Below are 71,887 nucleotides of genomic sequence, written 5' to 3'. Positions count from 1 at the left end.
TCCCCGTACAAAAGACGCTGTCTCGGCATATCGCGTTAAATAGTCCGTTGCAAGGATGATCCATCGCTTCCGTGACAACGACGTGGGAAATGGGCCAAGTAAGTCCATTCCCACTTGTGCGAAAGGGGCTTCTGGTGGATCTATAGGTTGGAGGAGACCTGCTGGCTTCAGTGGTGGTCTTTTTCGCCTTTGGCAATCCCGGCAAGTTCTTACATAGTGCTGCACAGAATTTTGTAACTTTGGCCAGTAATACTTCGTACGAATACGTGCCAACGTTCTGCTCACTCCTAAGTGTCCTGCTGATGGGTCATCGTGGCATGCTTCCAAGATCTCGGATCGTAACTCTGTAGGAACGACAAGCAGGAATGTCTCTGTACTATGTTTGAAATTTCTCTTATACAAGACGTTATTTCGGAGGACGAACGACGACAAGCCACGGGAAAAAGCACGAGGAATATCGACGGGCTGTCCCTCTAAGTACTTGATAAGGAGCACTAATTCAGGGTCAGATTTCTGGTGCTGTGCCATTTGCGACGAAGTCACGGCTCCCAAAAAAGGAATGTCTAGTCCACTTTCCGTGGAGGCGGCTTCCGCATATTCAACCGGTGCACGTGACAAACAGTCGGCATCACTATGCTTGCGACCGGACTTGTAGACAACCGTTATGTCGTATTCCTGCAGTCGCAGGCTCCATCTCGCAAGACAGCCTGACGGATCTTTAAGATTTGCCAGCCAGCAGAGTGAATGGTGGTCGCTGATGGCTCGGAAAGGTCTGCCGTATAAGTATGGCCGAAACTTACTGGTGGCCCAAACCACTGCAAGGCATTCTTTTTCTGTCGTCGAGTAGTTGACCTCGGCCTTCGAAAGTGTACGACTAGCGTACACAATGACCCGCTCTACACCATTCTGCCACTGAATGAAGACGGCCCCGAGACCTAAGTTGCTTGCGTCTGTGTAAATATCAGTCTTGGCTTTCTCGTCAAAATGTGCGAGAACTGGGTGGCTCTAAAGGCGCTGTCGCAGTTCGTTGAAGGCATCCTCCTGTTCCTTCAGCCAAATGAAAGGCGTGTCATCCTTTGTTAGCCGCGTTAGTGGTTCGGCAATCTTCGAAAAATTTTTGACAAAGCGACGGTAATAAGCGCAAAGTCCCAAGAACCGTCTAACCGCTTTTTTGTCCGTTGGTTCTGGAAATTTTTCTACTGCCGCTGTCTTCTCAGGATCCGGACGAATGCCTTCAGCACTGACGACATGGCCAAGAAAGAGGAGCTCTTGGAAACCGAAGTGACATTTTTGTGGCTTGATCGTCAAATCTGCCGTACTAATGGCTTTCAGCACAGATCGCAGCCGTTTTACATGCTGCTCAAACGTAGCAGAGAAAACCACAACATCGTCAAGATAAACGAGACAGGACTGCCACTTTAGTCCGGAGAGCACACTGTCCATCATCCGCTGAAGCGTTGCGGGAGCTGAACAAAGGCCGAATGGAAGTACCTTGAATTCGTATAGCCCGTCCAGTGTCACGAATGCAGTCTTCTCGCGATCTCGTTCATCCACTTCGATCTGCCAGTATCCGCTTTTTAGGTCTAGGGAAGAAAAGAACTTCGCATCTCGTAGTCTATCCAGGGTATCATCAATTCTCGGAAGAGGATAAACATCTCGCTTAGTCATGGAGTTCAGCTTTCGGAAGTCAATACAGAAGCGTAGGGACTGGTCTTTTTTCGTTACAAGTACCACCGGCGACGCCCACGGACTGGCCGATGGCTGAATTACGTCGTCTCTGAGCATTTCCTCGACCTGATTTCCGATAGCTTCTCTTTCTTTTTGTGACAATATCATATTGTCACGTGGTCATGACGTCGACGAAGGCAGCAGTCAGCACGTCAGAGATGAAACTTTTTATTTGGCCGAACTTGTGGCCGGGAAACTGAAAATCAAGCTACAGCAATACACTGATAGCGGCGAACAGAACGTCGACCGTCGATCAACTGCCAAGCGGTGAAGCGCGCCGGCTTTTATACAGGCGCTATCGAACTTTCCAGCAATATCGCTGCTTGTTGCGCAATCTCTAGAATAAGCTCGAGTGTTCGCATCTTGCGCGCGATCTTAACAAAATGGTATACAATAATCGCGATGCTTCTCGAACGATCAGGTGCGGTTTGCGCTGAGCGTTGCTGACAGTCTTTGTGGGCAAAAACCGAATACAGCAAAAGTTATAAGAAGAAACGCACGTGGCAATGCCCCCCTCTGAAAAAGCATCGTCCCGATGCCTAAAACAGAACGGGCGGGGGAGGGGCAATGCATGCAACAATAAATAACTCAATAAAGCAAGAAAGTACAATGAACAAGCAAGATAGTACAATAAACAATAAGCACAAGCAAGAAAGTACAATACTAAAGCAAAAGTATAGTCCTCAGATTACCTAACGCGCGTAATATGGCTTGAGGCGCACGACATGGACGACTTCAGGTCGCGCACGGCGCCGCTGAGAGTTCGTAATGCCGTCAGGGACAACCTCGTAGTCGAGTGCGCCGAGGCATCGAAGTACCCTGTATGGTCCGAAGTATCGTCGAAGAAGCTTCTCAATAAGTTCCCGTCGGCGTATTGGCGTCCATACCCATACACGGTCACCGGGTTGGTATTCCATGTGGCGTCGTCGAAGGTTGTAGCGGCGGCTGTCAGTCATCTGCTGGTTCTTGATCCGTAGGCGGGCGAGCTATCGTGCTTCTTCGGCGCGCTGTAGTAGGTGGTCACGTCGATGTTTTCCTCGTCGGTAACGTTTGGTAACATGGCGTCGAGCGTCGTTGCCGGGCTGCGTCCGTAGACCAACTTGTATGGCATCATCTGCGTCGTTTCCTGTACGGCCGTGTTGTACGCGAAGGTCACGTACGGAAGGATAGCGTCCCACGTCTTGTGTTCGACGTCGACGTACATGGCCAGCATGTCGGCGATGGTCTTATTGAGACGCTCGGCCAGGCCGTTGGTCTGTGGGTGGTACGCGGTGGCCCGGCGGTGGCTTGTGTGGCTGTATTCCAAGATCGCTTGAGTTAGGACAGCCGTAAACGCCGTACCTCTGTCGGTGATGAGAACCTCTAGGGCGCCATGACGCAAGACACTGTGCTTCACGAAGAACTTGGCTACCTCGGCGGCACTGCCTTTGGGCAAGGCCTTTGTCTCGGCGTAGCGGGTGAGGTAGTCAGTTGCAACGACGATCCACTTGTTTCCGGTATTGGACGTCGGGAACGGCCCCAGTAAGTCCATCCCGATTTGCTGGAATGGCCGCCGAGGTGGCTCGATAGGTTGCAGAAGTCCGGCTGGCCTAGTGGGCGGTGTCTTGCGTCGCTGACAGTCCCGGCAGGTCTTTACGTAACGGGTGACGTCGGCGGAAAGGCGCGGCCAGTAGTACTTCTCCTGTATTCTTGCTAGCGTGCGAGAAACACCCAGGTGTCCAGACGTCGGGTCGTCGTGCAGAGCCTGGAGGACCTCTGGCCGCAATCTCGAGGGTACCACGAGAAGGCAATCGGCTCGAAGCGGTGAGAAGTTCTTCTTTAGGAGAACACCGTTGCGCAAGAAAAACGACTACAGTCCCCGCGTGAATACCTTCGGAACAACGGTGGTCCTGCCCTCGAGGTATTCCACAAGGCCCCTGAGTTCTGGGTCCGCTCGCTGTCGTTCGGCGAAGTCGTCGTCACTTATGGTTCCCGGTCGTCCTCCTTGTCGTCCTGCGGCGGTGGGTCGACGGGGGCACGAGACAGGCAGTCAGCGTCGAAATATTTTCTTCCGGACTTGTAAACGACGGTAATGTCGAATTCTTGAAGTCGTAGGCTCCACCGTGCGAGCCGACCTGAAGGGTCCTTCAAGTTAGCTAGCCACCACAATGCGTGGTGGTCGCTCACAACTTTGAAGGGCCTGCCGTAGAGGTACGGGCGAAACTTGGATGCAGCCCAGATGATCGCTAGGCACTCCTTTTCCGTTGTGGAATAGTTCGTTTCTGCCTTTGATAGCGACTGGCTAGCATAACTGATGACCCTTTCCTGCCCGTCAGTCTTCTGCACAAGGACGGCGCCGAGTCCTACGCTGCTTGCGTCGGTGTGGATTTCCGTATCGGCGTATTCATCAAAATGCGCTAGTATCGGAGGCATCTGAAGGCGTCGTTTCAGTTCTTCAAATGCTTCGATTTGCGCCGTTTCCCACTTGAATGGCACGTCGGTCTTCGTGAGGTGAGTTAGCGGCTCGGCGATTCGTGAAAATTCCCTGACGAAGCGCCTGTAGTAGGCGCACAAGCCGTGAAAACGGCGCATGGCTTTGGTGTCGGTGGGTGGCGGGAAGGCAGCGATGACAGCTGTTTTCCGCGGGTCTGGGCGAACACCATCCCTGCTGATAACGTGACCCAATAACAAGAGCTCCTCGTACGCAAAGCGGCACTTTTCAGGCTTCAAGGTGAGGCCGGTGGTCTTGATTGCTTCAACTAAGCTTCAAGGCGTCGGAGGTGTTCGTCGAAGCTTGAGGCAAACACAACGACGTCGTCCAAGTACACGAGGCACGTCTGCCACTTCAAGCCAGCCAGCACTGTGTCCATGACACGTTGGAATGTCGCAGGTGCCGAACAAAGACCGAAGGGCATGACCTTGAACTCGAAGAGGCCGTCTGGTGCTATAAAGACTGTCCTTTCTCGGTCTCTCTCGTCGACTTCGATTTGCCAGTAGCCGGTCTTGAGGTCCATCGACGAAAAGTACTTCGCGTTGTGGAGTCGATCCAGGGCGTCGTCTATCCGCGGAGGAGGGTACACGTCCTTCTTCGTGATTTTGTTCAGCCGACGATAATCGACGCATAAACGTAGGGTTCCATCCTTCTTCCTCACTAACACTACGGGAGACGCCCACGGACTCTTGGACGGCTGGATGATGTCGTCGCGTAGCATTTCGTCGACTTGTTTCTTAACGGCGTCCCTTTCTCGCGTCGAAACCCGGTAGGGACTCTGACGGAGTGGTCGAGCATTTTCTTCCGTTATGATACGGTGTTTAGCAAGGGGCGTTTGCCGGACCCGTGATGACGACGAGAAACAGTCCTTGTATTTCTTCAGAAGGCATCGGAGCTGTTGTTGGCGGGCGGGAAGGCTTGGGTTTACGTCGAAAGATGGCTCAGGCATTGCGGTTGTCGTTGTGGCTTCGTCAGAATCTGAAAAGGCAAACGCATCGCTGACGGCCAAGATTTCTTCGATGTACCCATTCGTCGTGCCCCTGCTTAGGTGTCTGTATTCTTGGCTGAAATTCGTTAGCACCACGCTTCCTTTCCCTTCATACAGCCGAGCAATGCCTCTTGCGACGCAAATGTCACGGTCTAGCAGCAAACGCTGATGTCACGGTCTAGCAGCAAACGCTCTAGAGCAAACGCTGGCGGCGCAGCGTCTTGACGTGGGCGAAGAGAGGGGGCATTGCGTCGGGCTTGTGGGTACTGGGCTTGCTGCGTCCCGTCCGCAGTCAAAGCAAGGAAGACGGAGGCTTCAACTCGCAACAAACAACAACAATTTATTTAACTCTACGCTGCATACGGCGGGGTCGGTCCAGGCACACGAGACGACGAGGCGACGACCATGATCGGCGGCAGCAGCAATCGGCCAGCGCGGGTGGCCCCATCCGTCCTTCCTGGCGTCCCAGGCACGTCTCTCCTGGGCAGCGCGCAGGCTGCCCCTTTTAAGCCGCGCAGCTGGGCCACGCGCACCGCCTTTGCGCAGCACGTGGCGCTATCTCGCGATAGCCAGTGGGCGTGGTTCCCACACATCCCCCCCCCCTCAAAATGACGTGGTGGGGACCGGAGGATGGTCCGGAAAGGCCGGCTGCAGGGACCCTAAAGCATAGTGAGGACAATGAAAACCAGTAAACATTTTCTTCTCGCCACCAACAAAATTATGTGCATTCAACGCCTAACAAGGCGAAGCCTATTAATGCTTCCTCCTCCCTCCAAAATTCGTGGAAAAACGGAACTGGAAAAAAGTACAAGTACAGGGAATGAGTCATTTTTGCAAACCCCTCTTGTCCGTCACCGGGGACGCAGGTTGTACCACTTGCTTCGTGGTGTGGGTGACTGGGTGGCCAAGCCCTGGTGAGGCCTATCTGAATCATCAGCTGCTGAGTCTTGCCGTGCATAAAATGGTTGTTTCAGATCTGAGACATGAATAGGTCCACACGCTTGATTAGTTAAGCAATCTTTCAGCATGTACGAGAGCCTGGATTTCTGGGTGATTCTATACGGTCCGTCCCACCTGTTAGCTAAGGAAGCGGCAAAACCTTTCGAGGCGTCGCTGAGCGGGTGTGTCCGCTTCAACACCAAGTCCCCAACCTCAAAGCTAACGTTTTGTCGACGCTTGTCATACTGTCCCGCCTGTTCCATTCTGGACACATCCGAGGTGCTGTCTGGCTTGTTGTACCGCGTCGGTCAGCCTCTGTCTCAGGTCCCCTGCAAACTTTGAATAAGGCCTTGAAGAAGCGGTTGCACACGCCAAAGCCCTGTCCTGCGGAAAGCTCAATTCTTTGCCCAGGTTAAGTTCAGCAGGAGTGAAACCTGTTGAGCGATTAACTGTCGTCCTAGTTTCGATAGCTATTTCTGCCAGTTTCAGATCCCAGTCTTTATGACGCTCAGTATGCGCGACAAGCATAGATTTCAGATTTCGGTTTACCCGTTCCGTGATGTTGGCTTGCGGGTGATACACAGACGTGCGCTTGTGACGAATTCCCAAGGCGTCACAGGAATCCGTGAACACCTTGCTGGTGAAGTACGTCGCGTTGTCAGTGATCAGCTGGGCAGGGAATCCGAACCTCGTGAAGGTTTCGAGAAGGCAGCCCCATACTTTCTGCGAGGTGAGCTTGCGCAAAGGAAACAATTCAACCCATTTCGTGAAATGGGAAAAGGGCCCATTACGTCACATGCAACAATCTGCCATGGCGATGTACTCTCAACTGACTGCATTGTTCCTAACGGTAAACCCTCACGTGGTTTCGTCTTTTGACACACTGAACAGGAACGCGCGTAGCGTAATACATCCTGTTTCAACCCTGGCCAGGTTACCGTACGACACAGCTTCTCGTAAGTCTTCTGCCCTGAAGAGTGACCAGCTAAAGCACTGTCATGGTAGTACTTTATGAACAATTTGCGAAGTTTGCGAGGAATGACAACTCGAAACGGTGACTCCACACTACCATCGTCAACCTGAGGAAAGTACCGGAACAAGAGGCCTCCTTCTCCGAGCAGGTAGCAGTCTGTCTCCTCGTCGCTTCCGGTGTCAGTTGGATCACGAGCCGCTAGCTTTTCTGACACCTTACGACAAAGGCCATCGCCCTGCTGTGCTGCAAGGAGCTCCTGTTTACTCACCAAAGTACCCCAACGTGACTGCATTGTCACAGCTGGTGTCGTAACCGCACATACTGTTTCCGGTTCGACCTGGGGTTCAATAGACAAAGGTGCACGTGAAAGTGCGTCAGCAACTGTGTTAGTGCTACCCTTCTTGTACTCAATGACATAGTCGTAGCGCTGCAAGGTAAGCGCCCATCGGGCCAATCGTCCCGAGGGATTAGGCAATCGTTTCAGCCAAGACAGCGCTTGGTGATCAGTCTGAATGCCAACTGAGCCCCGTCCAAAAACATGTCAAACTTCTTTAATGCGAAAATGATAGCCAGACACTCTTTTTCTGTTACCGAGTAGTTGCGTTCCGCACCGGTCAAAGTGTGGCTTGCGAAAGCAACAGGCCTCAAAGCACCTGCGCATTCCTGTAAAAGTACTGCGCCAAGTCCGTAATCGCTGGCGTCTGTCTGTAACACAAAAGGTTTGTTAAGATCTGGCAGCTGAAGGGAGGCGTTACTGGTGATTGCTTTCAGAAGCGTGTCGAAAGCTGCTTGTTGCTCACCGCTCCAGAGCCATTTCGCGCCTTTCTTCAGCAACTGAGTTAGTGGTCGGGAGATTTATTTCAAAAAGGTTTACAGCGCAAGACCGATTAGGAAGGGACGAGACAACAGAGGTAAAGAGCGCTGACTTCCAACTAGTCTTTATTTCGATAAGAAGTGCATATATACATGGCAAGGGAGAGGGCGCTAGACAAGAAAAGAAAGAAAGGATGTACAGGTGCTGCCATCGTTGCCTCATCATCTCCAATACAGCGCGCATATCACCACGGGAGATGTCTGCGCACTGCGAAATGAAGTCACGATAAAAAGCAATCATTCCGAGAAACCTTTGCAAACTCTTAGTATTCTGGGGTGGGGGGTAATCCGCAATTGCCTTCAGTTTATCGGGGTTTGGTTTTAGTACGCCGTTGTCGACAACAAACCCCAGAAGGTTGATTTTGTTAGTAGCGAGCTGCAGTTTTCCGGGATGAACAGTTAGACCGGCTGCTGACGTGCGCTGTAGCACCGTATGCAAGTGTTCAGAGATGCTCTTCACACGTGCGCGAAAACACCGTCACATCATCAAGATACCAAAGTGCATAATTAAACTTTGCATCACCCAAAACCATATCCATCATGCTCTGATAGGAACTCGGACTATTGGAAAGACCAAAGGGCATGCGCACAAACTCAAACAAGCCTCTATGACATGCGAATGCAGTTTTCGGGATATCGTTAGGGTGAACCTCGATTTGCAGATACCCACGAGAACAGTCGATAGTAGTGAAGAACTTTGCGTTTCCCAGCGCGTAAGTTATGATCGATATTGCTGGCAAAGGGTAGGAATCTCTAACCGTGACTGCGTTGAGCCTGCGGTAGTCCACACAAAGACGTGCCGTACCATCTTTCTTTGGGGCCAATACCACAGGGAAGGCCCACGGACTGTCCGAGGGTCGTACGGCTCCTGTGTCGATCATTTCGTCCAGGGCTTTATCGAGAACGGCTCGCTTGTGCTGGCTCAGCGGTCTCGGGTTGCAACGCCATGGCCGGGCGTCGCCGGTATTGATGCGATGCACTAGGACGCCGGTCTTCCCAGGACGTTCTGTAAACATTCCCGAGAACGGTGTCAGCACGGCCTCTAGCTGCTTCCGTTGGTGGTTCGTTCCCGTGAAGTCGCTGAGGGACTGCATGACTGCTGACGGCAAGGTGGTGTGCATGGCTGCCACGCCTTCCGCGTGTCTTGGTACAGGCACGAAGTATCTTCTCCGCAAAGGGTGTTGTCTCGGACTGTCCGTGAAGGCGGTAGCCTCTTGCAGGAAAGTCGAGTGTGAACCCCTCGTCTGCAAGAAAATCTCGACCGAGAAGCATTGACACTGATAGACCAGGCAAACAAACAAATCGCTGGCGCTTCGTTTTAGGGGCGAAGCTCCTTATAGCGGCACCCGTTCGTCCCTCGTAGCGTAGTATGTAACCAGTCTTACGCTTTGACCTGCAAGGTGGTGCCGGTGGGAGATTTTTCCTGTGCGTTGTTGAACAATAGAAAATTCGCAGCGTTAGCTAAAAGCCAACTTCTTCTGTCTCTCATTCCCATTAGCAGCCATTCTTTACCTCCAAGGTAGTGCCTGGTGAGATTTCACCTGTGCGTGATTAAACAATAAAAATTTTGTTCAAAACGCCGTTGATTGATGAAATAAACCAACAAAAGACGCCAGATGTTTTGTAAAAGCAAAACGAAAGAACGCCAGATGTTTCTAAAGCAAAACGAAAAGACGCCAGCTGCTTAACGAAAGACGCCAGATGTTTTCTAAGCAATGGTTTTCTAAACAATGAAAATTCACAGCGTACATGTAAAATTAAAGTGCGCTGCAAGTCGTCATAACTCATCGAACCTTTAGTATAAACGCGCCCGATCTCACGTCGGTGATGATGTACTGGGGCAGAATTCACGGAAGATTCACGGTTTACCGATGAACCTCCGCAGCTTCGCCCACTCATCATCATTCACTCCGTGGATATGCTGTGATTTTTTTCCATTAAAGCTTATCCGTAAGCGAACACAACCTTCAGCGTTTGATACGTGGCTTGATGCCATCCGCAAGTGAACATTTGAGTTACGAAACTTCATCTTTTCTCAAGAAGTGAGAACTTCTCAAGCAACACGTCACCGATTAACGAGATTCCTGAACCGGTATCAAGAAGAGCAGGTACGGTAATGCCCAGCGCTTTCACTTTCATCGTTGGTTCTGGAGACTGCGCCTGCGTTACGCGGCAAACAGAGGGAACCAACGTTACTAGAACTGGAGGGAACGATGACTGACTCACCAGCTTGATGTTCGTCCGTTACACGCTCCGGACAGCTTTTCACGCTCCTGGCATTTACGGCCGTGGGCTGCGACACACCGCCAATGGTTAGTGTCGCCGGCCGAAGCAGTTTCCCGAACCTGCATTCGCGCTACGGCGCGCAAAGCATTGCCGCCTCACATGACCAGTTTGACCGCACTGGTAGCATACGACATGCGTATGTCTGCGTTGGCCAGTTAACCTATCACTGAAATCACGCCTTTCGGCGGAGTGGCTCCCGGAGTACCCATAACAGGAGCGCCTGTCGCAGTCGGCTTGCGCAGGACTTGTGAACCCGGCGTATCGGGACTGGGGGTCCGACCGACTATGCTCTTGTATGGCTCGAGTAAGGAGCGAGCGCTCTGCACTATGACGCTGCTCCGCGGACACTTCCTCCCAGGGACAGCTTACCCCTGATACGGTATTCAAAGGGGCCCCTCGCCGCCCTTGCTCATGTGCGAAGGGGTCCAGGGCGTGGGAGGAGATAGCCGTGAATGCGCCTGGGCTCGTCAGGTCGCATGAGGGACTGGCTACGGGGGCGCGCCAAGCCAGTGACGGCTCAAGAGCAGATTGCGGCGCTGGCGGTGGCACGTAAGTGCTCTCAGCTAACAGGGCGTCTTGTACACCGCGGGCCTCCCGTGCGAGGTGCTCAAGGGTTTCGAATGTGCGCCCATAAAGAAATGGCCTGAATCTGGGATGACTCTGTCGAATGACCCGAGCTACTTGGTCCCTTTTCGAGGCAGTCGGTGCTGCTCGGCGATGCAGTTCCTGCATCGTCCGGACGTACTCGAGCAAACTTTCGTCCGGATGCTGGGTTCTTAGTTCGAGCTCACGCTGGACTCGCAGCTCGTACCCAGGGGGCAGAAATTCCTCTCGGAAGCGCTGTTCAAATTCTGCCCAAGTGGTGAAAGGCGTTTGTAGCCTCCACCACCGTCCTGCGGCATCCCGTAAAGCCAACGGCAGGATTCTAGCCATCACGTGCGCTTCCGAGGCACCGGTCGCTCTGACATACCTGTCCATTTCCTCTAGGAAGTCAGCCACCGATTTCGGGTCGTCGTAACCCGTGTACGTGGGTAGCGTGGCCAGAGGTAGGAGCTGTGGTTCGCCGGCCCGAGTGCCGATGCGGTCCATGACCGTGTTGCACAACTCAGCGACACGCTGAAATGTGTTCAGCTGCTGTGCCAGCAGCTGGTCAGCCTGCTCGTGCGAAGAATCCTGCTTGCCGCCGGTCGGCATGATCGTCTCGGACCGGAGGTGCTTTCCGTCTGCCTGCGCCCTGAAGAGAAAAAAAAACCGCGCCACAAAACAACACGCACGAGAGTGCGCTACCCGGAGACTCAACGAACAAGACGAGGGACTGGACCTACGTCCACCGTGCCATTCCTACGGGCGGGAGCAAAAACCACTTTGGGCGCCAACTGTGGGTACTGGGCTTGCTGCGTCCCGTCCGCAGTCAAAGCAAGGAAGACGGAGGCTTCAACTCGCAACAAACAACAACAATTTATTTAACTCTACGCTGCATACGGCGAGGTCGGTCCAGGCACACGAGACGACGAGGCGACGACCATGATCGGCGGCAGCAGCAATCGGCCAGCGCGGGTGGCCCCATCCGTCCTTCCTGGCGTCCCAGGCACGTCTCTCCTGGGCAGCGCGCAGGCTGCCCCTTTTAAGCCGCGCAGCTGGGCCACGCGCACCGCCTTTGCGCAGCACGTGGCGCTATCTCGCGATAGCCGGTGGGCGTGGTTCCCACAGGCTGCAGCAGCATAGCTCATTGCTTGCAGCTGCGGCAGTGTCGGCTGAGGAACACCCAGTGACTGTTGGATTTCCTCGCGTACAACGTCAGCAATCGACGTCACTTCGGGCTGTGCAAAAGGGGCGAGCTTTCGCAGCTCCTCTCGCACGATGGCTCGGATCGCTTCGCGCAAGTCGTCGGATCCTAGGGCATGAACAGCTGCGCTATCTTGAAATGCGCGGCGATTGTATTGCCGGGTGCGCATCTCCAGCGTCTTCTCGATGGTCGTGGCTTCTGAGACGAATTCCTGGACGGTATTCGGTGGATTCCTCATAAGTCCAGCGAAGAGCTCTTCCTTTGCTCCTCGCATGAGGAAACGGACCTTCTTCTCTTCGGGCATGTCAGGGTCAGCATGGCGGAACAGTCGGTTCATCTCTTCTGCGAAGATTGTCACCTTTTTCATTCGGGAGCTGCACCCGAGTTTCCAGTAATGCGGCGGCCCGTTCCTTTCGCACGACGCTTGTGAACGTTTCCAGGAAAGCGCTGCGAAAGATGTCCCAGGTTCGAAGATTGGATTCCCGATTCTCGAACCAAGTTCTTGCCGCGTCTTCCAGGTTAAAGTACACGTGACGCAGCTTGTCCTCGGTGTTCCAGTTGTTGAATGCTGAGACCCTTTCGAACGTCTCCAGCCAGGTTTCGGGGTCATCGCTTGGCGATCCATGGAAGGTAGGCGGATCTCTGGGCGGCTGCATCACGACAGCTGCAGGGGACACTGCGGCTGTCATCATGCCCGTTGTCCTCGTCGCCGTGGCTCTTGGCTTGTCCGGTAGGAGTCCAAATTGAGGGGGTAGTCCTTTGAGTCTCCGGCTTGCTCGACTGTCCCTGATGGTGTCGGTGTCTTCTTCACAAGCGGGGCTGGGTTCACGGCTTGACGGAGGCATCCGGAACATGAACGTACCCAGCACCTCCACCAGATGTCACGTGGTCGTGACGTCGACAAAGGCAGCAGTCAGCACTTCAGAGATGAAACTTTTTATTTGGCCAAACTTGTGGCCGGGAAACTGAAAATCAAGCTACAGCAATACACTGATAGCGGCGAACAGAGCGTCGACCGTCGATCAACTGCCAAGCGGTGAAGCGCGTCGGCTTTTATAAAGGCGCTATCGAACTTTCCAGCGATATCGCTGCTTGTTGCGCAATCTCTAGAATAAGCTCGAGTGTTCGCGTCTTGCGCGCGATCTTAACAAAATGGTATATAATAATCGCGAAGCTTCTCGAACGATCAGGTGCGGTTTGCGATGAGCGTTGCTGACAGTCTTTCTGGGCAAAAACCGAATACAGCAAAAGTGATAAGAAGAAACGCACATGGCAATATCGTGGTTTTCGGACATAAAACCCCAACAAGTATTATTATTATCACTTAATTTCTTTGCGTGTGAATGTGTGTGTTCGCGGTTACTGTGTTGATTGAGACTCTGTATCACCTGTGGCACATACCCGCATAACATTAACTCTGGTTTACGGGTATGTGCCACACGTGACTGAGAGAAAGGGTTTCATGACGTACGCGACAGGTATTTTGCGTTATTCATGTCATGACCAGTGAATCGTGTTCGTCATACACTGATCCCCTGCTAGGCCAATTTTGGTGTATAACAAGTTATGCAGACGACCAGGAGAGCGCCCAGACGTAGGCGGCTAGATAGATAGATAGATAGATAGATAGATAGATAGATAGATAGATAGATAGATAGATAGATAGATAGATAGATAGATAGATAGATAGATAGATAGATAGATAGATAGATAGATAGATAGACAGACAGACAGACAGACAGACAGACAGACAGACAGACAGACAGACAGACAGATAGATAGATAGATAGATAGATAGATAGATAGATAGATAGATAGATAGATAGATAGATAGATAGATAGATAGATAGATAGATAGATAGATAGATAGATAGATAGATAGATAGATAGATAGATAGATAGATAGATAGATAGATAGATAGATAGATAGATACGGCCAAAGTGCCTGAGGTTCGCTAAGAAATGCTTCGCATTTAATATACATTTCGTGCATGCAACTGTTCTGTAGGTCCGTACATGAGCATCGAACGTAAGATGAATTGGGCTCATTGGGCACTGTGAGCATGAACCTGCGGGTACCTGAGTCGTACCACCGGTTTCACCTTTAAAAATGCATATGAGGGAAGATGCGTACAAGCAATTCTATCATACAAACAATAATCTCGCGCGACTACCAATGTAAAACACTCTCACGAACATCATAATTATGCAAGAGAGGGGGATTGAGAGCACGGTTATTTTCTGCATATTTTAAAACAATAACTGGAACATTTTCTTTTTTTCTCACACCTTACGTCATATGTCAGTTAAGCAGTGCAATCAGAATTGCTCGATAAATCTAGACGTCCTAAAGGAGAAGATCACGCTCATAAAATAGCTGGAAAGTCATATTTCAAGCATTCACAACGTTCTTAAGGGCTTTACAGCCAAGTTGGTGAGGGGAGGCGGTAATGATAACAAATTAAGCTTCCAAAAATGAATGAAAGCGGAAATACAATACAATATACAAAGCGGAAATACAAATAGTTATGTGCCACGAAAACGTGCGATATACACGTACAGAAACTGGGTACTAAAGCTGTCCATTAAGACAGACAACTGAGCTTGAAAAAAAACAACATAACACTTGACAACAATTCAAACTGCTAGTAAAGCATAAACTCAAGGAAAATTTATAATCTGGAATATATGTTACTCTTGACGAAAAAAATACTAAATATGTGTAGAAGAAACAAATAGCAAAAGATGTTAGTGAAAGGTCTTGCGTTAGCAAATGCGATGGTTTTTCTTAGAGGTAATGACAATATTTGATAAACAGAGACTTGTATAGCAGTACATCATTTAAAATAGCTCATAAAACATGGCAGCACAAAGATTTACAATCAGCAGTCAGCAAAACATGTATCAGCAAAAAGATCTTGCATTTAAAATTTGCAGTAAGTCTGACAGTTCTTTTTATTAAAGTATTTGCAGAGTACGCGTGCTATCTCCAATGAGAACTTAAAGAACAAAGCCCAAACGACGGGGAGTCTTTCCGAAGCGATCGATAACATCACTGTGGCTAATGTTTACATCGCTGTGAGAGTAGAGGAGCGCTAGGCCGACCAGGCGCTCTTCGGACAATGTAGAGCGCAGATATTTTTTTAGCCTCCTTAAACTGGAGAACGACCTTTCTGCTGTGGCGGTGGTTAGAGGGTGTGTTACCAGTATTTGCAGCAACTTATGAATGCTAGGATAAAAAGTGCTGTCGCAGTGAAAAAGGGAATCAAGCCCGGTGCTAGGGCGTAGGCTTGGTGCTGTTGCCTCCCACTTCGTCCACCAGAGCTCAAATTGACCCAGAGATGAAATCTCATCCACATCCTCAGCGTCGCAGCCCTTGCATTCGCCTCCTTGAGGCGGAACTCATGTGATGGTGGAACTGCTGCAGGAATCAATAGATGAAAGCTTTCCATTAATGACCTGTGCTTCTCAAAACGCTGGTCTAACTGAGAAAGTATAAAGTCAATGAAAGGTATGTAGACGGATTTGCGGAAATATTCGTCTGCACTTTCTGCGGGAGCATTTCCGCGATGTTGTTGTTTGCGGCTTGTTCGTGGCCTAGCTATTTCGACGTTGTGCTGGTCTGCACACTCTTGAGCCTTGGAGAATACATTCCCAAAGAACGCTTCGGAGTTTGTTCTATAATTCTGAATGGTGCGTTGCACAACATCGATGTGCTCAATGGCCGAGCACATGTCCGCGTCCTTTGCCTGGAGTTCTCTCGATAAAGGCAATGTCACTGCCAACACATGTTCTGCGACATGGGCCTACACTCTAAAAAGTTTTCGGGAGTAACTGCGCAGTTCATCCGAAAAAGGGCGTTTTACTCCCTCGAAGGACGAACTGCAGAAGCATGCGTGCCGTGCGCAAAGTTCGGAGGGTAACTGCTTGGTCCTTCGTCAAAATGAGAGGAACGGGAGGACGAATGGCAACACTTACTCCCGCACGCCTCGTGAAGGAGAGGGAGGGAGCCGGGGGGTGAGGGGGTGAGCGGGTAGATCTCCTTTCACTACTAAGCATATTTTTACGTTAAGTGCATTACGAAGTGTCAGTGCCTGGAAAATGTATATTAGTGGCCGTAACGATGCTCGTTCGTTTCTTGTAAGCAATAAGTGGATGAATAAATAACTAAAATAAAATTGTTAAGAGAGATGACAGGATGACCTTTATTGAACGGTGGAGGTGGGCCCTGTTTGCCCGACGGTATGTATACGTCCAGGCCGGTGCACCGTGGCCCATACTTCCTTTATTCCAGGGTCCATACTTCTTCGCACGGGGTATGGGGCACTGGCGCGAGAGCCAGATAGTATATTGCTTGTGGTTTCGTAGCTGTGGGGCGCGTTGTGCATTCACATTTCTGTCTCACGACTTGCTGGTATTTGCTCATGACATAGAGCTTCCTGTTATGCTTACTGTATGAAAGTCTATAGTGTCTATGGCTCGTCAGTCAAAAGTAGTGCTGCGTTTGAGAACATCGCAAAGAAAGGAATTTCTTGTTTGTCTGGTGATATCACATTAATGTAAACTTAGTAAAGAAACGTAGAGGTTCCTTTCATTTTTGTAAAAAGACCAGAAAGCAGTAGATTCCGTCACCTTTTCACTGAGTCAGAAGAAATTACAAACATCAGTAGAGCTACTGATAAATCAGCAGTCATGGCAACGAGGACCGCACGTGGATACGGGCCGTGTGTCGCGGACAGTTTCTTTTGGAGTTTCCAGTGCAAGAGCCACGCGTAGCGAAGGCCGTCTAGCATACGGCCCCCGTGTCCGTGGCCTTGGAACATAGAAAGCGCGCTTGAGTGAAACCGCGACTGTTCTCCACTCCGAAGTGGGCCATAAAACGGGGCACTTGCTCCCCTCAAGCCACACCGGCACTTGCCCCCACCCCACCCCAAGCTGTGCCAGGTCTCTCTCTCCCCCCCTCCCCCAGACGCGATGTAACACGGGTTTGCACCCCCCAAGGCAAAATCCTGCGGACGCCCATGCTAGTGTCGGTGGTTGTTTTTGTGTGTGTGTGTTTGTGGTGCAAGGAGGAGAATCCGATCCGTCGTACCCGGGAAAACATCAGTCGCCAGCGAACCTTTTGAGCTGCGTGGACGTTTCCTATTTTGATGTATCAGTAAATAAGTTCGTTTTGTTTTAATCACCGGCTTTGTTTCACTTTTGGGTGTTTCAGGATTAGAGCAATCGAGTCGTAGAGACACTACACCATGTATGTGTGAGCGAGTGCGTGTGCCGCGGCAGGCTTGAGAACTGTTCTTTGTCTTGCACCGTTGTCGCCCAATGTCATCGAAGTGCCTCGTTACACACGGCGACAGAAATGCCGTCATCACTTTCGACGAGCCGTGAATGGGGCGGGATTCAATGGAACGTATAAAGGAGTTGGACATGTTCTCTGAAGTTGACGTCTCCACCATCTGCTTAACGGTGAGTGCTTGATCGTCATGTTGTAGCGGTTGCAGCAGCGTTTGTCATCGATTACTGCAGCTTTGTGTTACATTTTTGAGCATCGTCCATTTTATATAAAAATCCGGCAGCGCTAAATTTTACGTTATTGCCAAATTTGGTCCCATCTAAGCCTTGATGACAACATTGTTGCACCGAATTTAGCCCTCACTTCTTTCATCATAGAAAACGTGAAAGTTATTTCTGTTGAGTAGGATATCCTTCTTCGAGGCCACGCAAGGCGTCAATTCCAGTAGTGTTCGGCATCTAGCGCTGCTGCACGTGTATGAGTAGCCGACACTGTCAGTAGTCGAACCTCGTTATAGTGTGTTTTAATTTTAGATGTAGTAAAATGTCGCGCTTGTCACTTGCTATGGCGGAAATTTGGGATATATAAATAGTATGACTGCTTGTGGCAACAGTAGGCTGTGAATCTTTGTTGGCCAGCATTGCAACCACGACACTTCCGAACTTTTCATCCGTGTGTTACGTAGTTCCCTTCTGAGTTCTGGCATTCTTATTTTTATAGCGTTTCGACGAAGACTTCCAAGTGTCTGTAGACATTACAGAAGTGGACGTGATCGAAAATAGAGCAAGAATAAATGCTCGAGTGACCAGCCAGGTCCCGTGAGTAGTAGTATCGTTATCAATTACTACTTAGTCTGCTTGTTGCACACCGCTTTGAGAAAAACTTTAGTTAGATGGGGAAAAACAGCTAAAAAAAAAAAAAAAAGACGAGGACGCAGGAACACAGTAGACTGGACGAGCGCTGAACTTACAACTGACATCTTTATTGCACCAACCTCTCGTTTTTACAGCGCTCAAGCCGAGCACGCCATTCCAACCAAACCGCCAATCAAAATCATCAGGTATGCAAACTACATTGTCACTGAAAGCTATCACGTGTACATGAATGACACCGTGCGCATGAATCTTTCACACTCAGATAAAATGAACAAACCAGTTCCTAACAAGGATGAACAAGCAACAAAAAAAAAACACAAAAAACAACAACAAACAATCCATGTTCGAGGCGCAGGCTCACTTTCCGCGATAACAATGATTGAGAGTAAGTCGATGGAAAATTAGAGGATGACCAACAAAAAACACAGTAAAGGAAATGATTTACATGAAAGCTTTGAGATATTGAATCTCAGCGTGAGTGAGCAAAATAGATGGCTTGATGATGCAAGTGTCTCCTGCTTCCCTGATAAAAAACGCTTCCACGATTTCAAATTCTGTTTTGAGAACACACAATTTTTAAAGAAGGCAAACGGCAAAACAGAACGTGAAATTCATGTACATGTGATAGCTTTCAGTGACAATGTAGTTTGCATACCTGATGATTTTGATTGGCGGTGTGATTGGAATGGCGTGCTCGGCTTGATGCGCTCTAAAAACGAGTGGTTGGTGCAATAAAGATGTCAGTTGTAAGTTCAGCGCTCGTACAGAGTACTGTGTTCCTGCGTCCTCGTCCTTTTTTGCGCTGTTTTTCCCCAGCTAAGCATGTACCAACTCGCCCGAATTGAAGTCTTGCTCGTAGTTAGTTTCTTTATAAAGCAGGCCTCTCAAATGGATAAGCCTCTTTGCTCAGTTGCTAGTTGCACCTTCAATGGATAAGCCTCGCCACGGTGGTCTAGTGGTTATGGCACACAACTGCTGACCCTGTCATTCGATCTCGCGACCTTCGCGTCGCGGGATCGAATCCCGACTGCAGCGGCTGCATTTTCTATGGAGGCAAAAATGTTTGAGGCCCGTGCACTTAGATTTAGGTGCACGTCAAAGAACCCCAGGTGGTCGAAATTTCCGGAGCCCTCCACTACGGTGTCTCTCATAATCATGTCGTGGTTTTGGGACGTTAAACCCAGATATTATTATTGGGTCATACCATGCCAAGTGTCCCAGACGTGGCGCTCGCACGTCGCAAATTTTGATGATAAAATTTGTGCCTTTTTCCTCTGCCACATAGAGTATTGTGGCAAAACATTTTTGCTCGATAAAAATTTTGACGATCATGGCGCCCCCTCTATGTTCGCTTGTATTTGTTAAACCGTGCCTAATAGAAAAATGTGTATAAAATCTTTTTTTTTTTGTGTTCAGCTTTGAAACCACGCTGGCGCTATCGCAGAGGTTCTCTTTAGTTGTCCTATTCATTAATTCCGAAATATTTGTGTTTCACTACCAGCTACGTATCTTCAAAAACTACAAAACTCTTCAATGTTCGTGATTTTTTCTTGTGCTATCTCCAACTCCCCCTAACCAATCTTAATACTAGTATGATTTTCAGGAAAGTTTATTATAGTACAAAAATGTTTAGGGGTAAAATAGACTTCAAAGCTTCCCGAAAAAAATTGTGAACTTATGCGATTTGTCGCATCTTTGACCGTATTTTTCATACTGATGCGGTCCAAGTAAAAATCCTCGTCATGCAGCGTTTGATAGAAGACTTTGTCGTTAAGTAATGAAGAAAGTCTAATCAAATCATTTTTTGTTTTAAGGAAGAAAATAATTTTTGAATTTGGCGCTCCGTAAGTGCCCGGCATTTCTTTTTGTTGCCACTTCGCCGCAAAGCACGTGGTCGCCCTTGCAACTGAAACTCGTCACAGGCAGCGGCAAGATGCGAGATGTATGTCAGTGGCTCGTGAGTGCTCGAAAGTCTTGTCGCGTTGATCTCAGGGCGACGAGTAATCAATTCGCGTTACAATGTGAGCTTGCTTGGCGGGCCCAATGGGAAGTATGGACGCCCGAGAGCAGCCTATGGCGTCGTTGGCACAATGTGCTAGAGGCCGTCTGCACAACACGTATACCCCCAAAAAAAGTGTATACAATGTGCATTATTTCTTTCGGTATATATGTGTATGCTAGTTGTGCAGACGGCCCTGTAGCACACTGTGCCAACGCCGCCATAGGCTGCTCTCGGGCGTCCATACTTCCCATTGGGCCCGCCAAGCAAGCTCACATTGTAACGCGAATTGATTACTCGTCGCCCTGACATCAACGCGACAAGACTTTCGAACACTCACGAGCCACTGACATACATCTCGCATCTTGCCGCTGCCTGTGACGAGTGTCAGCTGGAAGAGCGACCACGTGCTTTGCGGCGAAGTGGCAACAAAATGAAATGCGGGCGCGTTCGGAGGGCCAAATTGAAAAATTATTTTCTTCCTTAAAACAAAAAAAGTATTTGATTAGACTTTCTTCATTACTTAACGACGAAGTCTTCTATCAAACGCCGGATGTGGAGGATTTTTACTTAGACCGCATCAGTTAGAAAAATACGGTCAAACATGCGACAAATCGCATATTTTCTCTAATTTCACAATTTTTTTCGGGAAGATTTGAAGTCTATTTTACCCCCTAAACATTTATTCAGTCATCAATTATTCAATCATCCTTTGCAATTCACAGCCATCTGTAAGGTCACATAGTTCTAAAATGTGTTTTGTGCGAGGTGTTGGCAAAATTAAGGCCATGAAGACCAGAGACGGCATGGTCTTTTCGCACTCTGTTTACTTGCGGGTCATTGCTGTAGTCATGCTAGCATGCTGGGCATGCTCGGTTCTTTCATGCCTCCAATGGAATCACTTACAATAATGTTTTCGTCGATAATGCAGTTCTTAACTCCACAATTCTGTCGATTGATGAGATCATGGCCGAGTGTGCCAATGCGCGCAGTGGTGGTGAAGTTTGGGAAAAAGGGCTGTGTTTTTGGTCTTTCACTGTTGCAAGACATGCGGCCATTTACAAGCCACACCAACCTGGCACTATGCCGAAAATACTGAGCAGGTCAGCTGAGATCGTCATTGCTCGTGGCATTATCGCCGGTGCATCCAGCGATAATCTTGTTTATGGATGTGAAAGGATCACGACGGATGGTCGCTTCAAGATACCGTTTTAGGTGCTGGCCACTCAGACACTGGGTTTCTTCGGAAAAAATGTACACTCAAGTTATCATGGCAGGAGCCACGTGGCACAATGGGTATCTATAATTAGTGCAGGAAAGTAAGTCTCTCAAGTCGATAATTGATTCTAACAGCTCAACTCCCACCTACCACAATGAATTTGCTCGCATTGTGCTGATCAGATGGAAAAAAGGTACAGGAGCCAACGCTGCACTTTTTTTTTTCATCGATAACCACTGAGATATGATTGTGCATTTCACTACGACTCTCACTTTTACTTTTTTCCCATTTCCTGGCTCCTACATTCTTTTTGCACATGGCCTTGAAAAATGTATCAGCAGGGTTCTACTTTATAAAGTATGCTAGCATGAGTGCTGCCTGCAAACAGCAAAGGCCTCTGTTTTTTTTTTTTTCAGAACCAATTAATTGGCTTCCGTGTAAACGAGACCAGTCTCTAACCTGTGGATAAACCTGTAGCCTTACTGCAAATGCTTTGACTTGTTAAGAATGTTCCTTCCAGTGTCGAATCATGTTTTGCAAATAAGTTGCAATTTCATTTATTTGTCAGTGTGTCGTAAAGCATTAGGTTTTATCTGTTGCTACATGAAGCAGCTGCTGTAATAATGAAGCAACAAGCGTTGTGTTAAAATGTGCCTTTTTTTTTGTAGGAGACGCATCATGTGCCGACAGTGACATACAATGGAAGCTTGTTGACTTCAAGGGAATTTACTATGCGCCTGGAGGGCCTTGATATTAAGGAGACTGGCCTTTTGGCAGCCATTGCCACACAAATCGCGCTATACTGGGCGCTGAACATTGTTTTCGGCAAGAAAGCTCAGCGGACCTTCGATCTCCTGTGTCAAGTTCTGAAAGTTCAGAGCGTCTTGCTGCCGACGTCACTCGTCCGTGTGGCTCTAACCATCTTGAGCCAGTGAACAGCCAGACTGATTTCAATAAAGTATTTTTCTCACAAATAGATCTGGATTTCTACCCTCTCCTGGAGCGTTTGTGTCAGACTTGGCGCAACCCGATGAAAATCATGTTCCTCAAAACTTTTTTTCATTTGCCGATTGGAGAGCTGGACTGCTGGTTTCTTGAGGAGCACTCAATACAAGCAAACGTTACTCCATCGAGAGGCATTGAGGATGATTATAACTGCATGCTGCTCCGATGAGGAATGTTGTGAAAAAGTAAATGTCGCTCCCATGGGGGTATTGAGAGATAATATGCATTCCTCCCTGCGGGACTAATGGGAAAGAGTAAGTGTTACTCCATTTAGGTGTTCAGAAAGAGCAAGCATTGCTCCCGTGGGAGTATTGACAGAGAGTATCCATTCCTCCTTGCAAAGAGAAACCGTCGCTCCCCTGGGAGTATTGAAAAAGACTATCTTTTCCTCCCTCGGGAGTATTTGTAAGGAGCAAGTGTCACTCCCATAGGAGTATTGACCAAGAGCATCCGTTCCTCCCTTTAGGAGTTTAGGAAAGGAGCAACGGCTGCTCTCTAGAAGAGTAATCGAAAAGAGTAACTGTCGCTCCCTTGAGGGTATTGAAGAAGAGTAACCGTCCCTCCCGTGGGAGTATCGAAAAAGACTATCCGTTCCTCCTTTGAGGAGTATCGAGAAAGAGTAACCGTTGCTCCCGTGGGAGTTTTCACAAAGAGCATCCGTTGCTCCAGTCAGTTACTCCCTGAAGGAGCAACTTCTACGGGGAGTAACGGTTCGTCCCGTCGCAGTTACCCCCAAAAAGGAGTAATGGGTGTGGCAGGTAAGTTACTCCCCTAAAGGAGTAACCTCGACCCCCCATTTCCTCCTTTACTTTTTAGAGTGTACAATGAATAATGTTGACAGCAATACACACATCAGGTTGTTGGCCTGGGCTGCGTTCTCGGGGCTCCCAGTTGATTTAATTTCAGTAAGTGCTGCAATGACAGGGTCAAACAGGCAAACAAAGAAAGAAGCGCGTCATGTTTCTCGACCCAGCGGGTCTCGCACAACCCGAGAAGCCGCTTGCGCCAAGGCTCATAACGCAATCTTTTCACGCAGAACGTTTGATCGGCTTGCGGACTTTCGGAAAATTTTCGCAGTCTCCTTTGCTGTTCCTAAGCAATTTCTAATGTCCGCTACAGAACAGGCAGCGCAAAGCACTAGGTTTAAACTGTGGCTGGCATAGTGCGTGCACAGCGCATTCGGGTACTTCTCGCGAACTGCAGCTTGCACACCATTGCTTTTCCAGCCATCGAACTGGCGTCATCGTAACCCTGCCCGCGAAGGTTGTTCATGTCAATTCCAATGCTTGCTAAAAATTTTATGATTTCCGCTGCAAGGTTGCGGCCGCTTTGGTCATGTACGGGGGAACAAAACCCAAAAACACTTCAATCTGGTTGCTTTCCTTGTCCAAGTAGCGGTCACATATTGTAAGCTGTTCAATGCCAGCAACATCTGTTGTTTCATCCGCGAGTACAGAAAAGCAACCTGCATTGTTAATCTTTGCAACGAGGTTCTCTCTTATGAGAGTTCCGCGGGTTTCAATTATCTCATTCTGAACTGTCGGACTTAAGGCGTTGCCGGTACAGTTCTCAATATGTTCCTTAAGGCTGCTGTCACCGCAACCACCCCGCAAACGTAGCAATGCTCTGAAGTTGCCTTCATTTTCTGATGGGACTGTGCTGAGATCCAATGGTCCGCTGTCATTGTGGCCACGAAGAGACAGGCCTTGTCTTCCACAAAAAATTATTGTGTCGACTATAGGGGCCATTCGCTTTCTGTTTTCATTTATCTGCAACACTCTGCCGCTATCGATCTGGTCAATTACACTACGCGCACCACTAGAGAATGCTTTTATAAAACAATCAGCGGCCAGTTGACTTTCCCGATGGTACCCCGTTTTCTGGTGAGACTCAAATATGTCTAATGCGCGCTTCCAGTTTTGGCAAGGTCTGGACACGAGCGCACCAGCGGACGTGTGATGGCCTTTGCCAACTTCAGGGCGGCAACATACTACACAATCACGACAAAATGTACCCTCACACACCGCGGAATAGCTGAGCCATGGGTACTTGTCGAGCCATGCCAGCTGAAACTTCCGCTTCTGTTTTGAGTCGTTGAAGCAGTACAACTTGTGGGTTATATCGGGACGCCAGGGGGATACGAGAAGCTGGTACTTGACAACATCGTCAATTTTGTTTGCACTTTGGTAGAGCCCAATGTCCAGATTACTGTACTGATTTCTTCCTTGTTCTGAAATGGTTTCAATATTCTCTGTTCAGTTTCATATGGCTGGTGCATAATATAGTACAACTATACCTTGAGCAGGCCCTTGGTCTTCTTAAAGGCGTGTACCGTCCTGTATCTGTGTGGGGCTTGCATTCTCTTCATTGTAGGAGACGTCACTGGATAAGGTAGATCAAGTCATTGCAATATTTACCGTTATATGTCATATAGAAATGCAAAATCATCAAAAAAAATATTAATACAAAGAGAGCGCTTAGCATGTTCTTAGCAGTCTCTAGCAAAGTCTCGATGAATTTGGAATTAAGAAACACTGGAGCCCATCAGAGGGCGTCTGTGGCGTATCGCCGACATTTATTCGTCAAGCCTGACTGAGCCTTGAAATAACGAAACTCTCGCACCGAAAAAAACTTCCATGGATGGGAAATAAGAGTTGAAGAAAAAATCTATTTGAAGAGCACATTCGTTTCCTCGCAACCAGTGCAATCGTCATTCACCTGCACACGCTGTTCGCATGATGATAAGTTTAAAATAATGTGCTATGGTGTTCGCTCGTCCGCATGAAACGCGTTAAGAATATTTGCGACATGAAAAGTCGCACGCTCTCTCACAGCGGACAGCTACTTCTTGGTGTACATACAGGCCTTGTAAAGGCATAAACTAAGAATGCCGCGATGGTAAATGCATTTTTTGTGAAACTTTTTATGTGTGCTGCGGCTTACTGATAAACACTCAAAGACCCTTCCCAGCTTTGTGCACCGGTAAGCATAAAGACGTTTCATATACTTTGTAGCGATGGTCTCCTTACCCAGGGCTCCCTATTCGCTACATTATGGGCGCTTCTTTCCACTATTGCCCCCAATAGATTTCCAGGATGAGCGTAGACTCGTCTGTGACTGTGATTCTAAGCAGTTGCAGATATACCCGTTCTGAGTATTATTAATCACCGTTTTTGACCAACGTCTTGCATTATAACAAAATGTATTCCTCTTGAATGTTATATTGAAGACGTGGCATGAATTATAAATTTCCTGACTAGGAGATCGACACTTGACTTGACACGAACGGCAGGGCGGCCAAACACGTCGACGATGGCGGTCTTGAAAGCGGACCACGTAGTGAAATCGGATGCGTGGTTGTTGTACCATAGGCTTGTGACACCCGCGAGGTAGAAAACCAGGTTTCTCAGTTTGCCTGCCTCGTCCCATTTATTGGGTTCGCTCACACGCTCGTAAATCGCGAGCCAGTCCTCGACGCCGGTGCCATCCGCGCACCAAATTGTAAAGACGTTTATTGGCGGGCACTCGGTGACGATGCGCGACAGCGACATTCAAGGCGGGGCCCGGCCCTCTGCACGAGCGCTGCGTTCTCTCCGAAAGGAGCCGAAGAGAGCGACCCACTGCATATTTCCAAGGCTTCCAAGGTGGATAGCAAAACGGCGCGTCGTCTGCTACAGCGCTTCCAGTTCACAGAACCTTCAAGGCTCAGCTCTTCGCTGCTTCAAGTTGTGTGCGGTTCAGTGTAATCGGGGAGGAGGCACGATAACTGGTAACAACCGCATCGCAGAAAGCGGTCAATTCCATGAAAAATAAAAAACGGTGTATACTTGATGTTTCCGATTTTTCTGATAATTTTGTATCTTGTGCACATATGACTGCACAGCACGAAATCGCAGTTCGTTTTCAAATAATTTTTTTTTCCACACAGGAAAATTCTGCAAGCGTCGCCGGTTGACGACAACCATTTTACGAAGAGTGCGTTTTCGTAAATTCGCAACCATGCTGGCAGCTACGTACTGAAGCTATATATTACAAATATATTTCTTTTTGGCGGAAGTGGAAGTAAAGAGGAAATAGCTCTTATCATTTCATGGAATTCTGAGAAAATTGTGTATTTGTGTATGCGTTCTTTGGCATGCAAGATATGAATTATACTCAACTGAAATAGATAAAAGAAAAGGAGGCTACAACTGAAAGTGTCTACTGTGGACTGAGGGATGTCTAACACTGGCGTGAAGTCGCAAACCACGCAAATGCATTTAATTGGAACGATCTTTTTCTTTACAAAACAGTTCCCACTATCCGACAATAGATCATTACTGTTGTCTAGCGAAGCTCAGAGAAATAAAAAGACGTGTTACTGTATTTTCTTGTTACTAGAGATGTCCTTTACGCAGTAGCCATCACGCTCTGGAAACACAATGTTTGACATTTTCTGCTTTTGTTCTAATAAAAATGGTGCAACATGTTTTTTCATAATATCATTCTGCAGTCCTTTGAGAACATTTTGGGGGACTTTGAACAGAATTGAGATTGGGGTTTTTTCATTATAGATTTTTGAATCGAGGAGCACTTTTGTCTTTTTGGCGTTTCGAGCATGAAAATTTATTACTTTGAAAATTGTTAGAGAAATACAAATGCAGAGGTTCATTATTCACATAAAGGCCTATTCATACTGCAAGTATAAACAAGCTAAGATGTTCACAGAAGTAGCCATAGCGTCCCAAATTTGACTGATTTTCAAAAACGCAGCGTGTTTCGTGAATTTTTAAAAATACATAATTTGCTCAGAATTCCATGAAATGATAAGAGCTACTTCATCTAAAAAGAATGATATTTGTAATATATAGCTTCAGTAGCTGCCAGTATGGTTGCGAATTTACGAAAATGCACTCTTCGTCTTTGCGTCTTTTTGTGTACATGCGTCTTTTTGTGTACGTGTTCGTTGCCTTTTGTGCGCTGCCTATTCGAGAATCATGGCTCACCAACTAGCCCATCAGTACATTTTAAGTAAAATGGTCGTCGTCAACCGGCGACGCTTGCAGAATTTTCCTGTGTTGACAAAAGTTTTTATTTGAAAACGAACTGCGATTTCGTGCTGTGCAGTCATATGTGCACAACATACAAAATTATCAGGAAAATCGGAAACATCAAGTATACACCTTTTTTTTATCTTTCGTGGAATCGACCTTACGCGTTTTCTCCCCGATTACACTGAACGGCAGACACCTTGAAACAGCGAAGAGATATAGGCATCGAACCGGAAGACGTCATTTTGCTATCCACATATTTATTTATTTATTTATTTATTTATTATTTATTTATTAGTATTGTTTCTGAAATAAATTTTGTTGCGATGTGTCGTGTCTTTTTTGTCCCCTTTGTCCTGCTTCACTGATCTGTCACCGTGGTTTACTCCTTCGGAAGAGGTGTGTAGCCTCCACTTGTCGTTTTTGGTGTGCACAATCCTAGTAAATACGCAAGGCCTGCAATAAATAAACAACTGGACAGAAAAAAAAAAAAAAAAAATGCAGGGCCCGTCCGGGATTTGAACCCGGGACCTCTCGCACCCAAAGCGAGAATCATACCCCTAGACCAACGGGCCGACAGCGACTGAAGCTTTCTTACCCCTATTAAGGATTATTTCATAGTAGAAAGATGTTTTTTGTTGTCATTGTGCGTATTTATTATATCCTCTGTTTTTGTTTTTCCAAGTCATATTTCATCAAAACTTTACCGGCCTACTGCGCTTTACGCGAGAATTGTCGTGGTTCTGCCTCAGATCTCGCCCAATTGATCTCGTCGTTTGCCATTGCAGCTGTAGTACAGTCAGGTGAGTGCCACGCGGGAGTCGTACTGCCTGTAGGATCGAGAAAGCGGCCCATCGTTATTCTTTAGCGCCGCAGCGTGTCATGTTTCACACAGCCACAACCATCATGTAACTGAGTCCTCGTACACGTGCGCGAATAGCTGGTCTTGGCGTCGCGCTACACGGCTACGACTTATGTTTTAACAAGACTGTTGACCAAGTTGGTACTTGCTTAGTGACATATTTTAGCCGTGAAAGAGCACATACACAGAGCAAGAAACCTGTCCTGTCGTTGTGTGTTTCTTTGCTCTGTGTATGTGCTCTTTCGCGGCTAAAATATGTCACTAGGCTACGACTTAGCCACGGTAGCGTAAGGTGTAGCGCGCCATTCAACTAATTGTCTACTCAATTTCTTACTGCGAAATACTTTAACTTCTTGTCGCATAAACATCACAACAAGCCAAGGTTGCATTGTGTACCTCTGGCCTGATAAAAACGCTCACGAAAGCACTTGGTAAATATTGGTCTGCATGGTAATATGTCGTTGATATCGAGGCATATATTTAGGAGCTCGATAAGTCCACTGATAAAACTGGAATATACCTTTTGAATTTGGCAGAGAAAATGGAGCTCACCATTGTAAACAGCGCGGGAAATTGCAAGGCTTCAAACCTGAGCAGCACAAAACTCGTCATGCATTGCCTGATTTGATCACCCCACTGCCCACTGACTGTGGATGATTATGGAGAGTGGTCGTGGCAGTTTCAAATTACGGCTGAGGCCAGCTCCAGTCTCCTGGACCCATCGTCAGACAGAATTGTCTCTGGGTTACCGGGCACTTTGTCGTGCTACAATGCTGAGGCAGCACGTCTGTTGTCCCTGTCTTTCTTTTTCATGTATGGTGCCGAAAACGTGTTGAGCTAAGTGTCGCTGTGTGGATTGAAGAAAAAAAAAGTTTAGGGGATCCAATGAATCCCTTATTTAGCTAAGGACTATGACTGAAAAGAAAAAAAAAAAGCAGGCGGAGAGCCACAACAGGCCTACCGTGGCAAAAAAAGGCCGTTATGGTTGGACAGTGAAGTGGCCACCAACCTGGCATCAAGTAAGCAACACAGCTGCTCGCATGGTGCTGATGACTTGTAAGCTCATCACGTGTTAGCCAATGCCTGCCCTGGTGCAGGACCGCATGAGAGCCATAAACTACAAACTTCTAGAGGAGGTAAAAGAGGCTGCCACAAAGAAGTTTTGTAGGCCTATCCAACGTCCGCATTCCAACAGTGCGGGCAGTGAATAATTGAACAGGACGAACTGCTGACTATGAAGTGGTTTTCATTGCAAATAGCTAAGTATATTTAAGGCAGAGGCACGAAACACAGAAAAAGGCACAATGCTATCTGGTGACAAAACCGGCCCGTGTGAAATTCATTTAAATAATGGTGAATATGTCATACGTGACAATAAACGAGACATCATAGCTGTGATATTTTGAACAGCATAAAAGGATGTTAAAAAATACAACCGGCAACAGAAAAGGTTTGTAAACATGCAACAACGATGCTAAAATCTGCAAAAAGAAACAGCAGGCAAAGCCATACAAGGTGTGTGAAATTGAAAGGGAGACCCGACATGATGACGTGTCACGCAGAGTTCTCCTTTGGGGGGTCGAGTCCAAAAGAAAACAAGCTTGACGCAGAAATGAAAAAGAAGTGCTTTTGGGCTTTGCAAGGTTAAAGGTGGGAATTAAACTGTTCTTGGAAGGCAGCATCAGTGGCCGCCATTACCGTCAGAAACCGTTCCCATCAAACGATCCGACACAGTGGAGCTATGGAGGCAACTGCCCGTGTGCCAGTGATGTGCTGCTCCCTCCAGTGAATGATGTGCGCTTCACAAATTCCAGGGTACTTTTTCATAACTTCTTCAAGTACAGGGAAGGAGCTGCACGAGCCTGTTTTTGCCTATAAAGAATTGGCATGCTCACACGTTCTATCATTTGTGCACCTTTCTGTTTGTCCTATGCAAGATGTCTCGCATCATAACCGAGTGTCATTGGGTGCATTCTCCACAGTTCCTGTGCTTTTTGCCATAGCACAAGCTATGTCGATCTACCCGCACAGGTAGGCCAGGTGGTATGGAGCATGAACAAAGCACCTATTCTGCTCCTGTCTTCTTGGGCGTGTGACAAAAACTGTGAATATAAGGGATGACAGCCAAGTGAGAGACTCAACCAAATAGCTCGGATCACACTATTTTTGTTTAGCACTTTTCATAGTTTAGAGGTCAGAACTGCAGGTGCCTGTTTATTACTCTCGGTGGGCGAAGCTGTTTGTATCTCAGGAGGAGGGCAACTTGGGCTTGTCCGTGCGTACCTCAGTGGCAGGGGCACCACAGCAGGCAAGACATGTGCTTGTGTTGTCCTTGTTTTCTGCTCTGACATATATGCACCTCAGCAGCCTGTTAGCTAAGGCCATGTCAGTGGTTTCGGGGTCTCGTGGCAGTTACAAAAAGGCGAGAAAGGTGTTGTTCTGAATGCGTGACTGTGAGGGACATACGGTATTGTAGCATAAAGGATGAGCCACATTCATCGTCGGGCTTGTCTTCTCCCATGCACAGTTTGTGTACTTCTTTGCATGCGTTTCAGTTTGAAGTGTGCACTTGCTCACTTTCTCGTGCGCTCAGCTTATCAATAATAATTGTTAATGCACTCACATGAGCTCATTTGCTGGGTCTTGAGAGCGACATTCACAACTGGCATGGGTACTGGAATATGGATCAAGAATTAGGGCACCTAGAAAGAGCCCGTCTTGGCCTGTGACTCTGTGTTACATGCCTACATAGGAAAGCGACTAGGTGTCCTTTTCCGTTGATACTGCATGCCAGCAGCACCGGTGTCGCATAGAATCAACGGACATGCTCACGTCTTCACGAGCACAGGTGCCGCAGGCACGCATCACCACGAGGTACCATTCCACAGAATAAACCTAGTTTTGAGCCATCACTGTCATGTTAGCCTTCCTTGCTCGGGATTCTGAGAATTCACGGTCTTTGCGGTTACTTGTCATCACAGTTTGGTGAAACTAGATGCGATCCAGGCCATATGCTTCTGTGGCAGAGACAACCAGACCAATGCTACAAGTTCTCAAGGCCAGACAGAACTCTCCTGAGCAATGCCTCCTGTTCACCAATTGCCGTATGCCTCCCGCAGTATTGGGACCAGCAGCCCGTGGCATGGTTTCCTCAGGCAGAAACACGATTTCAAGTTGCTAGCATCCACTCACAAGCCACAAAGTATCACTACACTGCTGGAATGCCCTTATTCACTGCTGTTGATGACGTGGCAGACTTGTTGAATACTCCACTGTCTGTCACCGCCAATGACGATCTCAAGCCACCCCTGCTACAGCACATGGCAGATTAGAAGTGCTCTTGCGTGCAGAAAATTCTGTTTACTGACAAAATGGGGGACAAATGCCCGAGTCAACTTCTTTTCCGAATGATGCAGCTGCTCAAAGACAATGTGAGAACTAGCACTGTTGTGCAAATTGTGTTTGCAGTGGCCAATGTGCAGGATGTCCTGGCAACAGCTTCTACCATGGATCTTACTGGACTTGCCGTGTTGGCCGACAAAGTCACAGAGGTAGCCACCCCAAGTGTCACAGCCGCAAAATTGTCTCCAGGTGACTCCTGCACCTCAGCAGCAAAATTTTCAATCGCGCACTGTTGAGTTGCTGACCCACTCATTAGACAAGAGCAGGAAGTTTTCGAGCAAGCAAAACCAGTTGTGTATCGCTGGTGCGCCCGGAGAACGGTGGTGACATCCCGGTGGACATCCTCGTCGCGAATGTGGTGTCGCGGAAGGCCGCTAGCCCAATGACAACACACTCAGATACGTGAATGCCGCCGTGGGCTACCAGTGACTGACTCTCTCTATTGTGCAGTGTACTTATATATGCGACGTCACAGCTACATATCACAGCGCCTTCTCTGATGACGTCACACAACCAATAGCAATTTACAACAGTTCCGACACCTTCATTCAACCACCACCATCCAAGATTTGCATCAACAACTTTCCACAAGCGACCACCATGACCAGTTCTTTGGCTTTGTAAATTTCTACGGTGATTTATTCCTGACGACTTTTGCTTTACTAGATGCTCTGCTTGACTTCAAATGCAAGAAGGTGCTTAAGTGAACTGAAAAGGCTACGATGTCTTCAAAAAGGTTAAGTCACCGCTGCAACACTGCTCAGGTGCTGAAAACCAGTCCAGGCCATCATGACAGATGCTTTGAATACCACTTTAGGTGCCATTCTGCAGCAGTTCATCAACAATGCACAACACGTCTTAATACGCGAAGCAGTGCATGGAAACAAGACAGAAAAGGAAGAAACCGATATAAGACCACCGCTGCACTTGCAAATAGTTTATCTTGAAAAAAACAGGATTGGTATACATAGACACCCACATACTATGTTTAAAAATGATTTTCACTGATACTAAGTAAGGACCTTCACGTTGATCTTCCAAAAAAGAAAGTTCACAATCATTGAGTACAGCTGATGCTTGGCTGATACAACTCTCTATTCGTTTATTGATATGGAAAGATTCAATGATTTCTCTGGTCATCTGATCCCTATGATTTCAAAGTATTTCCATTTCAGTGAAAAGCACCATGCTGCCACATTTCAAGCAATGCCCTTTAATGTGTGCGACAACATTAATTCATTATTTTGCTGCTTTTATCCATATTTGAATAAAATCCTTTTTAACTTGAGAAAAAAAATGTGAGCTCACTGAATAGTAAGCTTCGTTTCCTGTATTTAAAGGGAGGTTTCTCCAATTTGGCAAAGTTTTAGCGCAGCATTCACAACTTCATTGCTTTGCACAAACGCGAGACTTTGTGTGAGCTGATAATATGCCTCATACCATGTATGATTTATGGTATCAGCTCACACAAGAATGCTACATTGTTTACCTGAAGAAAGAGATCATATGATGCCAGCAGCCAAGGAAAGCAAAGGGAATTTATTTGTAGTTTTAATTAAGCTTTGGAAATTATATGGCAAAGCAAAACCAAAGTGCACAAAAAGCAACTTGCCACCTGTGGAAGCAGAACCTCTGCTGGCAACAGCTTCTACCATGGATCTTACTGGACTTGCCGTGTTGGCCGACAAAGTCACAGAGGTAGCCACCCCAAGTGTCACAGCCGCAAAATTGTCTCCAGGTGACTCCTGCACCTCAGCCCTGTCTTTTTAGAATGAATACTTACCAACTAGCTCAGCTCTCTGTTATTCTAAACCTCTGCATTGCTTGTGCAGTCCACTGCCGGTTGTGCCAGGTCACAATTACAGTAATATTTATGAGTGTTACCTGCCTTGAATGGCCTAATAGGCACCGTGTGCAAATTTGTGATATTCCCTTTTTACTGGTCAATTCTAAACTCGACAATTTATTGTTTTGTCTTCATCTCGTTTTGTCTGATAGGTGGTTATCGTTAAACAATTTTACTGCCATTTTTAGTTTTTTATTGCGCTTCTGAACGTCTGATAGCAATTTTTGCAAAAAAAGCACAAATTTATTTCTGCTTTTTTTTTTGTTTCATGCTGCAAAATTTGTGGAAATTGGCTCAGTGAATACATGACAAACTGATTTCTGTGTTTCTATGTATTTAAGTACAAGCTTCTAAGGTAAAATGTGTAGACAGCAGTGCAGAGAGCAGCCACCTTAAATCTTGCTCTGTTTCTAATGAAGCTTGCTGAAGAGACAGCTCAGTGTGGGTAGCATCAAGTTACAAAAAAAGATGCGGGTAACATGGTGCCTGAGTGGCCCACCTGGAAAAGTTTATCAAATGTTTGCTTGCACCGATAAATGTGTAATCAGTTTGTTGTACTAAAATAACACCAAACTCACTTGAGTATTACTCGATGTGGTGGCTCAAGAACACGGGTTCGATTCACAGCCACGGTGGTTGCTTTTTAATGAGGGTGAAATGCAAAGACACTCGTGTACTTAGCTTGAGGGGTGCATTCAAGAACCCCAGGTTCAAATTAATGCATAGTCCCTGACTATGGCGTGCTTCATTATAATATTACGGTTTCACCACCTTAAACCTGCGAATATAAAAAAACGCCAGGCCTGCGCTGAAACCGCAGCACAGTCACAGCGAAAGCTGGAAGAGTGGCGTTTTTAGAGGCCGTTGTAAGCTCTCTTGGGGCTACAATACAAGTACACTAGAAAGGTACCCACTACGCCATAAATCACAATTTTTGTGAAGTTGGGAACACCTACTAAGCCATCATTCGTCATTCTGCGGAGAAGCGAGGCACCAGCTACACGTCTGTAAGGCATTATGTGCACTTTGTTGACGCGACGACTGATGACGATGAAGAATTATGGCTCAGCCCTTTGTAATGGGTTGGAAGCTTTAAACGGCCCAGTTATGTAATTTGCATTGGGTGACGCCCGGTCGCTATTTCCCTCTCCCGTCATGCTGTATAACATACGTTGACGTCGGAGAGAGACGGGGGGGGCGAAGAACTTTACTGACACCCCGAGGAAACGGATCATGCACTTATGGGCTTCCTTGGCAACCAATACAAGTGCACTTGCGAGGAACCCACTACGCTATAAATCATTGTAATTTTTGAGAAGTAGGGCAGCAGGCACTGTGCCATTTTTCGTCATTCTACGGAGAGCCGTGGTACCTGCTAAACGCATGTAAGGCATTATGCGCACTTTGTTGGTGCTGTGCCTGATGACGACGAAGAATTATGGCAGAGCCCTTTGTAATGGGTTGGAAGCATTCAACAACGTACTCGTTGCGCAATTCGCATTGTGTGACACCTGGTTACAGAATTCGTGTTGTGCGACGCTTGGTGCTTATTTTACTCTTCTACCACGCTATATTGCATATGCTAATGTGGTTCCTTCCCGACATGAAACCTGTATAGAACCTTTTTGCAAAGCAGTTACAAGCACCGGCATGGCTCAGAGGTTGAATACTGGGCTCCCACGCAGAGGACCCAGGTTCGAACCTCGTTCCATCCTGGAATTTTTTTCTTATTTCGTTTTTTTTTTTTTTTCGAGCGATACTGGTTACAGACACCGGCGGCGGCGGACAACTACGGCACCAAAAACTGCCGGTGAAATGATCTCATAACAGCTTTCGCTGTAAAATAAACCTTTGTTCCATGAAGCGAATCCCTGTTTCTTCTGAGCTGTACTTGTGTGAGTTGGCACAAACTGGGCTAATGACGTCATCTGCAGTGCTGCTTGCCTATTCCTACTTGGGTCATCCACCATGGTAATGGCTCTGCTGGCCTCATTCTTAACCCTGTGCCAACTTTTATCGCCAAGCTTCGTACACTACTATTGCAAATGTTCAGAGTGTAGACATATGTGCTCACATGTAAAAGCTCTCTCTTTTTTTTTTTTCCCACACAAAGTAATATCAAGTGGCATCGAAGGCACATTCTGAATGTCTTGGAATATTTTGGGCCTAATCTGCTTTCTGTGTTGACTGTTTGCAATGCTGGCCACTGTCTTGCTTGGCTTGTGCAGGGTATGGCAGCGGGGGAGGAAAGCGGTGGTCGGCTGCGACTGCGTCAATGGCTCAACCAGAGCCTGCGGGTGGAGATGAGTGATGGCCGCACCCTGGTGGGCAGCTTCCTCTGCACCGACCGAGACCAGAACATCATCCTCGGCTCCTGCTCCGAGTACCTGCAGCCAGGTGAGACCGTTTGTCAGGACAGTCATGTTAGGCAAAACTGTATTCTTTCAAATGATAATCTGGGGGAAAACAAAGGCACTTTGCTGCGGGTAGGACCCAGACCTTCTGCATCACACGTCCGATGCTCTATCAATTCAGTTACCACTAGCACCATCCTACCATACGTTCAGCAATTGTGCGTGGGCCCTAGATTTAGTCCGTGCAGATCATGATGTTGCGGTGAAAAGAATGAGGAAGTCGGCCCCAGATTAGAAGAAGACGACACCTCTTACCACTGCTTGGGCACCAGCTATATTTATCGTAAAAACAACAACTCTCCAATCGTGTGCCTGTTTTCTTCGTGCAACATTTTGGTGGACATGCTGGGTACGAGTACAGAACTTCGCAGCGGATGTCATCTGCCTGCCGCCTCAATGGCACAACCACCGTCGACTTCCGTGCCAGCGGTCTCCCTCACCCATCCACGGGACCCTGGGCCATTTTGTGGCACCTATAAGACTGATGTCGAGGAGTGGCTAACACTGTTCGAGAGGGTGAGTGACAGCTACGGGTGGGACCCGACCCTCATGCTAGCAAACCCGATATTTTATCTTAAGGGAACTGCGCGGCAATAGTATGACACGCATGAAGCTGACCTAACGAGCTGGGACGTCTGTAAACAAAAAAATGGGCGATTTGGTAGACAGACCGGTCTTCAGCTGGCCGCAAAGAAAGAACTTGTGGGCCGCACTCAGACGTCAATAAAGTCGTATGTTGTCTACATACAAGATGTACTGTCTCTCTGCCACAAAGCTGACAACAGCATGACCGAAGCAGACAGAATCGGGCACATATTAAAAGGTATTGCCGACGATGTTTTTAACCTCCTGATGTGCAAAGATTGCTCTACGGTGGATGAAATCATCAAGGAGGGTCAACGCTTCGAACAGGCAAAGGGCCGTCGAGGTGCTCAAGTGTACGACAGATTGTCGAATACCACCGCGACCTATTCATGCGAAGACCCACCACCACGGCTCGTCCAACCGACAGCACCTGAAGACATCACGCGCCTTATTCGCCATGATCTTGAAGCTATGTCTCCGGCTCCAGTTCGTTCAGACTTTAGGGACAACATGCCCTCCATCTCCCTCATACAAGGTGTCGTTCGGGAAGAAATCGCAAGTTTGGGCATGCCGTCACTCTGCTCGGTCCGTCACACAAACACTTACCAGGTTCCCCCGGCCACTCGCAGCCAGATGCAAAGTTTTGTTCCGCTCGGCCGCAAACCAGCCGAGTGGCGCACCGTGGACGATCGACTCGTCTGCTTTAATTGTTCCCGTATTGAACACATTGCACGTCACTGCCGCAGCCGCTTGTCGTCACCTCCTCGGTGGTCGTCTCCTAGTCACTACCACCAGCCGGCGGACAGTCATACTTTCTCTCCCTACACGCCGACTCGGAGCATCAACGTTGACAATGTCCCGCCAAGGTCCAGCCGCTCCCCGTCTCCGCAAGGTCGTCGCTCGCGTTCACCTCTCATTCACCGCTCCTCATCACCATCCACAACCGGCCGCTTCACTTCGGGAACTAGGCGGCGCAACTCCCGGAGGTGGCGCTGCAACTAAGACCCGGCCTTCAAATCCTCTACCGACCCTGCCTACATGCGGAAACCTACTGGACGTGGAAGTTGATGGTGTTCATGTCACATCTCTTGTTGACACAGGGACGCAGCTTTCAGTTATGAGCACTGCTCTCCGCCGAAGGCTCAGGAATGTTCCGACACCCACCGCGACGAGCACAGTACGAGTCGCCAATGGTAGCACTGCAGCTGTTCTCGGAATGTGTGCAGCACGTGTTATCGTTGGTGGCCACAACGCAATTGTTTTATTTATTGTACTCGAACAATGCCCGCACGACCTCATTCTCGGCATAGATTTTTCTTTCAAAGCACTCAGCCCAAATTGACTGCTCCTGCTGTTCTCTGCCAACGCCACAACTTGTGAATCACCCCGTTTATGTTCTGCTGAGTTCGCTCGCCTGTCCCCACAAGTTGCTACAGCTGTTCTCCTGACGCCCTGTCCTCCCATCCCAGATGGCGACTATGTTGTGTCGCCGCTCACCAACATGGTTTCGCGAAATATTGCCCTGCCAAGCACCATAATCCAAATATCGAGAATCGGGCGTGCATCCCAGTCGTCACTTTTGTATTTTCTACGCACGTGCTTCCACATAGCATCGCCGTGGCACATATCACCCCTTTGGGAGAATCTCTTCTTTGGCCACTGAATCCCTCTCCAGTACCAGCACACCTTTGTCACCTATTACTTCGTCCTCGTCGACTGCGGACAACATCTGTAAGAGAATTGCCCCTGATCTTCCTGCAGAACAAACAACAGCTCTTCATCACCTGCTGTCATCTTATCGGCATATCTTTGACTTGAATGACCGCACTCTCGGACAGACATCTGTTGTCACCCATCGCATGAGCACCGGTGACGCGAGCCCCATTCGTAGAAGACCATATCGCATCTCCGCTGCGGAAAGGGCCATCATACAAAAAGAGGTCGACAAGATGATGGACAAGCACATCATTGAACCATCGAGTAGCCCGTGGGCATCCCCAGTGGTCTTAGTAAAAAAAAAAGGACAACTCGTGGCGCTTCTGCGTCGACTACCGTCACCTCAACCGGATAACAAAAAAAGATGGGTATCCACTGCCCCACATAGATGACGCCCTTAACTGCCTTCATGGATGCAACTATTTTTCTTCAATTGATCTCTGTTCAGGCTATTGGCAGATTAGCATTGATGAGATGGACCGGGAAAAAAAACGCCTTTGTAACACCAGATGATGTATGCCAGTTCAAAGTCATGCCTTTTGGATTGTGCAATGCGCCAGCTACATTCGAGTGCATGATGGACTCTCTTTTGCATGGCTTGAAGTGGTCAACGTGCCTCTGTTACCTCGACGATGTGACCGTCTTTTCGTCGACTTTTGAAAGCCACCTGCAGTGCCGCAGAACTATCCTCTCTGTGTTTCGCGCTGCTAGCCTTCCGCTGAATTCATCTAAGTGCCATTTCGGTCGCCGCGAAATCACCCTGCTCGGACATCTCGTAAACGCAGCAGGAATCCAACCTGATACAGAGAAAGTTCGCACTGTGCGAAATTTTCCTATTCCTCCTTCGACGAGAGATGTCCACAGTTTTATGGGCTTATGTATGCTCTTACTTCCGTCGCTTTGTAAATAAATTTGCCGACATCGCTCGTCCTCTGACCGACCTTCTTAAGAAGGATACCTCTTTCTTCTGGGGACCACACCAAGAGCAAGCATTCTCTACCCTTATTGAGTGGCTTACGAGTTCCCAGATTCTCTCGCACTTCGACCCTTCCGCGCCCACTGAAGTAAGCACTGATGCGAGTGGTCATGGCATCGGCGCTGTCCTCGCTCAGCATCAACAGGGCCATGACCGTGTCATCGCCTACGCAAGCCGCCTTCTCTCCATGCCCTAATGCAATTACTCGATAACTGAGCGAGAATGCCTTGCGCTCATTTGGGCTTGTTTGGTCGTACCTTCCGCGTTGTAACTGATCACGACGCACTCTGTTGGCTCTCCTCTTTGAAGGACCCAACTGGACGACTTGCACGTTGGGCATTGCATCTGCAAGAGTATGACTTCTCTATAGCGCATAAATCTGTACGCATGCATAACGACGCTGACTGCCTTTCTCGCAATCCCGTGGATCAGCCGGATGACACCGATGCTGACGTGGACATCTTTACTCTGTCGCTATCCGGCTTTCTCCACATCGGTGACGAGCAACGACAGGACCCTGTTCTTCAGAACCTTATGGACCGCCTAAGCTACGCACCCACCGACCCTTCTCTCCGGATATTTGCCTTGCCTGATGGAATTTTATACCGCTGCAACGTTCAGTCCCGTGGACTTGAGCTGCTACTAGTCGTTTCCAAGCATCTGCGACTGGCCGTGCTCCAGGAATTTCACAACGCTCCTACTGCTGGACATATGGGCATCACTCGGACTTATGATCGTGTGAGGCGCCGCTTCTTCTGGCCTGGTCTCTATCGCTCTGTGCATCACTACGTTGCTTCTTGTGACCTGTGCCAGCGCCAGAAGACGCCTGCCTTGCCTCCCGCTGGTTTGCTTCAGCCTATTGAAATCCCTACAGAGCCATTCTTCCGAGTGAGCCTCGACCTACTTGGCCCGTTCCCTATTTCTACCAAAGGCAACAGGTGGATTGCCGTTGCGGCAGATTATGCAACAAGATATGCCATTGCACAAGCGATGTCGACCAGCTGCGCTACAGATGTTGCCGACTTCTTACTCAATGGCGTCATCCTACACCACGGCGTCCCTCGCCAGTTACTCACGAACCGAGGCCATTACTTTTTGTCGAAGGTCGTCGATGACCTGCTCCACTCCTGTTCTACCGAACACAAGATCACTACCGCATATCACCCTCAAACGAATGGGCTCACCGAACGCCTGAACCGCACTCTAACTGACATGCTTGCCATGTACGTTTCCGACGATCACCATGACTGGGACGCCGCTTTATTGTACATACATTACTTATGCTTATAATTCGTCCCGTCACGACACCGCCGGATTTTCGCCATGCTACCTTTTCTATGGCCGCGACCCTGTCTTGCCCTTCGACACGTTGCTACCCTCTCACATACAATTCTCAGCGACTGATTACACCCGCGATGCAATAACCTTGGCCGCCCATGCTCGAGAGGTCACTCATCGTCTCACAGCGTCGCAAGCTTCTCAAAAGCGACGCTACGATTATCGGCACGGAGAAACACAATTTTCGCCTGGTTCCCTTGTCCTCCTGTAGACGCCCTCTCGTCGCATCGACTTAGCGGAAAAATTCCTTTCTCGTTACTCTGGTCCTTACAAGATTTTGCGCCAACTGTCTGACGTGACGTACGAGATTGCACCAGCCGATGTGTCTTTGCTACCTCATGTCATGAGCGATGTTGTTCACGTCGCCAGACTCGAGCCTTATATACCCACATTAAGTGATGCGCCATGATTTGCACTGGGACGGCGCTAAACCTGCCCGGAGGGTGATGTTGCGGTGAAAAGAATGAGGAAGCTGGCCCCAGATTAGAAGACAACGCCTCTTACCGCCGCTTGGGCACCAGCTGTATTTAACGTAAAAACACCAACTCTGCACTCGTGTGCCTGTTTTCTTCGTGCAACAATATTTACAACTGCAGGCATTACACGGTGCAAGGAGGTGGCAACTTGTCACAAAATAAAGTTACAAGATCATGGCTGCCAAAGTTGGGACGTTTGCCATTAAATAACAAGGATCATGGTCCCCCACTACTTACTGTTGCAGAATTACCCAAGGTATACAACTTTATCAGCGATGCGACTCCATGGCTTGCTCACACACAAACATTGCACACACATGCATGCTGCATATTGTTTATTTCTAGGATGTGATGCACTTCTGGCCTCTTTTATTCAGGATAAGTGACAAGCACACACGGCATGCGGCGAATACAGATATTGTCGAAATATAGAACGAACTGAAAAAATTTGGCTGGTTAAAATAAACAAGAAACAGAAGAAAAAAAACCGAAAAATGAATTGGTGACCTTATTTGACAGCATTTGCCTTGGTAGTAAACATCCACGAATATACTTCAGTAGGACAGACAGTTGGGCTAGTTAGTCCTGCATTTTGACCAAGTGAAGTGAGCGCAAATGAAGGTTAGGCGGGCAAGGACAGCACCTTTGTGTCCGTCTTTATTTGCACTAATTTCACTTTAAAATAACATCCTCGAATAAAACACCAACCCACAATTTCAGTTCCCATTGTAGAAAACAGCCTATAGCTCAAATTCTGTAAAAATCACAATCACACAGTTTTCCAGCAATTAATATGTATGTAGCATGTCTCCGATTCTGGCAATGTGAAAATATGAAAGACATAACCAGTGAACGTTATTTTCATGGAATGAAACATTATTTGCTTAATATCTGCCATTGTCACTCTTGGGCAGCACTTTATCGCAACAAGGAACAGCACGTGTTGTCCTGCATACAGTAATAATAATAATATCTGGGGTTTAACGTCCCAAAACCACGATATGATTATGAGAGACGCCGTAGTGGAGGGCTCCGGAAATTTCGACCACCTGGGGTTCTTTAACGTGCACCTAAATGTAAGTACACAAGCCTCAAACATTATCACCTCCATCGATAATGCAGCCGCCGCGGCCGGGATTCGATCCCGCGACCTTCGGGTCAGCAGTCGAGCGCCATAACCACTAGATCACCGTGGCGGGGCTCCTGCATACAGTCGATAGCTCATGTAATGTCCTGCATTTATCAAATGACTTCTCATAAATTGCAAATGGGATGCAGGACCATGCTAGGTTGCCACTTACTAGACTGTCAAGCAGCATGCGCAATTCTCTGAAATGCCTAGAACATGTGACACTACTTGTTACTTGTAAATTGAAATGAACTGAAATTGACAAAAGATCGCCCATTCTGTCGGTGGGGTCTGAACCCGCTTACGTGTCCGATGGTTTACCAATGGTGCTACGATGGAGGACGCCTCCCCTCCACTTCTTTGGGCATTTCTGGAATGGGACATCCGACCAGTATTGGCAGGGGAAGTGAAGAAAGCCTCGGAGGGAATGCAAAGAGGCAAAGCCGCTGGCGAGGATCGGGTAACATCAGATCTGTTGAAAGACGGTGGACAGACTGTGCTAGACAAACTGGCCACCCTGGATATCTCTTGGCAGTGAGGGTACCAGAATCTTGGAAGTGCTAACATCGTCCATAGGAAAGGGGACATCAAGGACTTGAAAAAAACAGGTCGATGGGCTTACTGTCTGTTGTCTACAAGCTATTTACATAGGTAACAAGTAATAGAATTAGGACCACCTTAGAATTCAATCAACGAAAGGAGCAAGCAGTATTTCGTACTCGCTGCTCTACAGTAGACAGCGATAGTGACTCACACTACCAGTCAGGTGACATAGAAATGCACATAAAATAGCCAACACCGATGTATAGCTTTCATAGATTGCTAGAAACCATTTGATTCGGTCGAATCACGCAGGCACTACAGAATCAAGGTGTTCACGAACCATGTGTAAAAATACTGAAAGAAATCTACAGCGGCTCCACAGCCACCAGGGTCCTGCATAAAGCAAGCGACAAAATTCCAAATGAAGAATGGTGTAAGGCAGGGAGACACGATCTCCCCAATGCTGTTCACTGCGTGCTTACGGGAGGTTTTCAGGACCTTAGATTGGGAAGAGTTAGGCATACGAGTTAATGGAGAGTACCTCAGTAACCTGCGATTTGCTAATGACATTGCATTGATGAGTAACTCAGGGGACAAATTGCAAATCATCATTACTGAATTGGACAGGGAAAGCAGAACGGTAGGTCTGAAAATTAATATACAGAAAAGTAAAGTAATGTGCAACAGAACAGCGCTTTGCAATAGGCACTGGAAGTGGTAACGTCCACTTAGGACAGATAATGACCGTGGAGCCGAATCATGAGACAGAAGTAACAGAATAAGAATGGGGTGGACTGCATTTGGCAGGAATTCTCAAGTCATGAATGGTAGTTTACCACTATCCCCCAAGAGAAAGGTATAGAACCTGTAGTGTCGGCAACACGGCGCGACTGAGGACAACGAACACACTCAACCCATGCCACACAAGAACTGCTTTATTCCGGTGACAGTCGTATTTATATATGTCAGAGGTGACGCCATCTCTTGATGACAGTTGAACATAACTAAAGTCACCTAGTGTCGACCTTCGACACTACAGAACCTTTCTTACCAGTGCATACATACGGAGCCTGGACGCTTGCAAAAAGGGTTCAACTTAAACTGAGAATGATGCAGCAAGCCATGGAAAGAAAAATGATAGGTGTTACCTTAAGGGTCAAGAAGAAAGCCGAGTGGGTCAGGGAACAAACGGGTGTTAAGGACATCTTAGTCGAATTCAAGAAGGAGAAATGGGCAGGGCATCGTCGGCAAGATGACTGTGGGTCATTAAGGGATCGGATTGCAAGAGAAAGCAAATGTGCAAGGGGGAGGCAGCTGGGCCAATGACATGAACAAGCTTGCGGGGATAACATGGCCGCAGCAAGCACCGGACCGGGTTGATTGAGTGGCGCAGTCAGTCTGATAATGATGATAATGTAAGTGTAACCTCTGCGAGCATTAGCCAGTGCCACTCGTAGTCAAGGCATCGGGTATGGAACACTGTTCTTGCCAGAGGGCGTCACATGACATGTGATCTTTGCACAAGGCGGCAGCTGTCCAATTTAAGTCTGCCGTCGGGAGGCTCTCGCTATGATTGAACAAAAGAAGGGTAATCTTTTCGAGGCGCTCGTTCGACACCACCAAGTGAATCTAGGGAAAGCGTTGGGGCCATTAGTCATTGTCCTTTAAGTGTAGCGTTGTAATTTTGGTGTAAATTAAATAAAAGGGCATGAAAAATCACCTTCTCCATCAGTGGGATCCAAACCCTCATTCATAATTATGGTGATGAATGTGTTGAAGCAGAGCTGTGAACAAGTAAATGCAGATTAATGTGAGTGTTTGGGCGAGTTGGTAGTTCATCGTGAAGGAAATTTCAACAGTGCGGGAATAAACACGAAGCACAAAAAGAGAGCTGACACGGACAAGCGCTGACTTTCAGCTGATTTTTTATTCAGAAAAGACCCATATATGTAGTGAAAAAATTGCGCAATGCAAAACATGTGACTATTACTGCGCATGATCCCTGACAAGTGACGAAATAAATAAAATTAAAGTCCAGACAACTTTATCTTGCGAGGGCACGCACATGAAAGGCAATCCACTTCTTTTTTTTTGCGCAAGTCAATGGAAGGCTTGCTAATGCATGTCTCCCCCAAACGTGCAATGTGGGCCTCCTCTACAATTTCTCTAGTGAGCACATTTTTGTTTTTTGTAGATTACCTCAGTTTGATTGTAGGCAGGCACGCACCCATACCCCTTACAATGCTAAGAAACCGCTTCTGTCCTTCTGTTCTGCCCACTCCAAGGTGGTGAAGCGCAGCATTGTGAAACTCAGCCTCTTGAACGCTCTCAGGGTGTCCTGCTTTCACAGGTGTGAGAACAGTTTTGCATGTCAGGTGGACCGCCTTGAGAAGGCTGGTTATCCACAGCATGTCCTTGCTTATGTTGCTGGTCAGCTTCTCAAAGAGACCAAGTGCTCTCACCGTAATGACCCCCGTGACAGGGTGAGAAGACAGCTAAGGTGGCAGTGGTCGCTTACTTGCACCAAGTTTCGCACCACCTTAAGAAGATAGCGCCAGAAAGTTGTCTTTTCCGCGCCCCAGAAGCTGGAGAAACTGTGCAAACTAACATCCCCCACTAACAAAAGAAAAGACGGCTGCCAGATCAAGCGCAGGGACTCGTTCTTACCGCGTGCCGACAACGTAGTGTACGTCATTCCAGTGTCATGCGGGCAGAAATACGTCAGCCAAACGTCCAGATGCCTCAATATACGCCAACGTGAAAGGGGTCATGAACCACTTTTCCAAGTAATGATCTAATGACCTCAGTATCGGAGTTTACTGCCTCCCGAATCGATTGCCGCAAACATTTCTCGAATCCGTCAAGAATGAGCGGAGTTACGGGGGTTTGGCGCACGCTCTCAGCACTTTCTCTCTTTTCTCGTGCCGACGAGCGCGCTGGAAGCTAGACAGGGAGGGATGGCACGGGGGAAAGAAGTTACGTCAGCGCACGTCATGAAACGCGATCGCTCTCCCGCTGTGATTCGCGTGCGCGAGTGCGGCTACCGTGTAAATTTAGCAGACTGAGGAGTGCGGCGTGGGCAAGTGGCGGCACCCCGTGGCAAGAAGCGCATCTCATCCGGCTATCGGCCAATAAGCATGCTATATCTCTTGCGATGTAAACTGTCAGATCCGCGACGTCAATGTGCAGACGCCCCGCCCACCAACGAGAGTGAGAACCGGCCTCTGTTTGAAAATAGGGCGCCTGAGGAAACAGCAACTTCGCGCTCCGCTTGTGGCCTTTACACAGCGCGCACGACTGTAATATTTTGCAGAGCAGTTCATAGCCCTGTCATCTTTCCGCAGGATGTTTTTTTTTCAACAAGCCCAAGGGGTGCTTCATGACCCCTTGAACACCGGTAGAATGTGCAGAGCGGCAACTCCGGACATTTGAGCACGCATTGTAAGGGGTGTGGGTGTGTGCCTGTCTACAACTAAACTGAGGTAATCTAATCTATAAAAACAAAAATGTGCACACTAGAGAAATTGTAGAGGTAGCCCACATTGCATGTTTGGGGGAAGCATGCATTAGCAAACCTTCCATTGACTTGCACAAAAAAGAAGTGGATTACCTTTCACATGTGCATGCTCTTGCAAGATAAAGTTGTCTGAACTTTATTAACACGAAAGTGTTTTATGCCGGGGTCCACCAAGTACATCCGTTACAGGATATGACGTTCATAAAATGGATGCCAACACGTGAGAAAGAAAAAAACCAAGATCCGCTGCTGGGAATCGAACCCGCAACGTTGCGACCGCAACGGTAAGCGCCCGACGCTAAACTAACAAAGCTCCCTGGCAGATGCTAGACACTTCACGAACACGCCTTATATCTTTCACACATTCTCTCTCGCACGGTTCTGTCTGCTGGTGGTGTAGGTAGGCGGGGCGGAGCGGGGCGGTCCTGCGCTCTGTGAGAGGTGAAAAGAAGTACTGCATCACGATCGACACTTACTAGCGCTTACTCCGAGATTGCGCACGGTATCGGAGGTCATGGTTAAAGCGTCTCGATACCAGCGAAGGACACTGGCCGTGCTGGCGTCGCCAAGGCACCCTAGACGCAGTTGCGTTCCTTGCCTTTCGCTTCATGTCAGCGTGCGCCGGCTCATCGGAGTAGTGCAGCTTCCACATGCACCAACGGGATTTCTCCACTGCCGACTACTTCGATTGTGAGAGCACCGACTAACAAAACTGCTGCATTACGCATTGCAGAAAGGACACGATTTTGACGGGCAAATGTCGTGCCTGGGCGGAGCGAGACAGAGCCAGCGGGATGCACGCGTTTGCGGCTCAAGCTAAAAACCTCTACGAACTAGGCGTCAACATGTGTACATCCACACCAATCGGTGCTATAGCTGCCAATCACGAATAGACATTGTACAAGCTCTCACATATCGCTACACGATAAGCACTACTTCTGTGTCGACACGTTTCACTTTTGTGTTATACCGATTTTTATGATGGAGGGATCAGCCATGTTTTTTTTTTTTTATTTCGTCATCGCAAGATAAAAGTTGTCTGGACTTTTGAATAAACGAACAGCGCAACTGACAAGGACAAAGGAAGGTAACAACACACAGCGCTGACTTTCAACAATGATTTAATAGCGGAGCGAAGTACATATATAGTGAAAAAATGGGCATGCGTAGAAGGATGCAGTTCACAGCCACTGCGATACAATGCCAGCAAAACTCTTGTCACTTTACTGATTGAGCTAGAAACTAGTACACATCTTAAAAATGATCGAGATACGCTATCTCTTTTTGCAATAGCGCAACTGATGGGGAACTTACACATGTACCGTGAAATATACTTATGTGATAGGCCTCAATTATCTCACGCGTGGCCTGCGAGTGGTGCTTGCCTATTACCTCGCAACGCTCAAAGAGGGGCACGCAGCCGCAGTCGCGGCAGTGAATTCCGAGGTGTCCTTGAACCGCACTGTGCACATTGTTATTATGCTCTCTTAAGCGGTCATTCAAGCACCTACCAGTTTGCCCTATGTATTTCTTACCACAGGAAAGCGGAAGAAGATACACGACACCAGTAGCACAAGGAACAAAGCGCATTCTGTGGTTCACAGAGCATCTTACTCTATTTGCAGCTGGTTGATTCACCAACTTACAAAGCTTCGATAGCTTTTCCGGGGCGGAAAAGACAACAGTGATGCCAGCGCGTTTCCCAATTTTTTTCAGCCTATGCGAAACGTTATGCAGATAAGGGACTGCAACACAGTTCTTAGGAACTGACGCATTTTGAGGCTGAGACTGCCCTCCTGGATATTTGAATTGCTTCAAAAGCTTTTCCGCAACAGCAGAAATCAGGGCAATCGGGTAACCAGCGCTTAAGAGGCGCTCGACCTGTGCTTTGAAACTTCGTTGCATCGAGTGCGGGCATGACCTCCTAAGAGCGTTGACGAGGCAAACATTGATGATGCCCCTTTTCACCAGTTTTGAATGAGCTGAGTGAAAGGGTAAAATGGGTTTTCCACTTCTCGGTGTGAACAGCCAGCACACATGATCACTCCGAAAACAGAGCGTTAGGTCTAAGAACCTAATCGAATTACCTGAAGGTAGCTCATGTGTAAGTTCTAGTGGAAGCAAGTGATCCTTAAACAAACCCAGAAGTCTAGGAACAACAACTTCAAAATTGGCATCCGAACAATCTACAAATGCAATGAAATCGTCAACAAACCTACAGACCTTCACAACAAGAGACAAGTCAAGATCTTTTTGAATGTGGCGGTCCTTCTGCGAGAGAAAGATGTCACTCAAGACTGGTGCCAAACAAGAACCAATGCACACGCCGCTTTTTTGAATGAAATGTTGCTCATTCCAAGACGCAAACGGGGACTTTAAAAAAACGAAAGTAATTCTAGAAAATCACGGACCGACATGCCTGATGCATTCTGGAACGCTAACGACCCGAAGGTGTCAATACATTCTTCTAGGCACTGAAGCAGTGTGTTGTGTGGAAGCGAATAATACAAATCTTTCACGTCTATCGAGAAAGCCTTCAGTCCTTTGTCATTAGATTTTAAAAACCTAATAACCTGGACTTTATTTTCATTTATTTCGTCACTTGTCAGGGATCATGCGCGGTAATAGTCACGTTTTGCACTGCGCAATTTTTTCACTACATATATGCGTCTTTTCTGAATAAAAACTTAGTTGAAAGTCAGCACTTGTCCGTGTCAGCTCTCTTTTCGTGCTTCGTGTATATTCTCGTGCTGTTGAAATTTCCTTCACGAAGTAAATGCACCTTGAGTGGGGATGATGATAGTGACTAGAAAAGCATTGAGGATAAGCGTATTGATGATGGCCATGATGAAGCAGAGCTCGATGCCCTATGAACGGTTGTGATGAAACTGATGATGAAGCTGATGACGAATGATAAGTGGTGATGATGGTAAGGATTAACACGTTGAAACACAGCTGTCGGCAAGCAATGTTTCCACTTACAGTCAAGAAGGATGATCGAACAAGTGTAACTGGTGTTCCCAGTGTCCACATACGATGTGGACACTTCTTTTACTTCTAGAATTAAAGTTAATTTTTTCCTGGTTTTCGGGTTATTCCCTCTTTCATCTGTATTATTAATGAATTAATGTATGCTAAACGAAAAATAAAAACAGCGCTAAACACGGGACGAGAAGAGGACACATGCACGGCGTGTATGTGTTCTCTTCTCGTCCCGTGTTTAGCACTGTTTTTATTCTTCGTTTACCATGCAGCACCAACCAGCCCAATCAAGCACACTGTTAAAGTATTAATGTATGACGTTGATGAAGGCAGTAGTCGGTGTGTTGAAGACTAAACGTTTTTATTTGGGCGAAGTTGTGCCCCGGAAAATGCAAATAGAACGTGCAAGCAGTTCACACTGGAAACTGATAGTGGCGTGAACAGTCATCGGCCATCGAGTGACCTGATCATTGCCGGAGCACATCGTCTTTTATAAAGCAGTCATTGAACCTTCCGGCTTAATCCCTGGTGTTCGTGCAAGCTCTCGAATAAACTTGACTATTTGCGTCCTGTGCGTAATCTTAACAGAATGAGCTCAAATAATCGCTCAGCTTCTGAAGCATTGCGACGCAGTCTGTGCCGAGCGTTGCTAACACTTTTTGTGGCTGAGACACGAATACATCAAAATGAAGCTTCTAAAGGCAGTATATATAAAAAACAAAGTTTGCCTTCACTGCTGGCTTGCCCTTGAGAAACAAAAGATTAATGTTGTGTATATTATCCCCCTTATGTGTGGTAGTGTGTACATTGGTCAATTGGGGCGGTGTGCAGGCACGCCCCTCAGAGGTAATGTTTGTTCTTCACACTTGGCAATGCATTGCCGAGAATGGAATTCGCTCGAACAAAGATTATTTTCCTCCACCCAGAACAGGTAGAATTTTCAGTGCCCACAAAATGCAGGCCATAACTGCATTAGTCAGGCTGCAGTCCTCCTCCAGAATATAGAAATTGCCTTTTTAGATGATGCAGTATATTGATGGCCAAGTGTTGAGATCAGTTGCATTGTATGACTGAGGGGCGCTGTACGCAGGGGCGCGGGGAGTGGAGCAGACGACGCACCGCGTAGCACTGCTCGTGTTAGGCAAACCTGTCTCACACTATTTCGCTTGCAACACTTTTCTGGGCTAATCAAATTTTTTTTTTCTCTTTCAGCAAGTGCAGTAAAAAAGGGCACGCTAGCATCTTCCTTTCCTTCTTTGCTGATTTTCGTGAAGGAATGAGCACGACAAGAAATATATCGGAGTGAAATGCGGTGTGCACCAATGAGCAAATGTCGATTGTTGTAACTACTTCCTCGAAAGAAAAAAATTTGTTACACACAGTCTGGGTATTTCAAGATGAGACATATGAAGCTAAGGGTAACTGGAAAGTTATATTAAAAATAAAACATCGAGTAAATGAAAATGCTAAATGAGTAAGCGGGTCGTACTATCAGATAGGTTACGAAACACAAAACATTAATGACAGAAATGAGCAAGAACTTGAACGACACTCAACGACAGATGCAGGAGGTTAATAAATTGGTCTCCGAGCAAGCCGATGTAATTAAGTATCTCTTAGATAAAGTAAAAAATTTGGAAGTGAAAGTTGTGGATTTAGAAAGCCAAAGTCGTAGAAGAAATGTGGTATTCTGTAGCAGATAATGATCAGTTTGAAACGTGGGACAAATCGGAGCAGCTGATTAAAGATATTTGTAAAACTAATCTGGGCATTGAGCTTAAATCAGTTGAAAGGGCACATCAAGTGGGACGTTATGACAGTAAAGCAAAACGGACAATCATTGTTAGTCTTTCATCTTTCAAGGAAATAATTCTGTTGAACACCAGGAAACTTAAAGGGACTGTGTACGGCATCGGCCAATATTAGTCACCTGAAACGCGCGCTATCAGAAAAAAAACTATGGCAGTGTGCTAAAGTTAAGAAGGTCGACAAAAAAAATAAAGTTAAACTGAGTTTTGTTAAGCTCACCGTGAATGGTAGACTGTTTCATTGGGATAAAGAAAAGAGGAGGTTGTTCCGTTTTCGAAACCATGATCAATAAATAAAACTAAAGCTGAAGAACACAAAAATATTGTTGTCTTATTAGTTAATTGCAGAAGCGTAACAAATAAAGTAGACCAGCTTGCTGGTTTGATAGAATCAGTGGAAGCAGATATCGTAATGGGCACGGAATCTTGGCTCAATCCAACTATTCGAGATAGCGAAGTGGTTTCCACAAGATTACGCGGCTTACCGTAAAGATTGACCGAGCCACGAAAAGGGCGTTTTTCTGCTTGTTCATTTGACACTGCGGTCTAGCGCTCTAGATATCTGCCACGAGGCTATCGAAACAGTCTGGTGCAAAATCGTGTTGCCCAACAACTCTAGTTTGGTTGTTGGCTCGGTCTACCGTGCGCCGAGCTCTGATCCGAATGCAATTTGTGCCTTGTATGAGATTGCCTCAGAAGTGTCTGGCGAAGTGATATTGTTCGGTGGTGATTTTAATCTGCCGGACTTGTGTTGGCAGGATGATTATTGTGACATTGTTGCTCGTTGTGCTGCGAACGCTGAAATGAAAAAGGTTGTAGACACATATGGTCTAGTACAATATGTAAGAGAACCAGCACGCGGAAGTAATATCCTAGATTTGTTGTTTTCAAACTCACCTAATGTAGTAAACCCTACAACAGTCGTGCCAGGAATTGGCGACCATTCGGCTGTTGTTGCGACAGTCAAAACCAAAAGTCAACGATTGACTTCTTGCGAGAATAGAAAGATATTTTTTTTATGATCAATCAATCAATCAATCAACTTTATTTTTGTCCATTTCAAAATAGACAAAGGAGCGGCGAATAAAAGCTGTCTTTCGGCAGCTTGACAAGCCCACCGCCCCCATTACAAGGTGTCACGGCAGCACAGAGACAGTTGTGTTTCACACAATAATTGAAAAACCTACATCATTTCAAAGCTAGATGACTTCGAAACATAAGTTGATAGAAGACCAACAAGCGACAACAACAAGAACAACAAAAATAATATATACATATCAGTAACTTAAGTCTTTTGTGTTTACAAATTTCAAGCGTAATTTGCTTGATGCACAAGAAAACAGATCAAAATAATTGATATATAATGGTTGAGTAGGCAAGGCAAGGTTTGGCACAAGCGCTGCATTGAAGAGTTTAAACACGCGGCCGGTACCATCCATGTCTCACCTCCTCGTATCTCATAACTCTGTTTTCTCTCTTCTAGACAAGCAATCTGTCTTGAACACTCTAAGTTTTCCTTAATTTCAAATTTAAAACGTACACTCAGTCTATAGAAATACAGCTGATGAATACTTACAATGTGAGAATTGCTAAACAAGTCAGCAGTTGGCGACCCATAAGGCACATTATAAGTAAACCGAATGAACTTTTTTTGTATTTTATGTATTTTTTGCAGGTTAGAAAATGTCGTTGTACCCCAAACTAGTACACAGTAATTTAAATAAGAGCAAAACAAGGCATTATAAATAAGTAATTTCACCTGTGTGGAGAGAAGGTGTTTGAGGCAACCAACTATTCCTGTTATGCAAGAACACTTTTGGATCACTACATTTACATGGTTATCCCAGGACATATTTGCAGAAAATACCACTCCTAACCTCTTAAAATTATCAACAATTTCAATGCTGCGACCGTTTAAAACTATATCTGCATGTGGGGGTAATTGTTTGTTCTTTGTTGTGAAAATAACAGCCTTTGTTTTGCTTTCATTAATTTTCATGCCATTTGAAATTGACCATGATGCTAGTTTAATGTGTTATTAAAGATGCCTATTAGGTCATGTATGTTGTTGCCAGAATAGAAAATGCTGGTGTCATCGGCATATATAATAAATTTTGCACTATTATTAATACATACCACATCATTAATATATAAAATGAACAACAGAGGACCTAATATGCTCCCCTGCAGAACTCCGCAGGGTACCTTCATAGCCTTTGATCGTGACTTATCTATTTCGACTATATTTGTTGCTGGTTGCCGAGGTATGATCTGATTAGTTCAAGTAGTGTACAGCCCCGTATACCGTAACAACTAAGTTTTTTTTATTAAAACTTCAACTAAGTCGAATGCCTTGGTGTAATCAACAAACATCCCATCTGTGATAAGTTTCTTTTTGAACTGCGTTAAAATGTATTCTTTTTGTTGAAGTAATGCCAGCTCTGTGGATTTGTTTTTACGAAAGCCGAATTGACACTCGGTGAGCAGTTTGCACTTTTCAATGAAATTTATGGTCCTCTCATGTATTAACTTCTCAAAGGCTTTTGAAAAAATTGGCAAAATAGAAATAGGTCTGTAATTTCTTAATTCATTATGATCACCCTCCTTATACAACATTACTACTTTTGCAATTTGCATTTTACTTGGTAACACGGAAGTAGCCATACAAAGATTGTATATGTGAACAAGAACAGGCGCTAAGATATCAGCAACAAATTTCGCTGGCCGTATCTGGATTCCGTCTATATCATTACTACTACTATTGTTCATGCTTTTAATTACTGTTTGGACCTCACTTGATGTCACAGGACTGAAGAACAGGGATTTCTCAGTTTGTTGTTCTAAGTAAACAGGTACATCAGATGACACTGGGTCAATGGCTACATTTGTTAAAAAATTATTGAATGCGTCGGCCAATTTAGCACCGAAAAGCTCCTTACCACTAACTTTCAGACTTAACGGGCCACACTGTGCTTGGTCTGGATTCAGTAAGGCATTCAACCTGTACCAAAACACCTCGCGTTTTCCCGTTTTAATGTCTAAAACAGATGTGTAATGCTCTTTTCTTGCTAATCGAAGCTTCTTAGTTAATTTGTTTCTGTATTGTTTAAACACAACCAGATCTTCCGGATGCCGAGAAGCTATAAAGTTCCAATATAACTAGTCTTTTTAATCTTGTTGCACAGCTCTGGTGTTATCCATGGTTTACGTGTTTTCCTGTTTTCCTTGCGCACTTTCACAGGAAAGTGCATCTCATACATTTACTTGAATGTTCGTAGGAAACAATCATATGCTTGTTCAGCGTTACTAGCTCTGAGAATGGCATCCCAGTTATTGCTGCTTAACGTTTCGCGAAATGAGCTGAGCATGGGCTCTGTGAATGACTGATAAGAAATGGTTGTAGATGCACGCATGCGCGAGTGGCGTTTCCCTGAACACAGGAATATGGGTACGTGATCGCTGATATAACACAACAAAACGCCTGCCTTCATGTGAGCAGTTTGTAATGAATAGGTCTAACACAGACTGGGACTCGATTGTTATGCGTGTTGGCTGAGTAATGACATTGATGAATCCGTTATAATGGATTATGTTTTTAAAGTTCGTAGAAGTTGCATTGCTATTTGCCATATCAATATTAAAATCCCCCGTAGATATGAACTCATACTTTGCATCAGAAATATCTGCAAGAAATTGGTCGTAGAAGTCCAAAAAATTTGAGAAACTGCCATTGGGTGGCCGGTAACACACGCTAAATAATGTCTGATCGTGCAATACGGAGAGTATATTTCATAGTCAGGCGTGCAAGCGCAGAAGCGACCAAGTATCTGGCATTTCATACACGAATCTCTTAGTATGGAAACTCCGCCTCCACGACCTTCCTCTCTATTAAGATAATGTGTTTGATAATCAACCATTTTAAAGATATCGTGCTCGCAAGTACTCCACGTTTCTGTGAGCATGATGCAAGAGAACTCAAACGAAAATTCACCAAAGAATTCTTCAAGGCAGATCATTTTATTTTTTACCGATCTGGTGTTTAAATTAATACATGTCAGTACACTGGAGCCTAGATTAGACACCACACTGCCCAGCTCGTCTGGCATGTAATATGCGTTCACAGCCATTGCCTATCACATTCTTGATAGAATATAACATGACATGCAGTTTAGGTTAGTTGCAAACGGATCAGGTCATCTGAAGATTTCACATGCAGTGCGCGTGCTCCTTCGCATTTTCGAAGGAGCACTTTCCCATGCGCATAACATGCGAACTTAAAGCTGTTTTCTCGTGCCCAATCTTTCGTTGTTTTCAAAAATTGCCTGCTGTTCCGGGTTAGATTATCCTGAATAAATATGCTTGGCTGGGCGTCCTTCAGCTTATTTTTACTGATCCAGAGATCCTTGATTGATTGCCTGGTAAAGCGAACGATTATGCCTGGAATTTATGCTGTTGTTCGGAAAGGCCCAGAACATCAAGCTTTTCTGCGACCTGGTTCAGGACCGACGCAAGGTTTTCACCTTGCACAGCAGGCACTCTGAATTTCCAGGTTTAGTTGGCGGCTTTTGTACTCGAGGTCACATAGTTCCTTCTGAAGCTGAGCTTGCAACGATTGATTGTTACTCTCTTTACTTTCTAGTTCAGCAACTTTCTTTCTTAGTACCTTGATTTCGCTTTCCTGAGCACTGATGGTTGTTTTCAGCTCCTCAAACGTGCGAGACATGAACACCAGCGACTGTTCCATACCCTCAACCTTTTCCATGAGCGGAGGAAGTTTCTCGAGTTTCAAGTTTATTGAGACGAGAACTGCTGCCATATTCACCTCAGAGGAATCTTCCCCACCATCACTAAACTTTCCAGCAGTCCTGCAGTTTTGACAATGCCAAGTTTTCTTCGCACTTTCGGGCTTTCCTTTGTAGGACTTTTCTAAAATTCTGGCACATTTACCAAAGTGATAGAATTTGGTACACTCAATACACCTTACAACGCCAGATTCATCTGACAAGTCGTGCTGACAAGAAAAGCAGGTGCTTCAGCCAAAGTAAGACAAAAACGCAGTTGTCACACTATAGTGAAAAGCGAGGTGTCGAACAGTGGCAGCAGTGGCAGCAGCACCAAACGTACCATATGTCAACAGAAGTGCAGTATAACAACTGACCTGTAAGAGATGCGACAAGGTATGAGCGATGTTGTCACGGTGCTGCCTCTGCCACCTGTGGTCCACCACGAAGATGTCCGACTTTTAGCAACGGCATGTCACGGAACCACCCATGCGCAGCTGCCGCCTGGATGCTCTCTGCACTGCGCATTGACGAGTTTGCGCAACGAGGGGCGTCAATTGCAGTAAGCGGGGATTCCAGCGGAGCGTAGTCGTAGCATCTCAAGACGAGCCGGTCGGACTGCAGGCGAGTGCCAAGGAATAAGGCAGCCACAGCATGTCGATAGCGTCAACTGTAACAGATGCGACAAGGTATGAGCGATGTTGTCACGGTGCTGCCGCTACCGCCTGTGGTCCACCACGAAGTTGTCCGACTTTTATCAACGGCATGTCACGGAACCACTCATGCGCAGCTGCCGCCTGGATGCTCTCTGCACTGCACAGTTGATGAGGGGCATCACTTGCAGTAAGCGGGGATTCTGGCGGACCGCAGTCGTAGCATCCCAAGACAAGTCGGTTGGACTGCAGGCGAGTGCCAAGGAATAAGGCAGCCACAGCGTGTCGATAGCGTCAACTGTAACAGATGTGACAAGGTATGAGCGATGTTGTCACGGTGCTGCCGCTGCCACCTGTGGTGATTATGAAAGTATAAACCAAAAACTGCTTCATAAAAAACTGCTTTCATAAAGGGGATTATGAAAATATAAACCAAAAACTGCTTCAATACCCGCCTACTTTTGAATGCTTAGCGGACGAATGTAACATTCATGAACTGTGGAATACGTTCAAAATGAAATTGGGTGAGCTTGCATACGAACATATACCAAACGTACATTCTTCCAAACTTAAAAAACATAAGAAACCTTGGGTTACATCATCCATCATACGAATTATACAAAAAAGGAAACGGATCTTTGCGCAGTATAGGAAAACGAAAAGCAAGGCTCTTGATGAGAGGTTGGCACAAATGACGCTCGATTGTAAGCTCAGTAGTACGATCGCAAAAGAAAACTATTTCAAAGGACTAAATGCAAGGTTGAAAACCAATCCTAAGCTTTTTTGGAAGTATTTAAAGGGGTGCGGATCAAGTGATCTGGGCATTCCAGAAATCGTTTGCAATAACCAAGTCGTCACGAATGACGAAGCTAAGGCAACGTATCTAAATGAGTTCTTCCGTTTAGTATTTCTTCCAGTGAAATCTGAAAGTCGACCCCAGCTAGCAATGTGCCGCCTATGGCGCAGGTGGAACTCAGCGTGCCCGGTTTCAAAAAGTTGTTGGAGCAATTGGACGAATCCAAGGCAGTTGGTCCTGGCGGTATCTCACCTCGCGTGCTGAAGTGCTGCACTGCGACAGTCTCCCTTTATCTTTTTGTTATCTTTACACAGTCACTCTGCGCCAATGAACTGCCTTGCGACTGGAAGAAAGCGCACGTTGTGCCAATTCATAAAGGTGGTTCGAGAAAAGATGTCCAAAATTATAGGCCCGTTTCCCTGACATGTATTATATGCAAATTAATAGAACACATAATTTACTTAGGTATCATGAATCACCTCACAGACAACAATATCCTAATTAAAGAACAGCATGGCTTTCGTAAGGGCTTGTCCTGCACTACACAACTTGTAGAATTATATCACGATTTAGGGTGTGAAATTGATGCTGAGGGCCAGATAGATTGTTTGTTTTTAGATTTTCGAAAAGCTTCGACGCGGTTACCCACTCACTTCTCGTTTACAAACTTGAGCAAATAGGTTGCATTTGCCGTTGCATTTCAGTGGAGGGGAAGTTCTAGGAGCCCGTGTGCAGTGCGTTGTCAGTATGCATTAACCCTTTCGAGACCGTCGACGAGTATAGTCGTCATGAGATTTTCTAACAAAATGACCGATGACGACTATACTTGTCATCAACAAAAGTTGGTCCCACAGGGGACCAATGAAGACTATACTCATCATACTTGTGTTTCTTGATGCTAGATGGCCACACTTGTTCATGCTGGGACATTTGTGTCTCGGCTTTTATTTTATTGCCTTGCGGTGAAGCCACCTTCGAGTTATCTTTTTCTACGTGATTAGTGAAATAAAGGAACCACATTTAATTGAACAAATGGTACCTTGTTATTTAGGAAAAAAAACTCTACAAATTGAGCGAAAAAATTTTTTCAGTAATTTTGGCACGTTTTTCTTCTTTTCTTTCGGTCGCGAAAGGGTTAAAGCACACCAGGTGGTCGAAATTTCCGAAGCCCTCCACTGCAGCATGCTTCGTAATCATATTATGGTTTTGGCATGTAAGACGCCAGAAATCATTATATAAAAAATTATTATAATCAAGGGAGGTTGTAGAAGCTTGTGCCAACTGTTGGCTTTTCACGAATGGCTGGTGTTCACAAGAATTTTCTCCTGACAGATATGTGCATGATGTAGCTCACGACAAATGTAGGCCTGTGTCCTGAATAAAGAGTTCAAGAAAACAAGTGCACTAGATCACTGTTATAACATGACATGCTTCGCAACACCCTTTAGAACTAAAGTGGCCAGGAAATGTTCATGTATTAAAGGACGGCAGGTCCTTCATTTACCTGCAGCATACCAAGAACTTTCAGGTAAAAGAACATTATGCATGAGGGTCCATAACGCAAAGCCTTGGCTGGTGGCAATTCATAGGCAATAAAAGGGTCTGGGTTTGAACTTGTTGGTATGATTGCATTACTGGAAACACATACAAAGAACTTTATTATTACATACAGAGAACTTCATTATGCATTTCTGGAAACTGCACAAAAAAAGTGACGACACAAGAAGAGACTAGACAAAGTCCTGTTTATTAAGTGCACAGAAAATGTAAGGCATGTAATTGTGCCTCTGTGCACGCAGGCCATTTCTTTGGTTACAGTGGAAGGTGAAATGCATTTCACACTGCTTTTATAGTATGTGCATATGAATTATCATTCTAGGTGCTTTCTGTAAAACTTTTGTCAACTGCCGGATTAAGTTCTTTGTGCTGCCTGTCTGCACATTTTCATCCTCAGCGTATGGCTGAGCATCACATAGCATGGTTTCTGGCCTCTGCTCATGAGCATTGCACATTGTTTCATGCAGACAGCAGCGGCAGCACTGTGGAACCACGCATTCTAGGTCTGGCAATGGTCCCCGGCCAGCACATCATCTCGGTGCATGTGGACGAACAGTGCAGTGGCTAAATGGAACTATACATGTTTTATGCTGTTGTTTCATTGATTGAAATTATGTGATAAAGCTTCCTCAGTTATCTTATATGCCTGATGTTGCTGTGTTGCACATTTATATTTTATCTAGACACAACAATGAAATTTTGGACTATAGAGCATCCTCCATGTAAAATTTATTTCCAGATGTGAATGACTCAATTTTAAAATGCTTGCAAAAATAGACGTTTCTTCAATGCCATAATTAGCATTCTTTAGAAAGTACACAGAAACCAGAGTGTTGAGAACTATGAAGGTTCTCAGAATGAACTTCAAGGAGTGCCCACAGCACTCTGAAATTCTCTGTGTATTCGGTTTAGAAATTATATCTGATAACCATACATGCTGCCGGCTTGGTGCACTTTAAAAGACGTGAATTAGAGAATAAGACTTAAGAGTAAAAAATTTTGTGAGTTGGTACGAGTGAATGATTTTGAACTGAAGTACAAGAGGAAACTCACCAGGTGCTTCATGCTTTTGCCACGGCGGCAGAAGCCATCCTGTGTGCACTTTATATAGGCGTCCATCGTTCACTCACGCTAACTAAATTCACTTTCACTAGTTAACTCACTTGATTTGATTATCATCGCATAATTAACTTTCATTAACGAACTCACTAATTTGCTTTGTCGTCACAGTCATGCTTTCACTCAGTTTTGGGTCATTCCACAGCAAACATTCCAGACATTCCACTCGACTGTATGATTCTGTTCTAAAAAATTGGGCACGATAATTTTAATGCACTCTTTGCTCTCGTAAAGTATTTTTGGAGGACATTTTTTTTTTTTCTGTCCTTCATAGTGATTTTTAGAGGTGTGCACGGGCTCCGGGTAGCCCGACCCGGCCCGCGGGCCGGGCTCGGGCGGGCCGACGTATTTTCACGTCGGGCCCGGGCCGGGCTCGGCCTACTTGGAGTTTTATCGGGCCGGGCTCGGGCCCGGCGCAAAGCCCGACTCAAGCCCGAAATATAGAAAATGAGCGGGAATTGTTTTCCAGCATGCATACAGCGCCTTTCCCGCGAGCGCCCTTTACCGCTTTTCCTTTCCATTCGCTACTTTAAACAAAAGGGGAGCAGGTAAAAGCACTGCCTCTGTTGCACTCCTACAAACAGAGAAGTAACACCACCTGAGCTAGTGACGGCGCCACGCGACTGTTCGCGTTAGATTTAAGGCCGAATCCCATATGAGTGAAAATGCACGCGACAGCGACGAGCGACCCGATGTAGATCGCCTTCGTGCAATCTGACGCTTGCATGGGCATATACTGGCTAGTGTGCTGAGCGGAGGGGGTTTCCTATGGGAGGAGGTGGCAGGGCCGGTGATGCCTTCCAACTTTCGCCGGCAGGCGGCGACGCTTGTCGCAAAGGTGTAGGCCGCGCGCCGGTTTGGCCTCAGCTTTAGTGCCTCGTGTCCGAATTTGTCTTGGTGACGTATGCGCTGCTTTTATCGTGTTTGCGCTGTCCTTTGTGTACGCACGAGTAAACTAGAACTGCAAAGAGTAATGATGCAACGGGAGAAGCATCAGGGCAGGCAGAAAACATGCTTCGTTCCGCTGTGTCGGAGTGGCTATCACATTTTCTGTTGAAGTACAGATCGGGTTTTTCACTAATATGTTTGTATTAAGCAGTTGTTTTAGTATTTCCCTGCCCGTTTAACATTTTTCACTGTATTTTGCTGATTTAAGAACTGGTATTATGACTGTATTGTGTATCTTCTGTTGAGCGTTGTTTACATTTATGTGTGCGTTGTGTGTTTTGAACATTCTTTACGTTTGATAAGTTGATGGTTAAATTGTGGAACTGTGGGATTTTTCATAGTGAAAGTCAGATTATATTCTCAGTTATTAAGGTGGGGTGAAACTTCGAAGGTGAGAAGGGTAGTGCTAGTAGACACGGACTAGAGGAAAACACACGACACACAGACGGAAGCGCGTCCGTGTCTGTGTGTCCGTGTGTCTTCCTCTAGTCCGTGTCTACTAGCGCTACCCTTCCAAGTATGAATTTCCAACTCGCCCAAGAAACAGCACTTCGAAAGTGAGGTTCAAAGCTTGGTTGTACAGCAGTGGTAATGGAAGCTATGACTACAATTTGCGAGGTATCTTAAGGTGGACGCAGGTTGCATTAAAGCTCAAAAATGGTTTGAAATTGTTTAGTGTTTTTTTATTTGTGTTTGTTTTTCTACTAATGTACTTTTAAAATAAGATCTGCCAACTGCAGACCATTGCAATTTTGCATAGAGGTAGCTATACTAACGCTTTACAGAAGTGGAACTAAAATTGTGAGCGTACAACAAAAACTACATTTGTTACGTTTTCTTACGTTTGTTGATTTGTGAAAATTGCCACTTATGACTTGATTTTTTGTACTAAAAATACAAATGCGCGTAGGCTACTGCTTCTAGTGCCAGTTATGTAAATGCCATTAGTTACCACGTGGAAATTTTTGTTTTCTAAGCCCACTAGTTCTCAAGAAAAAGGTACAGAAACTACAAAAATGTTCTTTTGAGAAAAACGCAGAAATAACGTAGGGGTACGCGAGCATTACCTGTCAATGTGTCAAAGAAAAAGGACCTAAAATTCTTTTTGAAACTGCGAGTACCCAAATGTGATATATTTTCTGAAAGATGAAGAAATGCTGTATCACGTAATCTTGAAATCCCAAAATTGAATTTTTTTTTACCAAAGGAAGTCTCATCCCGCCTTAAACTGTTAGTTCATTGCGGTTAAAAACAAAAGCCCATATTCACAAAGGTGCCTCGCACTTGATTTTTTCAGGCAATATTTCAGCTATAATCACAATGCTAGACTAATGAAATTATCTTATTGAGATGTCGATCTTGACTAATGACCCCTGTTTGGTTTCTGTGCACTTATGTTGCCTTCTGCTAAAATGAAATTCAAGCTCCAGACACATTCGAAATGTTTTTTTTTTGTTTTTTTTTTTGTGAAATGAGTATAGTACCTTTCAGATAAAATGCATGAGTAGCGAATCCTATTCAGACTGGCTTCTGTTCATGGCATGTGGTCTAGAAAATACGGATGCCATGCTGGAAAACGCAGAACAGTGAAAGTGACCCACCCACCCTACATTTGCGTATAAACGATGCTCTGTTAACTGCAGACTTGCTCATGTAGATACAACAATGCAGTAGCCACAGCTGAACTGCAGAAACATCGAAACAACCGATCCGAGAGTATGGGGCCTATGCTGATATCTACAGCACTGGGTGTGCAATATTAATCCTCTTTGTGAAAGCGAACAATGTGCAAAAACTAGTGTCATAATGTCTGCAAGAAATATTAGTGTATTTGTGTAATACCAGCGTTACACGGGAAATTGCGATTACTGTCGGCCTGCTCCGAGTCAAATATCTGCTCGCGAGAATTATCGTAGCCACCGATCCGACTACCTCGGCGCATAATACACTCTGCAAGTCCATGATGGTGCATCATACCGAGTGTGACGCGCCGCTAATATAATAAAATATGACCACGACTGAGCGGTGCGAATTGCAGTTGACTGGATCGACTTCGAGTAAAATCGCTGCGTTGAAAACAGCGCGAAAACGGGATGAAGGCTAAGGATAACAAACAACACAAGCGCTGTTCCTTAGCCTTCGTCCTGTCTTCGCGCTGTTTTCAACAGAATAAGATGTACTAACTGGCCCTTCAAAGCACCCTGCTATCGCCAGCGAATGTTCACGTGTAGCAGCGAAGAATGCGAGTCGGACTTGATCGCGATCGAAAGTGCCGTGAACCATCCTTACGACACGATTGCTTGCACCTAACGTGTCAACCTTAGCTGAGTGTTTTCAACTGGCAAGTTGGGTGTATCGTAGTATATTAATTGTGACTTTTCTACTTCGCTTTGGTGGTGAAGCACAGTGTCGCTAAAGCTAGCAGACGACCGTGAGGGACGTGTGAAACCTTCGTCATTTTGTAGTGCCCAACCAGTTGAGGATTCTCTGCGGGCAGTAATTTGCCGCTAAGATTTCCTTCTTGAGATCGAGTGTTCTGTAGAGTGTGTTAAAAGGAACGAAGAACACTGTATTCGCAGCAGAAAGCGCCGTGCTACGCAGCCGCAAGCGCAGGAGCCGCCGACGCGCGATGGACCTTAGCGAGTCGCAGCGCCGCCATGCGGTGACTGTGGGAAGGCATCAGCGCGGTGGCCACGCCAAAGCGCGCGCTCAGCACACTAGCCAGTATATTCTAGGCACTATACCCCATCCATACACGTGACGGCTTTGGCGAGCGAACTCCATTGTTGCTGGCATGAGGCCGTCTACTTGTCATTTGTAATCTGTGTAATAGAGACTCTTCGTCGTGTGTCGTTTGATCATATTTGATATGCTCAATAAATTGCCAAATTACCGGAAAACGATGTTTTGTTTTCGCAGCGAACCTTCAAAAAGCCGGGCCGGGCCGGGCCCGGGATTGTGTTTTCGTACGTCGGGCCAGGCCGGGCGGGCTCGCAGCCCTTTGCCGTCGGGCTCGGGCGGGCCTTCGACAAAGTCAGCGGGCCCGGGCCGGGCTCGGGCTCGTAAATATGGCCCGTGCACAGCTCTAATTTGTATACATATTGCTGGCATGGGCAAATTCTCGGTTTCAAAAAAAAAAAAAAAAGACTCCCAAAGTTGCAATACTACATATGGAGCACCTTAAATATCTGCTTAGCAAAGAAATGGTGTTCTCCCAATGCGGCAGTTCTGCGCCTTAGAATTTCTATTTTCTGTCATTGTTTTACGTTCTACAGCCTTTACAAACACAACTACATGGTGTTATTGCTATCAGTCAGGCACCTGTCGTCTTTGCATACGAGCTCTACGTCGCTGCGGAAAACCTTTGCTGCACCTAAATTTCCACTGAAATAAGTAATTAACGAAAACTCGTTAATTTACATACTTGCGAAGACGTTTATTAGCGGGCTCTCGGTGACGATAAACGACAGCGACAGACAAGGCGGGCCAACTCTCAGCACGAGGGGCGTGCTCTCCGAGAGGAGGACGACCATCTAGGTGGTGTTGGGACGACCCACTAGAAGGCGCTCGAGAGGACGACCCATTACTGACTACGAACGCTTCGCTACAATTACCCCCATACCCCGGGTTAGAGTCACTGTATATGCTACCTTTAGGTACATATACAGTAACTCTACCCCGGGTACGAAAAGGGAGCCGCCTGGCGACCTAGCAGCTTGTCACTATGAGCGGGTCATGGTAGGGCTTCAGGCGCTCCACGTTGACAATGTCACGCCCTCGACGGCGCACGTCCGAAGATGGTTCGATGGGTTCAATCGGGTAGTTGACCGGGGATGTGCGTTCGACGACACGGTAGGGGCCTTCGTATTTGGACAGTAGTTTGGAAGAGAGGCCAGTTGCAGCGGTCGGGACCAAGAGCCACACGAGCGCTCCAGGGAGGAACGTGGACTCAGAAGTGGTGGTGCCACCGCGAATGCTCTTCTGCCGCTCTTGTTCGTGCGTTGTAAAGGTCTTCGCAAGCTCGCGACATTCTTCAGCAAGCCTGGCTGTGTCCGAAATAGGCGCACATTCAGATCGATCCGGCTTGTAGGGAAGGATGGTGTCGATTGTGTGCGACGGGTGCCTGCCGTACAATAAGAAAAATGGTGAGAAACCAGTAGTGCTCTGAGAGGCGGTATCGTAGGCGTACGTGACTAAGGGCAGAATGGCATCCCAATTGGTGTGATCGGCGGCGACGTACATTGAGAGCATGTCGCCGAGCGTGCGGTTAAAGCGTTCGGTGAGGCCATTCGTCTGCGGGTGGTAAGCAGTGGTTTTGCGGTGAACAACGTTGCACTCTTTGAGAATGGCTTCGACGACTTCCGACAAGAAGACACGGCCTCGATCACTGAGCAGCTCCTGGGGCGGGCCGTGACGCAGCATGAATCGGTCGAGCAGGAAGGAGGCCACATCGCACGCTGTAGCCGCAGGGAGGGCGGCAGTTTCAGCGTATCCCGTGAGGTGGTCTACAGCGACGATGGCCCAGCGGTTACCAGCGGACGTCAGAGGAAGTGGCCCATACAGATCGATGCCAACGCGCCCAAACGGTCGATCAGGGCAATGTAGAGGGTGCAGACCTGCCGGCGACAGGTGCGTTGAAGTTTTGCGGCGCTGACAGTCGATGCAGGAGCGAACGAATTTCTGCACGTAGCGGCACATCCCTCGCCAAAAGTACCGTTGGCGAATGCGGTGGTAAGTTTTCGATACCCCAGAGTGTGCACTGCGGATCAGAGTGGAACGACTCCCATATGTCAGAACGCAGACTGCGGGGTATTACTAGTAGCCACTGTTGGCCGTCGCCGTTGTAATTGCGTCGGTGGAGCAGGCCGTCACGAACGGCGAAATGGTGGGCCTGACGACGCAACGCGCGAGTGGACGGTGTGGCCGATGGATCAGTCAGTAAGTCTATCAGTGAGGCAATCCATTGATCATTGCGCTGTTCGGTAGCAATGGTGGGAATGTCGATGGAAGAAACGGTACAGTGAGACTCTGAGCTGTGGGCATTTTCGTCAGGCAAGGGAGAGCGCAACAGGGCGTCGGCATCAGCATGCTGGCGTCCGTTGCGGTACAGCACGCGGATGTCGTAGTCTTGCAGGCGAAGTGCCCAACGGGCGAGACGGCCTGAGGGATCCTTCAACGACGACAACCAGCACAGTGCATGATGGTCGGTCACAACATCAAATGGGCGACCATACAAATAAGGTCTAAACTTCGTAAGGGCCCAGATGATTGCCAGGCATTCTTTCTCCGTGATGGTGTAGTTGGTCTCGGCTTTCGTAAGCGTACGGCTTGCGTATGCCACGACATATTCTGGGAACACAGGTTTGCGCTGCGCAAGGACAGCGCCGAGGCCAACACTGGCGTCCGTGTGTACCTCTGTAGGGGCCGTTAGGTCGTAGTGGCGTAGTATGGGAGGAGACGTCAACAAACGACGGAGCTTTGCGAAAGCGTTGTCGCACTCTGACCACCACGAATTGAGGGGCCCGTTGCTGCCAAGGAGCTTCGTCAGCGGCGATATGATAGTCGCGAAGTTTCGGATAAAGCGCCGAAAGTAGGAGCGTAATCCTACGAAACTGCGCAGTTCTTTGACGGACGTAGGTTTGGGGAACTCTGTCACGGCCCGAAGCTTGGCTGGATCAGGGAGAATTCTGTCCTTGGACACGACGTTCAGCTGCAGTGCTGCAAATCGGCACTTCTTTAGATTCAGTCGTAGCCCGGCCTCGCTCAAACGCATCAAAACATGCCGCAGGCGTTGAAGATGCGTGGAGAAGTCCTGGGCGAAACCGACGACGTCTTCGAGGTAGCACAGGCACGTGTGCCATTTCAAGTTGCGCAGAACGGTATCCATCATGCAGGGGCGTAGCCGGGGGGAGGGGGGGGGGGATTCAAACCTCCACCCCAAAATTTTTCAATTTTCGTTGCGTATATATACACGCACAGATACAAACGCACGCACAAACATACATAAAGTATGGTTGAACCCCCCCCCCCTCGAAAAAAATTTCTGGCTACGCCCCTGCCATCATGCGCTCAAAGGTCGCGGGCGCATTGCACAGCCCAAACGGCATGACGTTGAATTCGTACAAGCCGTCGGGTGTGACAAACGCCGTCTTCGGTCGAGCGTCATCAGCCATGGGGACTTGCCACTACCCTGAGCGCAAATCGAGCGATGAAAAGAATTCTGCTCCTTGCAGGCTGTCAATGGCGTTGTCTATTCGAGGTAGGGGAGAAACGTCCTTACGGGTGATCTTATTGAGTCGTCGGTAGTCGACACAGAACCGCACAGAGCCATCCTTCTTCGCAACGAGAACGACAGGAGATGCCCACGGGCTGTTGGAGGGTCGAATAAAATCGCGGCGAAGCATGTCTTCGACTTGCTCGTTAATTACACGACGCTCTGCTGTCGATACGCGATATGGACGTTGCCGCAGTGGTGGTTTGGCGCCAGTGTCGATGTGATGCGTGACAGCAGACGTGCGGCCGAGAGAAGTTTGTGCGACATCGAACAAAGAACGAAATTCTTCCAACAGGCATAGAAGCTCGGAACGCTCGACCGATGTAAGGTTGTCAGCAATCCAGGAGCCAAATACATCAGCGGGTGACGAATCAGATGTGGAAACAGTACTGAGCGGACAGGAGCTGGCGCAGTGCGTGTCACCCGGTGCGTCCATAACTTGTGCGTCTTCGAGGGCTTCCGCTCTGCCGAGACATTCCCCCTCCCCCCCCCCCCCCCCAGGTGAAACTGTGTAACTGGGAATCCAACTGGTTTAGGGAACACATTTCCAATTGGTAGCTGGGACCAGTTGGGAATGCACTCCCAGTTGGAAGCTGGTACCAGTTGGAAATGCTTTCCCAGTTGGAAGCTGGAACCAGTTGGAAATGCTTTCCCAGTTGTGAACTGGTCCGGTTCCTCGTTGGTGCCCAAACGTACATGCATGCACTCACGCTAGCTCAACCTTGAACGTGCAAATAATGTTCATTCTGAGCACATCAAACATTCCAAAGGAACACTTGACACTCCATGTTAAGTGTAGAAGATGATCATGATTTATTGATATTACACAAAAAATATTACACAGCTCTAGGCATTTCCTACTGTGCTTGCACATTCAGTGCAAAGATTTCCTCCTCTTGGCTTTTATGCAGTGCTGTATTTTCTCAACCAATATACTGAAGTTTCGGGCTGCGCAGCTGATGAATCTGTGCCATTCACGGCGTTGCTCCAAAATAAGAGGTAACATGTTTCATGCATGTCTCAGAAGTCATATCAATTTAGATATACACAGCAGACCTACCTTCTAAAACAGCAAAAGGGAGAGTTGAACTAGTTGGTTTGCGTTCATATTGAAATAGCGCACTGTCACGTGCATAGGTTGCGTGCACACTTTTTTTCTTTCTTGTCTCTTTCTATGTTTCGCTTGAATAATGCATCCAGTTGTCAGTTCAGCGTTTTTAAGTCTTTCTGTGTCTTACGTGTTTTTAAGTCTTTCTGTGTCTTACGTCTTTTGCGCTGTTTCAATATGATCTACCTTCTAAAAACTCACACTACAAACATTATCTGTAGAGATGTATGATCTATACCGAATTTTTAAAAGTCGAGTTTATATATCAGAGGCAAAAATAAAATAAAAACACCTTTACTTTTACTCGAATTCATATGCCTACACATGCAACAGGCCCAGGAATATTCATTTAGAGTGCGAATACGGGCCCTTTGCACTTTCCTTGAAAGTCACGGACAGAGTTACAAATTTGCACGAGTATACTTCATAGTTTTTTAGCACGCCGTTCAAAGCACAAGTATGGCACGGCACTCGTTTTCTGTGATGCTCCAAAACAAATGGCAGCAAATTTGCGAGCACTCCACACAAACCCATAAACAAACATATGACAGAGCAGTATCGAAAGCATTTGTTTACAATAAAAACTTTCATCGTCTCAACACTCAAAAAACTTTGCCTTGCATTATATCTACATCTTCCCTAAAATACTGAACAACTAGCACTCGAAGCATAAGTGATATAATTACCTTCAAACGGCTGCATCGCGGACAAGGCAGGCAGCGCAGCATTTCGCACACAATGGATCCATATATCCGTCTTGTCACAGGCGTAAACACTTATTCTCCGGCGTTCGCCTGAAGTCAAAGTCTTCCGTCTTCCAGAGATGAAACTGTCGAACACTAATACGACGAAATCTAATTTACGCACGCCATGACTGCACGTTCCTTTTGAAAACCAGCAGCGCCGGCGCCGCCAGCGCGTCCACGGACAACCGCTTGGTAGCTAGCCCTCGTCCCATGGGGTGTACGAAACTAGCATCGCATGTACTTCTAAATTTTCTGTCTTTGTTATCCAGTTTCTTTCTTTCATTAAATATTGCGGAATTGGTACGAAATAATTCATTTCAGTTTATTTTACGTGTAATCTTTATGTTTGATTACTGCTTCGTTCAATGTTTGAGTGTATGAGATACGGAACTAATGTGACGGCTGTCGATGTAGAGAGGCTGCGTTTGTGTGCAATGGTTTGTGTCGGCAGCATCAGCAGCATGTCGGCAGTCTCAGCTGTGGTAGCTCTCGGCACTACTCAATTTTTCGTTCTCGTACGGAAGTAACCGCTGTGCTGCACACAAGACTGTTAAAGGGACCGACAACTGATTTTTCTCGACCCAGTTTTTTACGGCGCGACAGGAAGCTCACCCTTCGTAGCGTTTGTAGCTGCAGTGGTTTATCCGAAAAGCAGTATTTTTCGATCTGAAAGGCTCCAAACACGCATGAAGGCTTGCTCCAGCAACGCTGAGAATTGATAGCGATGCCGCTAGCCCTTGTGAAAGCTGTCGTTGTTCTCCTTTCGCCGGAGTTACTGTAACTATGCTTAACCACCTTTATTTTGAGCTTTCCAACCATTTTTGAAAATAGCAAGCTGTTACAATGAGATGTGTGTCTTTATACACCTTCCCGGTATTTGTACAGCGTTCTGTGCGCCTGCGCCCAAGGTTGCCTGTGTCATGGATGGCTTGTCCCGGCGTCGTTACTCTCTCGATACACGAGCCAAGCCAAGTAATCGAAAACGTAACTGTGCATGTGCACGGCCGCACCGAGTAGCAGCGCGTGTCATTTCTAAGACGAAGTAAAGCAAAACTATGTCGCTCCAATATCTTAGTGACCTGGAAACTGCGTGCACGGTTGCATGAGCACGCTGAAAAGTTGCTCAAGACGCGCTGACGAGCATGGGATCATTACGTCACGCGAAGGCAGCGCCACTTTAATGCATATACTACTAACGCAGGCCTATATGTACATTATTATGGAGTAATACCTTTTAATATAAAGAAACGAACAATATTTCAATACTAACAGAAAAATTGTCGACCGCGTACAGCAATCAACGGTCACGTAGCCGTCTTCATCGGATCATTCATGTATCTGCCGCCAGAGGCGCCACAGGTCATTTTTCGCGACTTTCAATTAAGAAATAAAAATATAAATCTATCTCTCACGAAAAAAACAGGGTTGGTTTGAGTCAGTGCAACGGACAATCTTTACATCAGTGGAGTCAACTCATTTCATATTCTGGGCAGTTGTCGGTCCCTTTAAGCATGGCATGCTCTCAGCGAGACAACGGCAATATTAACACCCCGATGTCAATCGGGCCCGCTTCGGTTGCGCTTACTGTCACCGCGATGGACGTAAAAAGATTGACAACAGCTTTTTAATATTAGTTGAATGTATTGATGCTAAAACAAGCGTACGTTTGAATGCACTGTGTTGCGCATTTGCGTGACGGAATAATACAAAATAAGATTTTTAAAAATACATATATCAGGTGAGGTAAGACTTTATATCATTGTAATGGGGTTTAAACAACACGAAAAGGATGACGTCTAAATAAGAAAAGATAAATCATTCGTAAACCATGAGGTGCTATTTTCTTATTCTCTCATTGTCCTCTGTTTTAATACCAGCCCCTAGGAATATTACTAGGCCAGTGATCCGGTACCCTTCTGCGAGTACGACACAAAAAGCTCTTGGATAAAACCCATTCGCTCAAGTACAGCAACGCTGCGTATACGTTCGAGTTCGATTTTCTTTCTTGTTTCACTTTGAAGCATCGTACAACCAGGAGAACTGGTCGCACTTCCAGTTAGGGTACAACTGGTACCACTTGCTTCCAAATTAACTGGTTATGGTTTCCAACTGGGACCAGCTGCTTCCAGTTCAACTGGTCATGGTTCCCGTTGGTGGCCAGTTGAGTTGTAACTGGGACCAGTTGCAACTGGAACCAACTGGGACCAGTTGACTTGTAACTGGGACCAGCTGCTAATTGGAAGCAGTTGCAACTGGAATCAACTGGGTCCAGTTGTTTCCCAACTGGAACCATTTGATCCCAGTTGATACCAGTTGAAACCAGCTGGATTCCCAGTTACACATTTTCACCTCGCACCAATGTAACAATGTCGGGGATGGGTTCATAACAAAAACATCGATGTCGCCCTGAGTGACTTCCACGGTCGCAAATGGCACCAGCAAGCCTTTCCTTCTGAAAACGCGGTCAGATGGAGAAAGGAGTGCAACGGTGTCAGCGAGACCGGTGCAATAGACTGACACAGCCGTTGACGAGTTTGCAGGAAGTGTGGTGTCGTCTTTGACGAGTACCTTGGTCGCAGCCGGTGGACTGTCCGCCGGCGTCAAATCTGGGAATGGTGAGAGCTCTATTTCGGCTGGTGCGCACCGAATTACGGCGTCGTGACCGGCGAGGAAATCCCATCCCAGGATGACGTCGTGAGAGCATGAAGAAATTATGATGAATTCGACGGCGTACAGAGCGTCCTGAATCATGACACGGGCTGTGCACAGCGCCGTCGGGTGAATACTTTGGGCGCTGGCTGTACGGAGGGAGAGCCCGGAAAGTGGCGTCGTCACTTTTCGTAGTAG

The 71,887-nt window shown here is 46.9% G+C and overlaps 2 protein-coding genes and 1 non-coding gene across 3 annotated transcripts; 1 reads left to right on the top strand and 2 right to left on the bottom strand.

Annotated features, from left to right (window-relative positions):
* Window positions 1-6,037: 6,037 nt before the first annotated feature.
* LOC125758370 (uncharacterized) lies at window positions 6,038-11,413 on the bottom strand. Its single transcript, XM_049415459.1, has 3 exons — window positions 10,434-11,413; window positions 7,367-7,435; window positions 6,038-6,162 (listed from the first exon to the last, which is right to left on the bottom strand). The coding sequence occupies exons 1-3, from the start codon at window positions 11,344-11,346 to the stop codon at window positions 6,038-6,040; spliced, it is 1,107 nt and encodes a 368-aa protein (XP_049271416.1). The 5' UTR covers window positions 11,347-11,413.
* Window positions 11,414-27,967: 16,554 nt separating this feature from the next.
* On the bottom strand, window positions 27,968-28,039 carry Trnap-ugg (transfer RNA proline (anticodon UGG)). The gene has a single exon. It is a non-coding gene; the product is annotated as a tRNA-Pro (tRNA).
* Window positions 28,040-28,172: 133 nt separating this feature from the next.
* Window positions 28,173-59,423, top strand: LOC119391023 (N-alpha-acetyltransferase 38, NatC auxiliary subunit). Its single transcript, XM_037658726.2, has 3 exons — window positions 28,173-28,267; window positions 35,803-35,971; window positions 59,313-59,423. The coding sequence occupies exons 2-3, from the start codon at window positions 35,806-35,808 to the stop codon at window positions 59,411-59,413; spliced, it is 267 nt and encodes an 88-aa protein (XP_037514654.1). The 5' UTR covers window positions 28,173-28,267; window positions 35,803-35,805; the 3' UTR covers window positions 59,414-59,423.
* Window positions 59,424-71,887: the final 12,464 nt, after the last annotated feature.

Source organism: Rhipicephalus sanguineus, chromosome 4 (genome assembly GCF_013339695.2).
Source record: "Rhipicephalus sanguineus isolate Rsan-2018 chromosome 4, BIME_Rsan_1.4, whole genome shotgun sequence".
Classification (NCBI taxonomy): domain Eukaryota; kingdom Metazoa; phylum Arthropoda; class Arachnida; order Ixodida; family Ixodidae; genus Rhipicephalus; species Rhipicephalus sanguineus.
Note: the sequence above shows the minus strand (reverse complement) of the source record. Positions and strands in the feature narration are given on the sequence as shown.

What these genes read in the sequence shown, in the direction of transcription:
- LOC125758370 (XM_049415459.1), bottom strand. Translation starts at nt 11,346, where the DNA reads ATGGACCGCATCGGCACTCGGGCCGGCGAACCACAGCTCCTACCTCTG. An exon ending in GAGCCACTCCGCCGAAAGGC is followed by an intron (nt 7,436 to 10,433) that starts GTGATTTCAGTG and finishes ATTGAACCCCAG; the next exon opens with GTCGAACCGGAAACAGTATG. An exon ending in AGTCACGTTGGGGTACTTTG is followed by an intron (nt 6,163 to 7,366) that starts GTGAGTAAACAG and finishes TTCATGTCTCAG; the next exon opens with ATCTGAAACAACCATTTTAT.
- LOC119391023 (XM_037658726.2), top strand. Translation starts at nt 35,806, where the DNA reads ATGGCAGCGGGGGAGGAAAGCGGTGGTCGGCTGCGACTGCGTCAATGG. An exon ending in CTCCGAGTACCTGCAGCCAG is followed by an intron (nt 35,972 to 59,312) that starts GTGAGACCGTTT and finishes TGTTTCATGCAG; the next exon opens with ACAGCAGCGGCAGCACTGTG.